We start from the raw sequence: 70,982 nt of genomic DNA on the forward strand, positions 1-70,982 counted from the left end.
AGAGTTTGAACCCACATCGCACTGAGTTGAAGAAGAATGTCCTAATCATAACAATCCGCCACTGGTTGCATGATATAATCTTTAATCATGTAATCTCCGAAAGAATACATTTGTGAGATTGATAACATCAAGCATTTAAAAACAATTGAAAATTAACAAAAGAGAAGCACGATAAAACAAAGATTCAAAGAACACATTAATTCTGTGACTAACTATGTTCTTAATAAATAGTAGCAGAACTAAATTAAAGGGTTGGCACATTCAATTAACCTAGACAATTTTTTTCATTGTTCATTGAATGAGGACATATTTTTTTTTTTTTTTGGGATAATTCTAGGTAGACTAATTTTTTAGACTAAATTTACAAACTAAATGATGTGTCATCAATAAAGTAAGAATTCAATCATCAACAACCACATCATTTGATTTACAAATTTGGTCTATACCATTACTTTTATTTTATTTTATAGCAAATGCTTCCATCGATGACGAACCGATTGATTTATCCCTTATTTTTCTTTTTAATTTTCCCTAATTTTTGAAAATAAAATTTCTTAATCTTAAGGCTAGAAAAGCTACATTATGAACGGTAATTTATATAATAATTTTACCTAGTTCTGCCATTTGACATGCTATTGAGCGAAATGTGTAAATAAGTGTCATCCTTATGCGTGTTATACAGGTTCAGAATAAGAAAAAGCGAAAAAAAAAAAATTTAGACCGTCTCTTCGGGCATGAAAGGGTAGGATAACCATGGCTTACAATCAGTTATCACCCATTGAAAAAAAAAAAACCATTTTTCGATTTATGCGTGCCATTCTTGCTCAGCGACTTAGAGACCATGCTAATCTTCTTTGTAACGTTGCAAATTTATTGGATGTCCAAAAATTTTGAGACTTGTTACTCCATGCATTTATGTAGTCCAAAACACAATCAGTTTGAATAATTTGTAGGCAGTGAGACTTGTTACTGAGAAGGCATCCAGAAAGTTTGAAATATCCACACATTCTCGATCAATGAATCTTTTACACAATATTTTGGCACACCAATTCACACTCAGACACTTTATTTTTGGAAATCCAAAGAAGCTGCTTTGCTAACTTGATTGTTGGAATATACGATGTTACATTTTTGTTTTATAGGCGAGAGAAATTAAGGAGTTGTTTGATAATTGTGGAATGAAAAATTGCTAAAAAATTCAGAAGGCGACACGTGAATTTTTTTCCTTCTCGAAGAAGACAAGAATTCCCTCATTAAATGGACACGACACACAAATATTCCCATGTCCAATTCAACATCTCTGGAGGCTTGAGTAGCTAACTACGACATTACCAAGCTCATGTATAAATACCTGATCTCTACCAAATTCTGGTTAGCTTTTAACTACACAATATGCCCTAAACACTGACTCTTTTTTGAGATATTGACTGAGACATCAAAGATCCATTGGCCAAGCCCTACCACCGCACCTCATGGGCACTTGTGGGTTAGGCTTGAGCAAATGTGTTGATTGTTTTATAAGTATAAATTCGTTAAGACTGAAGATGACGAATTTTTACTACCACAATAATCATTTCGTTTTTCAATTTTAGTTTCCATTTTATGTTAGAGACAAGGAAAATATACACCGGAGAAAAGAGGCATATAGGAGACTGGTAGAATTGCGGAATAGATGTATAGAGAAACTATAAAAAAAAAATTATTAAAACAAATAAAAAAACTATTTTACGTTGTTTTCAACTTGTTTTTCTTTCCTCGCCATAATGAAATGAATTCGAGCTTTTGACCTAGCATGATCATGACCAATTTCCAATCTATCTTCACAACTTAGAACTAATTCCGCGAACTTAAAGGTTTGCATGATAACCGTTTGGATTTTCGTTTTCTTGTTTTCAATTTTTTGTGTTTATATGAACAACATACAGGGAAATAAGGAGTGAAGAAGAAGAAGGATGGGGAAGGATGACGGGAAATATGTAGAAGAATTGTATAACGTAATTTAAAAGCAAAAAAGTAAAAAGTATTTAAGTTGTTATCACTTTTATGATTTTGTTTTCTTCAAATTTCTTTATTTCTTCCGCTCCCTCTCACCATTCTTCTCCATTTATAGTTTCTCCACATCTTATGCACAAAAAACAACTAAATAAAAATCAAATAATTTTCAAACGTGCTCTAAATTTTAATTTCTTTTTTCCTTTTTCAAGAAGGATGTAGGAAAATTGGAGACTTGGATCATGCTGTACATATACACAGATTTCAAGTACAAAGAGTGATTTGGTTCAAGGAGTAACATTTAAACTTAATGAAACCTGGTTTGGTTAATTACAATATGATATAAGATTAATTAGTTTTATTTATGCTGCATGCACCGAAAATACCCTATAATTTCTATCTGAGAGAGATCACAATGTAGCATAAAAAAATGCAAGTGGCACGACAGGTGGAACAAATTCAGAATAATTAAGTGAAAAACTATTTCCAATTATCCAAAATAATTAGAGATTAAAAGGTCCAGATAACAGATTTGGAGTAAATCATACAACGGTAATCAATAAAACATGATACACTTTGCAAGGGATGAATTGTCCCGATGAATTTCTTTTCATCCCGCTTCGTTTCAGGTTCAAACCCTCACCACTCCCCTTAGTATAGTTTAGAGTACTAATATCGTTTTGTCATAAAAAACTATAGTTTCAACAGAACAACCATTATTAACAACAACATAATAAAAAAAATTAAGTGTTTGATCACTCCACTGCTTCTGCATTCACCATATCTTCATCTGCCACCATATCTTCATCAAGATAATCATCTTCTGCAAGCCAGCGTTCAAGCTCGTCCATCTCATCATAGTCATGCATGTAAACATCATCAGCGGTATCCCCTTGCTCAACTCCCAGCTCCTCACCACGGCACGACACATGCAAGAACGGTCTACTTCGAGCTAAAGCATCTACCACATCTCTATTTACACTGCCCGTAACTCCCAACCATCTGAGTCTTGGAAAATATGGTTTCTTCAACCACCGGAATGAAAGAGGGGTAATCCCACCGCAATTAAACAGATCCAACAACCTCAAGCCGTTACCATGCCACCTCTCCTCGTCAACTTGCATAGAGGCTAATGCCATTACCGAGGTGTCGCCTATGAGTGGGCATTGCCGCATGCGCAGTTCAAGTAACGGAATCCTACTCTTTGCCAGTAATAGAACTGCATTGTCGGAGAGATTAGGAAGATTGGACAAGTCTAATTCTTGCAACTCCAACTTGGAAGAGCCATCAAATAGAGCAGAGATACATTTATCTGTAAGTTTCTTGCATCCTCTAAGAGACAGTGAAATTAGTGAACTTATGACCACTTGTCTCAAATATGATAATCCCACATCACTAATATCAGAGCCATCCAGCAACAATGTCTTTACCTTTGGAAGAGTGCTTATGGCTCGGAGGGATTCATCCCCGAGGTTTCTGCAATCTCTCAAATCCAAAACTTTCAGATCCTTGTTAGACGCCAAACTAGTCACTGCATGGTTGGTTAAAAGAGTGCACAGTCTCAAGCTAACATGTGTTAAAGAAAGGGAAGTTGCAGAAATGTCATGAAAAACCAAATCGGTTAATTGAGTCCCATGAGACACCTTAAGCTTATATAACTTGGAGCAAGAATGCAAGATCGTTTTGAAACCCGTGTCTGTAACACGACAGAAGCCACTGAGAAATATGCTTTCCATGTTTTCACACTTGTCAGCCAATAAGAGAAGCCCAAGATCATTTACTCTTCTAAAATAGGTAATGACATACTCCTGGCTCCGAACCAATGAGAGATGCTTCAACTTCCCATACTGATTAATCTGTTGAAGGCCAGAGTTTGTAAGGTCAAATGAAACTCTTGGTTCTATGAGGGGTGAATCTCTAAGATCCAAATGGGTGAGGGACAGGAGACCTTTAGAAATAGCTCCAACCATAGCGTCAGTTATATAGTCAACTGAAAGGCACAATTTGTGAATGTTTGGCAATATTGAAGGCTGAATACGGTTTGATGGCTGATGGGATACAAAATTCGTGCAAAGTAGTTCAGTCACCATCAATGATGAAATGTAGCCAATCTCGAGAGACGTGAGTTTCTCTGATGCCAAAGCCCAAACTTGAGCAAAGTTATGACGGAGATAGATTGATGATACATCAAACATCAAGATCAGTGCCTACCAAACATAATCAAACAGAGATTAGACGAAAGACATCAAGCAATTATAATGTACAGAAACAAAATATGCTTTACCGGTACATTCCAATATAGGGAACTTATATATGAAGCATCTAATGTCAAAATGCTAACAAGACTGCTATCAACCATTTAATTATTAAGCCAGATGACTGAAGAGGAACCAATCTGTCCTAACAAACTCGCCATATCAGTCTTGAAGTTAGCATCTTCCGCAGATTCAAAACCCAAAATGTTTACTCAAATCCTTCTTGTTAAACAGTTGCTTACTAAGCAAACATATATATTAAGCATCTAATGTCAAGATGCAAAAAAGACTGCTACTAAACATTTAATTACTCAGCCAGATGGCCGAGGAGGAACCTAACCCTATTAACAAACTCGGCATTTTCGACAACCCATCAATTATAAAGTTAGCGTCTTTCGTAGATTTCAAAAGGCAACATCTTTACTTAAATACTTATCATTAAACATTTGTTTGTTATGGAATCATCATTTAACTGAGTCTTACTTCTAAGTGAGTGCAACCACTGAGCAACTCCTCCAAATCAGAAATATGAATAGCCCGCCCTCTCTTTTCGGCAACTGACCCCAAGCACAGAGACCTGAAGGGAAATTTCATAATCCCCAAAAGCCAATAACAACAACACCATTTTCACTTTCCACAATTCAATAAATCACCAGCAATCAATACATATAATTAGCAGAGCTTGACCGAAATCGAAACCAAACCAACCTCAGATCCTTGCACCGGCCTCCGATTTCCGAAAGCAATTTGCCGCTAAAATCCGCGCAATTGAGCATACAGAGCTCTTCCAGCGACGGCTGAAGCAGAATCTGAATGGCGGAATCGTCGAGCCGGCCGCAGTTCACCTTCACGCTCTTCAGCCAGGGGTTCGGGGGCAACAGGGGTCTCAGCAACTCCATGGAAGGCGCTATTTCCTGAAAACCCAATTCAAAAAGTACCAAAATTTTCAGAAAAAAAAAATCCAAAAAGTACCAAATTTCAATTTTTGGGGAAACCCAGAAGTGAAAAATTGGAGGACTTACGAGGATGTGGAAGGAGGGGATGAAGGAGAGGATGTGAGAGGCGCAGGCTTTGAAGGCGGTGCAGGTGGATGCGACGGAGCAGACGGAGGCCACGTCGAGCTTTGTCATGATGGTGGCGAGCAGGGCCGAGGGTAAGTGATCAAGGCTCACGATTGAGCTGTTCCTTTCGCTCGTCTCCCCCGCCATCTTTGCTTCTTCTTAGTCTTCTTCTTCGTGAATCTTGTGGGATCTGCGTAATGGTGTTTACCGTTTGACGACACGACACTGCAACCGCCAAGTCTGCGATTTAACCACGAGATTTCAGGTGTAAAGAATTTTTTTTTTATTACCAACTGAGCAACAAGATCTAGTCCTTATAAGATTTTTGTTACAGACGATATTTTACTTTAAGGATAAATTGCATAGTAGCCCTCTATGTTTGAGTTCTATTATAATCTCATACATCTTTAAAATATTTCACTTTCATACCTCACGTACTATTTTATTTCAAAATAATACATTCGTTAGATTTTCCATCCATTGTTCTGTTAAGAGCTGACATGGCTACCACAGTTGTGCCACGTGTCAAAAAAATAATTTTTTATGAATTTAAAAATAATTATTTAAAAAAAATATATGTTTTCTAAAAAAATCCTAAAACTCATCTTCCTGACCCACTTCTCCTCACTCTTTTCACCTCCCCTCCATTTTCTCTCCCAATCCTTCCTCTTCACCTCCCCCCGACCACCTCCTCTCCTCCACTCTCTTCACCTCCCCTCCCACCCCACCCCCACCTCCCTCCCAGTTTTCTTCCACAACTGAAACCATCCGAGTCAGCCTCGGCTGGGCGGCTCTCGGACCCAAATACCCGTCCCAAGAATCTCGAGGCTCGTCCATTGACATCCAACTAGGTCTCCCGCCGCTTCTCCGCCATGAAACCCTCGTTCTCAACCTTTTTCATCTTCGGCCTGCTCAAAACCAACGCCGTCCCCCAAAATGTCCTTCAAATCCCTACCTGCACCCTTATTCTTCTCCAATTCCAGATCTATCAACTCCTTCATCGTCTTGAACTCCGCATTTGCATCCGCATCTAAATCCACAACATTGCCTTCGTCTCCACCTTCGTTCTTTTCCTCATCTCTCACTTCGACATCAAACTTTCTCGACCCTAATTTTTAACAAAACAAATTAAAAACAAAATCTGAAACCTATTGCCTAAACTCGTTTGCACCTTTCCACCACCCCTCGTCGGCGACAACTCCAAGGATGGGTGTCTCCAGCTTTGGCCTTCAGCTCAAAAATTACCTCCTCGATTGTCAGAAAAGCACAACGTCAAAAATCGCCAAGGTCGAAAATCAAGACATGCTGCTCGCCCATTCTCGAAGCCTTCTTGTCGAGCCGTAGCAAATCCAAATCCCTTCACCGCTCATCCGTTCCCCCCCCCCCACGCACCAATTGATTTAATTGGGTATTTGAATTTGAACTGGGTATTTGAGTTCGAACCTAATAACCAAAATCCAACTGGTATTTTAATGTGAACCCAAAATTCAAAATTTTTGAAATCCCAGATCTGCCTAAGAGAGAGATGGTGGGGAAGATGGGTTTTTGGATGGGTTCGAGTTCGATGCCAAGCTGTTGATTACAGAAAAGGAATTGATGGCTAAAGTTGAAATCTATTGAAGATGATGAGAAGGGGGTGGTTCGAAGGTTGCTGGAGAAGGGTGGAAGAAGACTTTGAGAAGGGGTGGAAAAGGAAATTGAATTAGGTTTTTTTATATTTTTATAATTTTTTATTTAAAGAAGATTCAAGTTTTTTAAAATTAAAAATTAAATTTTTTTTGCCACGTGGCACACATTTGGCAGCCATGTGGCACAAATGTTGCAGCCACATCAGTGCTTAACAGATTAATGGATGGAAAATGTAATGGATGTATTATTTTGAAATAAAATAGTACGTGAGGTATGAAAGTGAAATGTTTTAAAGATGTTGTATGAGGTTGTAATAGACCTCAAACCTAAAAGGCTACTATGTAGTTTACCCTTTACTTAATTTAATCTATATTATAGGCAAAGAAATTTGAGCATAGGTGCAAAAAAGGGAACACGCTATTCTAGTCAATATAAATGCTCGGTATGCAACCTGTATAAAGAGTTATTAACAATTTAACAACCAATTTCACAAGAACAATGTTATAATTTTGATACTAATAGGTTACACTAATTAGCTAATAATATGTTGAATTTTGATATATTTGGACGAAGTAAGCTAGAAGAGTTACATTTTCTTATCGCATTACGTAATGGGGAGTGTTAACAACCTTTGCACTAACTTTTTTATGTGAACCTTTTATTTTCTCAAATGTCATGTGTCATTTGCTTGCATAAGAAACAAGACCTTTAAGGCTTTTGGCTTGGATTTAATGGCACATTTATGTAAGGGTAATTAGGGAATTAAAAAGTAAACTTGAATGTTGATTACGGAATACTCTAGTGTTTATCAAACATTTGGTGGGATCCACGCAAATTTTAGAATCCAATTCCAAAATTTGTATTGAATTCCCTACAATTTGATGTATTTGGATTCCGAATTGCTTAGGTAATCAGAATAAACTTTTTCTTTCCATTATGCCCTCATTATTTTTAAAAGATACATCTAGAGCTGTCTCACTTTCCCTTCAGCGCAGCTTCCCTTCTCTTCAGTCGCAGCTCTCATCAAATTTATGGAGAGGTAAACCCTCTTTGTCTTACGCGTTTTCATCCATATGTTGATTTTTTGCTTTCATAAAATTCATCGTGGAAAAGAATTGCATGATGAAATGACTACTTTCATCGTCGAAGGTGTTTTTCCTTTGGTAGAACTTAGTCGACAACTCCATCCCTGAAATCAATAACCATTTCTAGACTTATGGTCTCTACAATTTTCGTCACCTTCATGAAATTAGGAAGAGTGAGGAAAATGATATTTTAGTAAACATACTAGTTATATTTCGATTTTGCTAAATTATTAAACAATTTTAAAGAATTAGTAGAATTTCTATTCTAATTCCAAAACATTTAGTAAACAGTTTTTATGGAAATCTAAATTTTGATTGTCCTCAATTCACTTTTTTTTTAATCAAATTTCTCCAATTTTAATTACTGTTACGTAAATGAGCCATAAAGATGAAAAACATGTCATTTGGTAAAGTGTGAAGGTTAAGTTGCTAGCATTTCTCTCAGGTAATTTAATTATATATTTTTATAATAGCTTTTTAGCCAAAGTGGTCCCTGAAATTGTGCAGCATCAATCATTTTGGTCATTGGGTGAAAAATTATATTAAATAAGGATAAAACGACAAAATTACCCTCAATTTAATAAACAATAGGCCAAAATGCTTTGACCAAAATTGAGGGTATTTTTGTCATTCTATCCTTATTTTATGGAGATTTTTTTTTACAGAAGGACCAAAACGATTGATTGTGAACAAATTCAAGGACTAGTTCTATTGATTTCAAATCTCAGGAATCAAAGTGAGAGGTCATGCAGATCTCAAGGACCATTTTGCCTAAAAAACCTTTTATAATTGATGTGCATTATGTCGGTATTACTTTGTTGTTTCTAAAAGATTACAAATGTTGCAATGTTAATATTATTGTAAATTTGCTTAATGTGAATGAGCTTTTAACTTTATAAAAGATGTGAATGCTAATATGATAATTAGTTTATTTATTTTTGGACAGGTAATATGAACTATAATTAGTGAATGTTTTTAAAATGTTTTTGTTCATACAAGAAAGAGTCTATAATTTACACAACAGATTGGAACTCGAGTGCGAGAAGCAGACACATAGAGTTGCCTTAGCCAACAAGTCTAACTCACGTTTGCAATTAGCCCATAGCCAATCAAATAAAATTACCAAGTGAAAATTTTGTACCCTACAAATCCCAAGTTCCATCTTAAAAACCAACCCCCAAACCCCCAGCTTCCCATAACTTGGAAATTCAGTTCCACACAATCTATCATCTTTTAACACTGTTTAAAAGCTATTTGTTATTGGTGGGATTATGATAATGCAAGATTAATCCAAGATGCTAATACAATTTTCTGCAAATTAAGCATCAAACCATATAAAGCTTATGCTCTAATTCTATCATCAACTGACACTAAACCCTCTGTCAACAGCATAATCCACAAAGCTATAGAGTGGCACCACTCCATCACCATACTTCTCAAACCCATCCAACTCCTGCTTAGCTTTGGTTTTAAGCTGCTCTGCCACCTCCATAGCCTTCTCCACCCCATACATTTTCACATAGCTGAACCCCTTCTTCTTCCCCTCTCCATCACCATCATCTCCGCCCTTCATCTTCTCCTCGAGAATATCGTCAACCACCCGGTACAAAACCCCGACAGCTCTCCCATACCTCCTCAGCCTATCCAACTCATCATCTTCAGCACCCCCCAGCAGTCCTCCGCAAACAGCAGAGCACTGACTCATCTCCCCAAACTTCTTCTCCTGGGCGAATTCCACCGCCTCTGGCCCGCCTTCAAGGTCCAGGAACTGCCCGGCCGCCATTCCCGTGGACCCCACGGTCTGAGCAATCTCTGTGATCACACGCAGGAGGCGCGGCTCCGGCACGAGGTTGGAAGGCGTGTTTGATACAATGTGCTGAAACCCCAATGGAAACAGAGCATCCCCGGCGAGAATAGCCATGTCATCGCCGTAAATTGTGTGGTTCGAGGGCTGGCCTCTCCGTGATGGGTCGTCATCCATGCACGGAAGATCGTCGTGTATGAGTGAAGCCGCATGTACCTATTAATTGCCAATCAAAGAAAAGCAAACAACTTTATGAATATTCCAATCACAAAATACGAAACCCAAGTAAAAAATTGAGCAAAATTAGCAGCTAATTACCCAAAACCCAATTAACCAAACAGGATTAAAAGCAAGATTCTACAATTTTTTTCGTCTTCTGAAAAACCCAATTCGGATTCTGCGCAAAAAATCCAAATGATGCAAGAATATTCATTGCGTATGAATCGGTTTAATTAAGTCTCTGTAAGGTAAAAGGGAAAGAAATTACTAACCATTTCGAGAGCGCAGGCGGTGGGGAAGGCGGCAAGGCGGTTGCCGCCGAAGAGTTCACAGGCTGCGACGCACATGACCGGTGAGGCTCGCTTGGCGCCATCAGCGAGGACGGAGTATCGCATGGATTGATAGATCTGCTCTGGGTACCGAATCGGAATGGCTTCGTGAAGCTTCTGATTCATGTCGGCGATCAGGGTAGTCCAGTAGGTTTTCAAATCGAACTTGAGGGAGCTCGATTGGGCTGAAATGGACGGCGACGATGAAGCGGAGGAGCACCGGATTGGAAAAGCTAGCTTCTTTGGAATGTAGAGGTGGGATGACGCCGATATCATCGAGAAAGAAGCCATTTTTTTTCTGGGTTCTTCTGAATCTCTCAACTGGGAGCTCTAATAGGAGATCTGCTCTAATAGTGGGGAGGGAGGTAGCGAGGGGAGACGATGAGATTTTATTTTTTCAGTTTGACCGTGCCACTGGGTGGTTGGATGTGTCATTATACAGGTATATGAGTTAAAAAATTAAAAAGTTAAAACATAAAATTCTCTATTACATATATAAAAAAAAAAGTTAAAAAGTTAAAACATAAAATTCTTTATTACTTATATAAAAACACGTAGTGTACCTGTGTTCCGGTCATAATAAAAAGTTTATTGAAATTTTGGATGTGATTAGGAGAAATTTTTAGTTGTGACAGGAACACAGATAGTACATCACATATTTTTATGTAAGTGATGATAAATTTTATTTTTTAAATTATTAACCTTTTAACACACATATCCCACAATTTATATAGCAACACGTAATGTACCACCTCGTATAAGGATCACATTGAGAAATATCTCTAATTAGGTGTTTGAGTAACGTCTGCATATGGTGGTCCAACCACCTGTCCTCATTTCAATTGGCCATCTCCCTCATTTTTATTTTATTTTAATAAAATCAATATATTTGTAAAAATTTACTCTTTACAAGAATGATAATTGGAGACTAAATTTTTAAAATAAAATTGCAAATTAAATAATGTGTCACCAATAACAAATAAGTACGTTAATTAAAACTTAAGTAATAGTCCAATAAAAAATCATCAACAATCACATCATTTATTTTACAAAATTTGGTTATCTAGCTTACCTAATAAGAATTAGCCACTACCAAAAAACAAAAAAGAATTAGGCGAGTCTGATTACATATATAGTTTTTTTTTTTACTGCAATTACATATGTAGCTGAGTTATCGAACTAATGGGCAACCACGATTGTAGAGAACTTTTCAACTAAATCTCCAATAAAATGTCACTCATTAACATCATTACGATCGTCAAATAATACATTCAGAAATGGTTACTGAATGTTAGGCTTTATCCCTTAGGCTTATACACTATTTATAGCTTTTAGTGACAAATTCCATTTGACCATGACTCTCGATTGAAATCGGTATATGAGGTTCTGAAAGAAAGTTAAATAAAGAATGCATGGTAAAGTATGACATAAAGAAAAAGGTTCTGAAAGAAAGTAACTTGACTGTGGGTTCTATCATTTTAATCAAAATGATTGGGATTCGCTTCATTGATTTTCGGCTTAAGAGGAAAGGCACTTTTGACGAACTAAAGAGGTCTCACATCCGACCAAACGATGAGCAACGTCATGAGCTTACTAACACACAAACGAAAACTCAAACTCAACAACACTTTGAATGGTAAAGTGAGAAAATTGTAGCAATGGTCCCTAACTAAAAATTTATGACCATTGGTCCCTTAACTCATCAAAACGTGCAACTATGATCCTTTTCGTTAACTCTGTCAAAATTCCATCAAAATGACTCATGTTGGAAGAACCATTGCTACAATTGGGTTAAAGTTGAAGGGCCATTTCTCTAATTGGGTTAAAGTTGTGGGACCATTGCTACAATTACGTTCATTTGGTTTTCCATATTTGCCATTTGATTCAGCCTCATGTACGTGGCACGTGACTTATTTTAATGGAAGTTCTAATGGAGTTGACAAAAAGGACCATAGTTGCATGTTTTTATGAGTTAAGAGACCAATAGTCATATATTTTTAGTTGAGGGACTACTGCTCCAATTGGGTTAAAATTGATGGACCATTGCTACAATTTTCTCTTGTAAAGTGTCACAAATGTCGTCACTTAGTACTATGGTCTAGTGGTATTTCTCTTCACTTGTAAGTGAGAAGTCTTAGGTTCGATTATCGCAAAAGGCGAATTTGAACCACATTATTGCTAGCCCATTATGAAGCTAAGTGTCACGCCCCGATCCCGACCTACGTCCAGGATCGACACGTGACGTCACCAAGTAACCATATACTCAACATATCCCGCCTTCGGGATATGTTCGAAGCATAACTCAAGAATCAAATCGCATAATAATTTTTCATATACTTTATGGCTGCATCTAACCTTCTCGTTAGACCGCCTACGTACCACCCTACATAGGGATCAAGCCATTCGTAGTTCATCTCTCACAAAATCAGACATGTATCACATTGATTTCAAGCAGAAAAGCATAGCATTCCTCAATCATTTATTAGAACTTGACCAACGTAAAATTTTTGGACTCATGGCTACATAGCAAACCCCCATGAAGAATCACGATTTCTCTTCCATCCAACAAATAAATCATTATGTCTCAACATGATATCGCAATTCACAACATATATCATATTAAAGAACTGACAAAGCACAAACAGTTCTCTAGCCACATTAATTAACCAATTTGATCAAAATACTAGCAATCATTTCCATATCTTCTAAATTCATACTTTATTAAATCATATCGAATCGTAGAAAATCCTGAAGGAGTCACCTAGACGTCCAACATCTTTTCTAACTCAATTCACAAGATTCTCGAAACCATTGACACAAATATATATAAAACTAAGGCTAGAGTGATACAGTTAGGCCAAGCCTACTTTTCCAAATAATGGGATTTCAGACCACTTTACGAAATCCAACAACCTCGGGTTCCGGACCACTCAACGAAACCAAACTGAATATGATCGCCTATCAAATGTACCAAGTACAACTAATTATCATCACCTCTAGAATGCGTATGGTCCCCCATCGCGGATATACTAAGCAGAACCATAGGCATAATCTCGTCGTGCAGGCAATGATCACCCATCACGGGTACACCAAGCATGATCACCCCTAAATACCTATGGTCCCCCATCGCGAATGTACCAAGCAGGACTGTATCATATAGCTCTAGGTAGTGATCACCTCTAAGTGTGTGTGTATGGCCATACCAAGATATAAGGATCGCCTATCGTAGATTAATCAAGCAGAGTCACACCTACCGAACTGTTAGGTAGTGATCACCCATCGCGGATTAACCAAGCATGATCACTCCTAAGTATGTATGGCCATAAGGATTGCCTATCACGGATTAACCAAGCACGATCCATAAATAATATGGTCCCCTATTGCGGATATACCAAGCATGACCATCCATATACCTCTGCTACATGGTGTAGTCAATTCAACACACAATCTACCCTTACTTCAACCCCTATGATTTACAATATAGGTACATGCTCAATCAACTTCTCATGGCCATTAGCATACATATCATGCAAGCATATAAATTCTATGGAATACTTCTAATAGGATTTTAGGATCACATGGTCATAACCTTTATCATTCGTATTATCAAGAAAATAACTAAACACTCACACACACACACACACACACACCACATATATATATATATATATATATATATATCACAATATGACTTCGCATCAGTGTTCTAAAAATCAGCCTAGGCAGCCGCCTAGGCGCTGGACGGTGACCGACCGCTCCGATTTAGGGGTGGGCACTTGAAACCGAAAATCGCAACCAAAACATGAACCAAATCGAACCAAACCGAACGGTTTGGTTTTGCGGTTTCAAAACGGTTTCGATTTGAAACCGAACCGAATAGGGGAAAAACGGTTTGGTTTCGGTTTCGGTCCTCGGAAACCGAACCGAAATCGAAACCGCATACGTTTATTAAATGTTAAATTTTAATTGGTTATTTTCATTGAGTCCATACATTTAGTATGGACTCAACTACATCATAACATGGCCACATAACATAACCTTTTACTTTCTTTCTTCTAGTCCCGTAGTCCGTGGACTAAGACTTTGTGTTCTCTTTCTCAAGTTTCTCAAGTTTATTCATCTTTCTCAAGTACATTTAGTATGGACTTTCTTTGTGTTACACTTTCTGTGTGTTTGCAACTTTACTAAAACACATCTACCACCTTTTGTTATTAAAAAAATTTCGCATACTTTGATTGGTAGGTTCTACCAAAACCAGAGTTATTACTTATTAGAATCTTTTTTATGCTTGGGTTTGCAGTACTGGCATTGGAGATTTGATGTGCTCTTAGTTGCCTCAAGTTGAATTATTTTGTTGTGGTCCTTGTGGATGTGAATTTTGTTGTCATCAATTAGGTAACCATAATAGTTTTTTTCAAACAATGAAACCAAACCGAAACCGTTTGAAACCAAACCAAACCGAACCAAATGGTTTGGTTTCATTTTGGTTTTAGCCTCAAAACCACACCGAACCAAACCGCAAAAACTTGCGGTTTTGGTTTTGGTTTCACTCAAAACCGCACCAAACCAAACCACGCCCACCCCTACTCCGATTAACTGTTAATCGGTAGCAAAATCGGAAAATGTATTGGGCAGACGCCTAGGTGGGATTAGATGGGTCTAGGCGGAGCTATATGGGTCTGGCGGGGCTGGGCGGAAGCTAGGAGGGCCTAGGCGGGCGTATGAGAAGACGCCGAGATCTGAAAATATATTTGGAAAAATAATGTTGCAGGTCGGGAGGAAGAAGATGAAGGGGATGGGGATGGGGACCACCATATTAATTTTTTACTTAAAGTTTAAAGTTTAAACTGATGGGTGGGGTGAATTTGTTATGGTCCCACCATGTCCTCTCTTTTGATTGCACGGGTCCTAGTCCCAATTAACTCTCTTTACCAATTTTTTATTCTTTTATTTCTTTTAAGACCATCTACATAAACTGGTAAAAATCTATTATTTTAATATTCTTTTTTCTTTTAAGACCATTTACATTAGTATGTATTTAAACCCTAACATCACATATATTATTCTTTTTTTCTTTTATTATCTTATCCATGAATTATATACAAGTATAATTTTTTGTAAATGTCAATATGCACTCATTTACAAGATATACAATAAATTTACCTAAATCCGCCTAGACTCTGCCTAGCCGCCTAGGCGCTAGGTGCCAGCCTGTTGCCCGGCTAGCGCTTAGCATTTTTTAGAACCTTGCTTCGCATGCACGTAAACCGACGTATATATTATCCGGATAACTCACTAACCAACATAGGCCTACTAAGCCTTACATAGTCTCTAGTAATACTAAATTTAATATTTAAAATCAATTCGTAGCATATTGACCAAAAGTAAGGAGTAATTAGATTAATACATATAAGGTTTCCCAGATCCCCCTACCTTGAATTCGATTGATTTTGTTCCTTTGAAGAACCTAATTGGAACATAAAATTACAATCAAAAGTATAAATACCAGTAACACGCCTTAATAACCAAACTAAGTGTTTAAACACAAAATTAATATTATCTAAAGAAAGTACACTGATTCTGAAATGTACCACTCAAATAATATCACTCAAATAGTAGTAAAGAAGATTAGAAAGGAATCTGGAAAAGAAGATAGGTGTGGCAAAAATAGTACTCTGCTTCTCCACAAAATCTGCAGAAAACAGCACCATTGGACCAAGTTTAGACTCCCTTTGGAACATTCAAAACTAAACCAAATCGCGTAATATTATATGGGTTTTGAAGCTTGTGATTTGTACTTTACAAGCATATAAAGTTTGTAGAAAACAGAGCTTTGAATTGGAAGTTATGCCAACAGAAAAATGGAGTCTTGAAATTGGAAACCCAGTTTTCTGCTACTGTTTGGCAGCTTGTGACCCAAGTTTAAATAAGGTTTTGATCAACCAAAACTCAACGGAACTGAGTGAAAACAATGGGGTTACGATCATGAACATATGTACTTTCAATACACTAAAATTTTTTCTTCAAGGGAGCACATAAAGACCTAGAAATTAAGAGCCAAAGAAGGCTACTCGAAACTTGAGTTTTCTTTGCCAAGAAATCAATTTTTTGCAACTTACGTAACAGCCCATCTCCAATTCATTTAACAAATCCCAAAATAATTCCAGGTAGTCCGGAAGTCATGTATCCAAAACTAACATGACTCAAAATTAACAAGAAATTGACCTTCAGAACCAAACCCTTAATCAAGAAATTTGATTAACACACCCAATCCGAATTACCCAACTTTAATTCATGTTCAGACTGGTTCATTGAATGGTAGAAAACCCTAAACAAAACCAAGAACTCCAAATATATCATGGTAGTTTCAATTCAAATATATATGTAGCAAGCGTCGACAACACCGACCAAAACCATAAAAGAAATTGAAGTAAAAGAACCTCATGCTCATTCATTGAATCTGATCAACAAACACCACACACAAACGAAGAACAACAGATATTGTAGGACATGTGGAATTAACCCATGGATTTCAAAATTATAAAAATTAATCAACAAAACCAGAAAATATCAAACACATTTTAAAGCCTTCCGTCTGTTATGCTACTCACCATTTATATGTATAATCTCTTGGTAGTCTTGCTAATCTAAAGGACATCATAATGATTGGACCAACATGAAGTCCATCGAATCTGCATCGGCATCAATCGAAGGGTGAGAGAGTGTGTGTGTGTGTGAGAGTGAGAGAGTCGGTGCAGTGTAGCTTGGGAAAAGTGTGAGCCGAGAGAGACTCTTCCCCCCACCCCTACTTCTCGATAGTTCTCCTTCTCTCTCCTTTTTCTCATTGGGCCTCCCCCCACAAAGTGGGAGTTATATTGAATTTATAATCTAAAATTTAGTAAAACGACTTCAAATGTCCGCAACTATACCGTCATAATCCGGACTCGCAAACGGCTTTTGCCTATGTGCTCGTGGTTTCGAGATCTATTCGAAAACGTTACTTGTGACCTCTACAGGTCAACGAATTTTAAAGATTCAATACGAAATTTCAAACCGATAACTATTCAATTTAATTTCTAAATTAACGGAATTAAAATTAACTAATGAAAATAGCGAAAACGTGTAATACGAATTTAAATAACGAGATACGTAATTAATAGTGAAATTCTAGGGACGAGATTTCACACTAAGCCCACCCATTCTCCTTTAGTATAGATAATATCGTTTGTTTAAAAAAAATAAAATCTCACAAATGTCCTTACTCCTTAATAACCTCTAAGGCCATCTCCAACCGAAGGAGGGCCAGAGGGCTCGTTTTAGCCCTCTGGCCCTCCAAGAAATTAATATTTTAATGAACAATGCATGACCATATTTCTTACTATCTCCAACCGAGGGCCAAAGGGTCATAGGGCCAAACATAGCTTTGTCACAAAAAATCATCTCCAACCAAGGGCCAAAGGGCCAAAGGGCCATAGGGCCAAACATAATTTATTATTTAAATTAAAAACTACAATAACATCAATTTAAAAACTATAACAACTTAAATTTAAAAACTACAACTTATATTTAAAAACTACAACTAAAATCTAAAAACTACAACAACTTAAATTTAAAAACTACAACAACTTAAATTTGAAGTTCATAATCAACATCATCTTCATCATCCGCCATTGCAGGAGTATAGTCGGAGGTAAACAACTACCGCCGGGTCATTATTTCCCTCTTTTTCCTATCAAAATAGGCCTTACTCATTGGAGTGTAATCCGAAGTGTCCCCTTGCATATTCCTATCATCCATCTCTTATTGTATTTGTTTGGCTCGTTCTTCATGCCTACGGTTCATTTCTTCCGCGGCAAAGGCATTTTGCTCCACCATTAATCGCAATGAGGTCGCCACTTCATGTTGAGCGGCGTAATCATCCTTTGCCTTACCCTTTTCCTTCAACCTTCGGGCCTTGTTTTGTCCCATAGCCCTAGGTATGGAACCTTCACCCAAAGACGAATTTTCTACCCTCGTTTCTTGAATGGTAGGAGATCCATCTTCATCCCCATCTACAATTGAGGATTGAGTTCTTTACACCGGCGTATGACCTACTATATGTTGAGGTGGATCTTCAAATAACACCCACCCTTTACAAATTTCCCAACAACCGTGAAACTGAAAGGATTTTAAGCTGTCATCCATATACAATTCCTCCGCTTGACATACCTAGAAAATATAATTACAAAAATTAAAGGAAATTAATTTATGAAATTAAATGTAATATAAATAAATATTTAAAATAAATTGTGAAAATACTTACTTCGTTGTAGTAATTGGCGATGCTTTCATGCCTACTTGCGGTTGCTATCAGTGCTTGATGCCATTTATTCAAACTTGGATGAAGATATTTATTCCATCTTAAAGAACAACTATTGTGGTTTTGGGTATTCGTGGAGTGGTGCCTTTGTAGAACTCATAGTATTTTTGGACACACGAGTCCGTCCAAATACCTTCACTTGTTTGAGAAGTCCCCATCACACTATCTTCCGAGACCCATCTATAAGCCCTGCAAAGAGCTTCATCTTCTTTTAGGGTCCAAGTCCTACCTTTCATTGTAGATGAGGCAATTTGAAAATTATTGAAAAAATTGAAGGAAAGATTATTGGAAGGGGTAAGAAAATATGAGAATTGTAATGGTGAAAAATTTGTGACAAATGGTGTACGAATGACTTAGGTATTTATAGAAAAAAAATGAAAACTTTTTAAAAAATTTTTGGCCCAAAAAAAAAAAAAAAAATCAAATCCAACGATAACTGACGTCATCTAGCCATTGTGTTTAAATTATAGCTCCGCTCGGGGCCGAAGGTTGGCCCTTTGGCCATTTTTTGTCTAGTGGGGCCCACGAGCCATTTGACCTGACCCTCGGTTGAAGACAATTTTCGAACTATTTTTGGTACCTTGATCATCTGGATCCTTCGGTTGAATATGACCTAATTTATTTGGTCAAGCAATATGAGTTAAATTAGTTACCCAACACATTATGACTACATCTTTACAACTCGAGTTCGAATCTCCTAGCATATTAGGTTGGATTAGTTAAGATTCAACATTTTGCGCTGTAAAGAAAATAAAATATTTGTGTCCAAAATCCCCTCGGTCAATGCATTTATTCACTATATTACCCCACCTGTACAACTTCAACACCCTTCACCACTTTCCTCCAACTCCCTCCTTCATCTCCGTCCCCTCCAATCCTCAATGGCGTCCGTACAATTCCGTACGCTTCTCATCGTCTCGGCGATACTGAGGGTGGTTTTAATCCTCTACGGAGAGTGGCAGGACGCCCACATGGAGGTGAGGTACACAGACATCGATTACATGGTATTCTCAGACGCAGCTTCTCTAATGGCGTCTGGCAAATCCCCATTTGAAAGATCCACTTACAGATATTCTCCTCTCCTCGCCTTTGTGCTCATCCCCAATTCGATTCTCCATCGCTCTTGGGGCAAATTCATCTTCTCAGCTGCAGGTACTTTACTTTTTGTATTTGGAAATATGCGCAAATAGAAGTGGTTACAAACTTTTTATCGAAAATATAATTGCGGATACTAAACAGACAATAACCCGTATATAAATCCTGGCTTTGATCTTGTAACCGGTTCTATTTGCAAGTATTTCTCCTTTTGTTTTATTATTTGTTTGAGTGGAGGAATTCAAGTGACATTGTTTTTGTGTTGTGCAAATTCTGTAGATTTGCTTGTGGGTTTGTTTATAAGGATCATACTGAAGCTTCGTGGGGTGCCGGAGAAATTGAGCATGATTTCAGTGATTGTTTGGCTCTTTAATCCGTTTACTTTTACGATTGGGACTCGAGGGAATTGTGAGCCAATTGTTTGTGCTTTGGTTCTTTGGGTCTTCATATGTCTTATGAACGGTGTAAGTTTCTTTCTTTGTCTAAAATTTATTTCCCTTTTGGCATTGAACTCATCAGAGAATAACTGCTACTAAATTACTCAGTAATGAAATTTTCTCGGTATTCAGTGAGAGTTATCTGTTGAATTATTAATCGAACTAGCTATATGCTTCTATCTCTTGAGTTTTCTGTAATGACGTTTAATCCTCTCATGATTTGTTCTCTTATGCGGCAACCGTGCTAGATACCAACAAACATGGCAGTACATTTGTTGTTTTCCATTTTCGATATTGGAATTATGATGTCGATATTCCCAATGTTCCTCGGATTCAGAAAGGTTCTTTGCATTTTGTGAGCATGATCTCTCTACGAAAGCCCAAGTTGGCATTGCATTCTGCTATAAGCCTATAAGTAGTGTTAGTCAAATTCTATTATTTTGAATGGTTGTTATGGCTTCTGCCCATAACTGTCTAACTCTCCGATTTTTTTCTTCATGACAGGACGTGTGTTACAAGCTGCATTTTGGTATGGGCTTGTTGTCCACTTCAGAATCTACCCCATTATCTATGCACTCCCAATCCTTGTGATTCTTGATCCGCATGTGTTTCAGCCTGGTCAGAAACCTAGACTTCAATATTGGAATCGTCGGCAAGAATCACCTCAAAGCAGTTCTGGTACAAGACTCGCTCAGCTTCTTTGCCCATGGTTTCTTTTGAAAAGTGCATTAACACGAGAAAGGATACTTTTCTCCTTTATATCTGCGGTCGTATTCTTCCTTTTCACTGGTTTATTCTATCATCTGTATGGGTGGGATTTCCTGTACGAGGCTCTGCTGTATCATCTTACCCGTACTGATCCAAGGCACAATTTTTCCATTTACTTTTATCACATCTACCTTCAGTACCACCGTAAACTTTCCATATTGGAGAAACTCGTCTCATTTTTGCCTCAGTTGATAGTCCAGGTTGTTCTTGTCTTGAGTTTCGCCAAAGACCTTCCATTCTGCTGCTTAGTTCAGACAGTGGCATTCGTGGCATTCAACAAGGTTTTTCTCTTTATTACTATTTTCTCTTCTACAAATTGCCGGCTTAGTAAATTTTTTTACTTATATGATTGACTTTCGATGTTGGATTCCTAGTGGTTATTCTCATTGAAAACCTCTGCTTCAATACTGTACCTTTTTTTTGGGTAGCGTGGAATACTGTACTTTCGACCTTGGAAAATTTTGATTTCCCGACTGAATCAAAATTACTTCTGTCCATTGTTGACAGGTAATGACTGCACAATACTTTGTTTGGTTCTTTTGCCTCTTGCCTCTGGTTCTCGCTTGGAGCAACATGAAGCTTAAATGGAAGGGCCTATCGTGCATCGCATTGTGGGTAGGCGGTCAACTTCATTGGTTGTTGTGGGGTTATATGCTTGAGTTCAAGGGACAAAATGTCTTTCTTCAACTCTGGACGGCAAGCATCATATTCTTAGCTGCAAACACGTACGTTTTAGTTTCTCTCATCCGCGATCACAGATTTTCTCCAGTTTTCGCACAGTTGGAGAAAACCGCCAAGGACTCGAAGAAACTCAAGTGATAAAACATGTAGATCTGTTTTGGAGGTTTACGTATAAGTTGACAATTTAGTTCTCAGTTTCTTCCCGCTGTTTTTGGTGATTAGATAAGCACATTTCGGCTGTTCGTTTATTGGTTTTGAAGCAATGTTTGGCTCCTTACATGCAAAAAAAATCATTACTCCTTTAATGACGATGGGACATCGCAGCAATCTTAATTTTTCTTTTCTTGAAAGCAACAGCAGGATATTTCATTGATTAAACAGATCCAGATACGTAGTAGGCCGGCAAGATATTGCCGCATTCAGTCGCAAGCAAATTTAGGATTAAGTCAGTAGGCTCCTCAAACTAGGAACAAGAGGCCGAATCCATGTGAAGAGCATGGCGAACTAGACAATGCGCAATACCATTAGTTTCTTGACGAGTATGGGCAACCGAAGCTCCAGTGATCCAGAAAAGTATAGCCTTTGAGTCTTCCACAATAAGCCCCACTGCAGACATATTCGTTGAGCTCTCGTCCAATGCTTTGACGATCTGGAGTGAATCACATTCGATTAAAACATGATTAAGACCCCTCTCCATCGCCAAAGTCACACCCACACCACCCAACCTCCTGTCTTCACTCCATGCACCATCGACATTAATCTATAAAATACCTGGCAGGGGTTTTGACCACCTAGCAAGAGGAGTGGTCTCTGCACTTGGTTGAGGAGTCTGCGAACTCCTCTAAAGATCAACTTTAGGAAAATTCATTCAATTTTGAGAACGCTTAATAATTCGTACAAATCAAATAAATTGACGGTTTATTATGAGAATAACATGTCATCATAACATTCAATTTGTTTGACACATAAAGGTGGCCAAACGGTTTTCAAATTGAATATATTTTTTTAGAAATGATTTTTAGATGATAAATCAAATGAAGAGTTTTGAATATGATGTTTGTACATTCAAAGGATATCACGTCGCCATTAAATAAAAGAAAAAAAAAATTAAGTACTATATTTCAGTTTGATGTGAAAGTGTAACAATGGATTTAGTGTCCTACTAATATCGCCCTTATCATATTTTATCCATAGATTGACTCTGTTCGTATGAGATGAACCAAATCCTTATTGAATTTTATTTTTCCATCAGAAGGCCTCATTGAATTTTATTTTGGGCAATTTTATTTGAACCCATACAACCTCTCTCTACACCCAAATTATTTTTAATTAAAGAATCAATATCTCTTTAAACCCAAATTTACTATCTAAACTACCCTTACAAACTCAATTCACTATAGAAAAATTCATCTTTACACCCATTTAGAAAAGAAAATCCCAAAAGTGTGAATGAAGAATTAAGAGTTTATCATGGCAACCAATTGTTATAGATGAATTGATCAACATCATCAATTTGTTTTTTAAACTTTTGCGATGTCGGTTTGGAGTGCAAGGTTGTTAGGAAATGATCTTCGCCAAGCTCTTAATATAGTCCAATTAGCTAGCTTGAATGTGATTCGTGGAACTAAGTGGTGAATTTGTATTTCAAGGTTAAACAATTTAGTAGTTGCTAGGCAAGCAATTGAACTAGTACTTTTGGAATTTGAATTATGTAAAATTATGTGGACACCTTAGTGAAAGTAAATTTCAATAGAACTTCTCATCACGTATTCTTGAAGGATCATGGCAATAATTTTCATTTGAGTGATATATGTTGTTTTTACAGGCATACATAGTTGAATTGGAAGCAGAACTAAACAAATAACAAGAAGAGAACTCACACTTTAGACATGCACTCGTAATGACATGGAAAACATTTCGATGTGTTGAAAGCTTTCTGACTCTTTTGTTTCTTGTGATGATATTGTTTGTAATTATTGCTCTTGCTAATCGAGTTAACATGAAGCTAGTGAGGAAACAAAAAGCAACCAGATTTAATTATTAGCTGATCGTAGGGCTTTGTGGCAGCTCTTCGGAATTTAGTTAAAATGAATGTAGGATAAATGTTGTGTGATGGTGGAACTTGATTATTGAGTATGGGTTTATTGATAGATTTTAGTTTTATTCTTAATTTCATCTTGTACTTGATGGTAATTATGCAATATGATAAAATAGGCAATTCACATTTAGAATTTAAGTTGGGTGTAGAGAAAGGTTAGATGGGTTCAAATAAAATTTCCCTTCTATTTTCCATTAGAAAGGGCTCGTACATGTTTTGCACTACCCCTGAGAAATTACCCCTTACATATAAACTCATGTGCACAAGTTGCTCTCAGTGGTAAAGAGGAGTATTGCCCTTGAATCACGGCATGCGTTCGAACCCCCTTGGCTGCCTAATCTAACATCTAATCTTACAAATCTATCATTTGACGAAAAAAAAGAAAGAAGAAAACCTCATATGCACCAAATATTGTCTAATATATGCATTTAACGAGGAGCATTATAGAAGTGACACACCTAAATTAAAATTCTCTCCCAAATTAGAGAAAATTAATTAGAATTTTATTTTATTAATGATGAAGAAAAATTGTTTGAACTAAATATTGTAGGGGCTACTTCGAAGAGTCGACCCTTCCAAAAATTCTCAAAGGCACAAGGCTGAATCCTGTTAAGCATTATACAAAAAAGAGAACAAAGAGATTGTAAAAGAAGAGGAAGGAAACAGAGAAGGCTTAGAGAGAGAAAGAGAATGAATTTGCACTTGTATTTTCTGGATTGATTCCCTGGTTACAAGGATACAATTGCTATATATGTGAATACTCAGCTAACTGCCTTATTTGAATCTAACACTTAGCAACAATCCTAACTAAATATTATAACAGCAACAATCCTAACTACCTTATCTATTTGGCTACATACTCTAACATCCCCCCCACAAGCTCATGGTGGTCCAAGCATGAGATTGTTTCATTTGGAGAGTATTTGGCAATCTAAACTCTTTCTGGATAATATTCCTTGAAATTGGAGAGTGGAATATCTAGTCACTGCTGCACATATACTCTGCAAATAAGAAAACCTCCTAGCATATGGAGCTTGTATTTTACCATTATATCGTGTATACCATAGTACCCAAATCAGCATAAACTTGGTGCCCCCACCTTTATCAAAAATTCTCATATGGTAGCCTAACTGAATATCAAATATACTTCCACCTTTGCATAACCAAAGTACATAAAATCCTCGGAACTCATGTACAACAGTTTGAGTATGAACACCAATTTTCGCCTTGTTGTCAGAGTTAAGAACTGAAAATATCACTTGGATACACAATTGTAAACCCATTGAAATCGACTGAGAGTTTGCACTTTCCTTGTCCATACATTCCAAAACTTGTTTTTCAGCATCATCTAAACACATTTCATCTTCTGAAACAATGAAGTGAGAGAGAAAACCAGACTGGCGATCATAAGCTGTATGAATTTCAACATTATAATTGCTCTGTAAATGAGTTTCATGATTTTTGTGTTGTTTATGGGGTGCAGTGGGCTTTATGACAGTGATGGTAGCCAACCCATTAGCTAAGTCAAATGAATTGAGGTCTTCCAGGACATGATCAAGCTCTGGCTCATCTTCACCTTCATCATCTACATAGTGTTCATTCTCAGAGGAGTCTGATTTATGCTGCTTAGATAAGTTGTTTCCCACATTTGGATATCCAACATATCCCACAACTACATTACTAGAAGCTGAGAGACAATCAACACCAAAATGATCTTTTTGTGAACAAATTTGATGTGTAGTAATTTCAGGTGGCAGAGAACTAGGATATGGAGATGGAGGTGAGCTAAGAATTCCATTATAACTATCAACATTATTATCATAGCTTGACCTAAAATTGGATTGAGCATGATAACCACCACTGAAGCCAACATGAAATTGAGAGCTAAAGAGAGGAAAGAAAGAACCTTTTGTCTCACATTCAACAAAAGCACAATCCACAATGGCTTCCTCAGCAAGCAATTGTGCATGAAAGTCCTTGAGTGAAATGATACTTTCACACCCTATGAGTACACATTTAAATGTGTTGCATTTTGGAGGAAGTCCATTCAACGCAATGATCACAAAGTCTTCATCAGCAAGTGTGACACCAAGAATAGAAAGTCAGTCCCCTGTTTCTTTAATTTTTTGGAGATACTGGGAAATTGAATATGATCCCTTCTTAATGTTGTAAAGATTAGTCTGTAATTTAATTATACTGGTTTTTGTACTTGGTAAAAAAAAACTAGTTTTGAAGCATCTCTTGAGAACTCTTGCTACAAATTACATAGGAAATAGTGGATGAAGAAAGTGTGGTAATAATTAACAACATCAAGGAATGATTATGCATTTTCTAGACTTTGTACTTATCGGTTTCAATTCTTGAAGATGAAGTACCAGATGTTACCTCTGAATCTCCTAAAGAAGTAGAAGGAAACTGAGCAAGACACAGATTAAATCCGTCAATGAACCCCATAATTCCATGGACTTCAAGCATCAACTGCATCTGAAAACGCCATTGTAGATAGTTGGTCACATCCAGTTTCACGGTAACATATGTGGAAACAAATGGAATCAATCCAGTGATCAGTGATTGCAAGATTTGAAGTTGATTCACAGTTACCATTTCAAAAAATTGCAAAGAAATCTGTCTGAGGAAAAGGCTTAAACACTTGGCGTGCACAAATTTTCAAAGCGAAGAATGAAGAATTGGGTAATCTTGATACACCCATAAGACAAAAGAAGAAATAATTTCGTGTAGCGGAAGCAAAAATAAAGGATCGAAGAAGCTGATCAAGCTTTAATGGCGACTGATACCATGTTAAGCATTATACAGAAAAGAGAACATAGAGATTGTAGAAGAAGAAGAAGGAAACATAGAAGGCTTAGAGAGAGAAAGAGAATGAATTTGCACTTGTATTTTCTTGATTGATTCCCTGGTTACAAGGATACAATTGCTATATATGTGGATGAAAATTTTCTCCTTCTCCTTTTGTTGACCCTAAAAACTACCAAGTCTACGTGGCGCGTAGGCCGAGTAATCTATAAGCTAACTACATCTTTTGGTTGAATGCGGAGCGTGCCAACTTGTCGGCCAAGCTCGGCCGAGGAGAAAAATTTATTGATGTTGCGTTGGGTGCGCGACTGACTTCTGCGTCTCGCGATTGCGATTGAGGAAGGAACACGTCTTGGCCTCTTGGGTTCTCGAACTTGAAGACAAGGCTACTATTCTTATGAAGTTCACAAATCATCACTGTCGGATTCGGTCACAGTGATGGTATTCGTCAGAGTAAACTCACTCTGAATCGACACCAAAGTGTAAGGGCACAAATACTCAAAGCGGATATATGTCTTAACAATAAACGTGGTTCGGTCGTCGGAATGCCAAACTCTAAATCCCACTTGAGAGTATCCAATCATAAACTAACTCGGCATGCAATGTGCCGAGCCTAATAAACTGTAACACCTCACTTTGCCGAGAAGGCTAATGAGATGACCTCGATCAATAAGGATTCGGAAATCCTTCTCGACCGAGACTTGGATAGATAACCAGTCACCCTCGACACAGTGCTATCTATGTTGACTGAAGATGCTGCGAGACTGGCTGGTTCTATGGTGACAGTGCTATCTATGCCGACTGAAGATATCACCGATTGCCTTCATAGTGCTGTTTATCCAAACTGAAGGTGTGCTGGCGAAAAAAGAAAAGGAAAAAATCTCAAGGTTGTTGAGAGAATTTGCGCAGGGCAGTTGTGTGTTGAATTGGAGGGGGCTATTCCGTTGCACAACGCCTCTGTATTTATAGGGATGTGTTGCATTGATCCCTGAGCATATTTTGCGTGGATCAGATTCATAATGTAACTATCTAACCAATTTAAAAACCTCCATCATTATCTTCTTTTCTCCTTATTTTGTCCATCATTATCTAAATATATGATAATCTCCATGTGCTGGAACCAAGGTGCAATTACGCACTTTTCAAAAAATTCAAACTTGATCCCATCTTTTCCATTTTTTCAAAGCCCACAAGTTCCAACTTGATGCAATTTGCTTGATCAAATTCTTGGCACCCTGCCAAGAATATTCGGTTATCCATGCACGCAAAACAACCCTCTGTCGTCTAGGTGAATTCCAAACTCATTTGTTTACTAATTATCATCATCATTTAAATGGATAATAATCAATTTGTAGCACGCCACTTGAATCTATCAGTCACCTAAACTGATCACACCCACACATCCACATGCCAAACATTCAGATTAACTTGAATTATTATCACCATCATTTAAATGGATAATAATCAATTTGTAGCACGCCACTTGAATCTATCAGTCACCTAAACTGATCACACCCACACATCCACATGCCAAACATTCAGATTAACTTGAATTATGCTACTGTGTTTCCAGCTGGAATCTTTCATAATAAATTATTATTAAAAGATAATTATGATAAAAATCATAACATTATCCCTTAATAATAACCAAAATGAATTATCTCAACTTTTCATCTGACGGTGTGAAGTTATGCTTTCTCAACGACCTTGATTGCATGGATCGACGGTGTAAATTTTGGTTGATTCTCCACTGCTTGCGTGTAAGAAACCCGGTGTGTCTTAGGGGTAACTTTGTCCTTTTTACCCAAAAATCCACGTGTCACCTCTTGATTATTTTTGGCTCCACAAGTGCCCCCACACCTGTTGGGCTGCTCGTAGGAAAGGGCAGTAGGTGTAGAGATCTTCTTGCTCTAGGAAACTTAGGACTGCTTTTTATTTTGATGTAGATTCTCTCTTTAATATGAAATTAGATCCTTCTAGGAAAGGGAAATAAATTTCTTTCAACGCCTTTTTAAGTCTACCTTAAGTGGGTTATTAAATCAACTTTGGAGAGTGATTCATTCTACCCTACAAGAGAGAGAGCTTAGAGGATATTTGTTCCCCCTCCTCTAGCAATCTTCTACATCTTGCTCGTGCAAAGGATCGTCTTTCTTTGCTTTCTTCGTCTTTTCTGGGCCACATCGATGCAAGAAAAACTTAATTCTTCTTGTCTTCTTCTTGGGTGGTGCTGCCACGGGGTAGTCGTCGAGGTGATGCGGCACGTCGACTGGCAGGGGCCAGAAGTCGGTTTGGCATGGGCCAAGGAAGTGGTTGACATTGGTCATTGCTTGCGTTGCTCAGCTTGATTAAAGCTAAAGGTTGGCTCGGCATGGGTCGAGGAAGTGGCCTAGCATGGGCAACGGTTTGGGCTGCCATGTCTGGACTGAGGAAACTGCTTGAGTTTGATTTCTTTGCTGCCGTAGATGGAGCAATCAAGGATAGGGCTGTCAAGATCGGAACTGCCGAAGATGAAGTGTTGGATAAGCGAACTATTAAGTGCAAAAAATGGTTGCTGCCTAGTTGATCTTCAAGCAGTCGATCTTTTAAACTATGTGACATTCTCACATTAAAGAGCTTACCCAGGTGGGTGTCGGGAAATTAGTTTACCCTTTCGCACTGGAGAGCAATTAGTTTACCCTCTCACACTGGAGAGCAATTAGTTTAACCTATCGTACTGGAGAGCAGACCCTTTTGGGTGTCGGGGAATTGGTTTACCTTTCGCACTGGAGAGCAATTAGTTTAACCTCTCACATTGGAGAGTATACCCTTTTGGGTGTTGGGGAATTGGTTTACACTCTCGCACTGGAGAGCAATTTGTTTAACCTATTGCACTGGAGAGCAGACCCTTTTGGGTGTCGGGGAATTGGTTTACCCTCTCGCACTGGAGATCAATTAGTTTACCCTCTCACACTGTAAAGCAATTAGTTTAACCTTTCGCACTGGAAAGCAGACCATTTTGGGTGTCGGGGAATTAGTTTACCCTATCGCACTTGAGAGCAATTAGTTTACCTTCTCACACTGGAGAGCAATTAGTTTAACTTCTCGCACTGGAGAACAGACCCTTTTGGGTGTTGGGGAATTGGTTTACCATCTCGTACTGGAGAGCAATTAGTTTATCTTCTTGCACTGGAGAGCAAACCCAGAAAGGGTTTTGAGCAATTGTTGTGGATAGTAGTTGAGCTAGGCTTATGAATAACTTCTTGAATCTTCATTGAGAATAAAGAAATAAATCAACTGTGCTGGAAGGTAGAAACTGCATAACAAACTGGATATTCTTCGGCTTGTGAAGCCTTGTTCGTCAAGCTGCTTGAGTCTTCGAACTTATTTGGAAAAAAAATCTAAACGTGGTTTAGGGGGTGATGGGAACTTCCTCTGCTTGTGTAGGCCGTTTTGTTGACCTGTCAAGATACTCATCGCATCGGCCCTCATTTTGTCAGCTTCTCAAGGTACTGCTTCCACTTTAGGCATCCGTTGATAATGTGGCCTGGTCCTGATAGAATACACAATATTTTGTATGATCCAGCCTGGTAAGATCGCCTTTCATGGGTGGCGGCAGTTCGAACCAAGGTTCATTCTTGAGCTTGCGGAGAATTTGACCGATTGGAACTGTGAACTTGGTAAATGTTTCAAGCGCTGAGTCTTCTCTAGTCGGGGAACGTTCTATGTGCTTCTTTTCCGACTCATTTTTATTAGATTGCTTGGCCTCGTCCCATAATGCATGCTTTTCTGCCAAAACATACGAAGCTGTTAGGATTAATTCTTCTCCCATGATCAATTTTTCGAATAAAGGATGTTCGGTGGGAAGCCCATTTCTGAATGCTGCCATTGCTATGTCTTCGTTGCAGCCAACAATCTTGGCCTTCTCCACCTTGAACCTCTTGACATAGTTGCGAATTGTCTCCCAAAGGTCTTTTACGATGCTGAAGAGATGGTCGGATGTCATTTTGATTGAGTGGTTAAATGAATACTTCTTAGTGAAAACAAAGGAAAGTTCGTTAAAACTTCGGATCGACTGCGGTGGTAGAGTGTGAAACCAGTCTTGCACATTGCCTTGTAGAGTTGTGGCAAAAATTTTACACATAAACGCATCGTTGTTCCTGTAAAGGATCATGGTACTGCGATAATATTTGAGATGTTGATCCGGATCTTCGTCTCCCTTGTACGGAATGAAGTGAGGCATAGTGAACCCGCGAGGTGGATCTATCCACTCGATCTCATTCGTGAATGGTGACATGCTTATGTTGGTCATGTCTCGTTGAAGCGTATCGTTAGCAGCTTTGTTTCGTTGGAAATTACGCAGTCATTCAGTTAGGAGCCTATCAACTTCTTCTTGAATTTGCCTCTGCTGGGGCAATGGAATTTTCGATTGCCCCCGGTCGTAACCTATAGGTTTGGGCCATTCTTCCCTCTGCTCGACTTGTCTATGTCGCGGCTGCGGTGCATATGGCATTTTCCTGGCAAGCGAACGGGTTGCTCGCAGTCTGCCGGTTGAACTTGAGTCGGATTGAGCGATTTCTTCTTTCCGTTTGCCATGCTGCCTCCTCCAATGTGAGGTGGAGAATACTCCTTGTGAGCTTGGTTGTGAATGATCATTTTGCTTGGAAAGTTGTCCATGTTGATAATCAAAATGTGACCTCAACCGTGAACGTATGCTCGTCCATGAGCTTGATCGGGATTGCACGTTCCTCCACGCGCTAAGACGAGAGTATTCATTATCCCAAGGACCTAGGCAGGAGCGTAAACTACCAGAACGCCCGGACTGTGGCTAGTTGATAGGCTGCTTGCCGGGATGCTGGTGGAGAAGTTCATCTGCCCTTGTCCTACTTAGGGATACCTCGTCTAGGGCACGTTGGATCTCGGTGCGTTTCAAGAGTTGATTCACCAAGGTTGTCTGTTGTGCAAGGGCGCTGGTCAACTCTATGACTTGTCGAGACAAATGTTGTTCGCCATTTGGATTGGAAGAGCTTGGAATGAATGTGCTTCCTCGAGCAATGGAAGTGCAGTAGGCTCTGGGCACGAGATTTGAATTGAGAAATGTCAAATCCGCGGTGAAGTGTGGTGAAAATGCCCATGGCTCAATGGTTAGTTTGGATGGTTGAAATAGTCTTGGGCCGATTTGGGCTGCTTTGAGTGTTACAGAAGCAGGCTGGGCCGCGGGAGCTGACTGGGCCACGAGAGTGGGCTGCTCAGCGGGTGATGCTCGCGAATGCGAGGCTTGGGCTCAAATTGGCAGCGCATTGGGCTTGCGTTAGGCATGAAGTGACATGGCTCGGGCCGTGGCTTTGGTGGCATGGGCCTTGGATAGCACCGCTTGGGCCGTAGTGGTGGAGCTATGGACCTCGCCGCAGGTGATTGCCGTGGTGGCCACCACAGTGGTTGCCATGGTGGAGCCTTGTGGTTGTGGTGCCGCTCCCCCTAAGATCACATTTAGTCTCGTGGATCGCCGCGGTCCCATTTCTTGAATATTGGAATTTTCACTTGTGGAATTTTCTAAATTTCTAGCCATTGTATTTCTCTTTTACGTTTTATCAAAGAATCTTGGCAAATAAAAAATTCTAATAATAAGAACGTACGAAAAATACAAGTGGACTAGAAAATATAGAAAATAGAAAAAAAACCTTTTTGCGTGAGAGTCTTCTATGAATGTGAATCTCAACTCTCAATGAAGTGGATGCAAATTTTCTCCTTCTCCTTCTTTGACAAAATTGCATCAATAAAACAATTAACACATTTGGTCAAGGCCAAGAGCCTTACGTGCCCACGATGAATGGGGGGGGGGGGCTTTGGCCGAAGAACCTCCGATGCCAAAGTTAGAAATTAGAGAGAAAAAGTGTTTAGAGAATTTTTGGGAGTTTTGCAAGAGTATGAACTTGGGTTTTTAGAGAGAATAGGGGCATATATATAGCACAAGGAGGTGGCCGGCCCTTGAGCTTTTTTGTGTGAAAAATTAGTGATTTAATTTGGTGATTTAATGGATTAATTGAGGATTAATCCATTAATTTGCCTAATTAATTTATATGGGAGGTTATAGAATAATTTCTTTGTAGAGGATGTAGAGTAAAGATGGATGAGATAAATTTGAACTTGTTACCTATTTTTTGGTTGATTCTCCATTGCTTGCGTGTAGGAAACTCGGTGTATCTTAGGGGTAACTTTGTCCTTTTTACCCAAAATCCACGTGTCGCCTCTTGATTATTTTTGGCTCCACAATATATATGAATACTCAGCTAACTGCCTTATCTGAATCTAACTGAATATTATAATAGCAACAATCCTAACTGCCATAATTATTTGGCTACATACTCTAACAAACCCAAGCCTAAGAGGGGATTTGGAAATAGTTTTCAACCAGCAATAGACGTGCCTCGGTTAGAACCTTATTAGCTGCATCATTGCTCCAAGCGCAAAAATGACAACACGTTGTGGTTGGCTCCAGGCGTTTGCAACTCTGCATTCTTCACTTGATCGATGTGGGACAAAGTTTTTCTCTTAAATATGTCTCAAGACTCTTAACAATCTAACACATCACACAATTATATATTATTGTCAAAACAATCCAAATATTACAAGCCAGACGACAAAGCAACAACACTAGAAAATTACTTTTGAAAACAAAAAAGCACTTGTTGAGAATACCAATCGACATCCTTAAGTTTAATTGTTGTGTAAATTTATGGAAAAGCTTGAATCATTGATTGGACCGCATGAATAGGTGTGATTGTGTATCGGCTAAATCCAGCCTCTCCAAGAACATATCCCCATTCCTTCAAGGTCCTTTCTTTGCCTGTGTTTGTATGGGCCAGCATCACCATGCCTAGCATCAATCTCACATCTGCTAGCTTGTTTTCTTCTTTTCCATCTTCGATCACAGCTTCTATGATTATAACTTTCCCTCTATCGTTCAGAATAGCTTCTCTGCACTTTTTAGGATACGAATACAGTCGTCGTCTCCCTAGTTGTGAAGAACCCACTCAATTCAAAAAAAGAGAATTAGATCATACTTTTCACATAACGCATCTTGTCTATCAAGCAAGAATAGAGGAACCCCATTTTTTCTCGATGGTAATAAGCAAATCACATGATGTGATGGTTGATATGTTTGTTAACTGACATCTTAATTATATTAAGTCATAAGTTGTGCTCCCTAGCTCTATTGAGGTTTCATTGGGGGATTAATATTAAACAAGACGACTGCTAGCTAGCAATTTTCAAGGCAATAATCTTCCTAAGTGGTTTAATTTTATTGGTTTCCTTAAACTATAAATATACTAACCATGATAAGTTCAACATCAGCCCACAAAAAAAAGTCACCTCCGACATTCTCAATCCGATCACACTCCTGAGCAACATACACAACATAAGGAAGATCAAAGTTGATGCCTCGAATCCACGGACAAGTCTCGACCAACAAGCACAACGTAGTCCCATTACCACCACCCACACCTACTATTGTCTCGAGCCCTTTGAACACCTCTAAACAGCTTTCAATCACTGTAGGCACATCTACCCTTGCATCACAAGCCATTGCATCATTGATGAGCTTGCTGTGATCAGGATTGGCGGCGGCAAAGCTCCATAAATCTTCTCCACGCACTACCTCAAATGACGGATTGCTATTTCCTCAAAGCCGGGCACTTAGGCCGTGCCATGATGCCAGCATTACTGGGCTACTCTCGAGCAAAATGAACGCAGCCACGCTATTTTCTCCGGATTTTAATAGCCGTTTGGACAAAGGTTTTTGTGCATAACCTTTGGGGCCTAATTCCGTTGGTTTTTCTTTGAATATTTTGAGGTGGACTAGTACCCTCATGACGCGGTATAGGCGAGAAGGATCACAACTTAGAGCAGACGAGAGCTCTAAGAGTGTCATGGGGCTGCCATGGCTTTCAATTGCATCCGCTATCCCGAGTTCAATGGCGCATTTTACAACGCGATTTTAACAAATCCGAACACATATTTCCACACATCCACTTTCGCACGCTCTTCTTCTTCTTCCCACGTTAACTCTCTTTTTGTATCTTCCGTTTTTTCTCTGCGTGTGCGTCTTGTTGTCGAAAGCTCAACAAAATGTGCAAGATCGTGAGTGGAAACAAACAATGACAAGGAAGAGATAAACAAACAATGAAACCAAGTAACACACAGAAATAATGGGTTAGTTGGTCTCTTTTCACTCTATTTCATTGGCTCCGTAAGAAGCTCTTTATATTACAAACTATATAGCCAATATCTAAAACCATTAACTACATGTTCCCACCTCACTTGACAACATTTATTGCGAGTACTAGCTATTTGGGTTAATATTTGAACATTGGACTACAAGTATGTGGAAGCCCAATGATGCCGATTAAAAGAAAACTTGCCCGAAACCCATCATCGAGCCCATAGACAAGTTGGCACCTTCCCATTAATGCATAGGTCATGTGCCTATGATTTAAAATGTCAAGTGATGGGGACTAACTCACAATCGGCCAAAAACCACTTTTCAGTGGCAACACAAGTAAAAAGCTGATGACTCACTACCCTCCAAGTGTTTTCGGGCAAGAGCAAAGTCACTATAGTCGGGCTAAACTGCCTATAAAAGGAGGAAGAGGCCCAAGAGACAAGGATACTCAACCAATCAAACAAACAAACATACAAATTCTGGTCTCAAGCCAGATTTGCATCTAAAAGCTGTAATCAGCCCAAATCTCAATCATTTTAGGATCATTCCCTACAAAAGCCATCTTTTGTCTAGTTTAGAAGCTCTGCTATCACCCCTAGTGGCTTAGTATCGATTCCCTTATGTAAACTTGTTTACCATCCATCCCTTTTTTAGCATATAAACCCTGTAAAATCCTTTGATAACAAGAAGTTTGAGTAACTTGGGGCACAAGTAATTGACTAAACACAATCTTGTTCTACATTTGCTATACTGAGATAGTAGTGCACGCCTAGCACTTGGTTAGTTTTGATTGCGAGCCTCAATGCCTATACCTAAGGCCCCACAAAGGCACATTTCAAAACTAACTCTATCCTCTTCTTGCAGCACATTAGCAAGCAAGAGTCTGACTACACATCTAGACCCGGCAGTTTCTGACACGACACGAAAATGACACGAAAATACCGAGTTTCGGGTCAACATGATAACTTATCGAGTGACCCGTTAAGAACCCGTTAATAACGGGTTCTTAACGGGTATACACGCGGGTAACACGTGGGTAACCTGTTTCGACCCGTTAAGAAAAAAATTATTTTGATAATTTTAAAGTTTAATTACTAAAAGATTTATTATAAAATACAATAGCCATATTAATATATACAATATATTCTATATTAAATATATAGTTTTGTATTATTATTCTTTATAAGTTAAAAAAAAAGTTTTAGTCATTATTTATTTTTATTATGAGAGCTCCTTATTATCATTATCAGGATAAATATTACTTAACATATTGTTGTCCAAAATTAAAATAAACTAATATAGTATTTGTATAGGCAAGAACTAAGAAGACACACATACAAGTATGAAAAATGTGAAAGAATATATAAACACTCGTGATTCATCATTATTCCTCCACGAGTAGATAATGGTTACACTTACATTATCGTTTAGATTTTTAAAATCCTCCAAACCTTCATGAATAATGTTTTTTATTTGAGGGAAAAATTAATAAAATTAATAATTATTATTATATAAGTGTAAAAAATGTAAAAAAAAAAATATACAATCACTTATAGTGACAAACTTTACAACTTTCATGAAGGGGTTAGCTTCGAAATCCAGCACTATAATTCATAAACCTTAAATTTATATTTAACCGTCGATTGCCATTTACGCTTTATTCTTCTTACTGAATTTCATTTTTAAAATTTTCTTTTTTGAAAACATGATCATTTGGCGGATGTAAGAAGATAAACGGTTTAGATCTTTGATATCATGTTTCGATATTTATGTTTAATTGAAATATGAGTCGATGTCATATAGTTTGTAGAAACTTTATAAACATCAAGCAATATTTTCACTAACCGTAAAACTCTGAATATAATATCAATGATCCAAACCGTTCATCTTCCTGCATCCTCTAATATATCAAGTTTTCAAAAAAGAAAATCTGAAAAAAAATAAAATTTGATGAGAACAATGAAGCGTAAATGTAAACAACAATCAACGGTTAAATTTTGATCTATGATTTATATGATTATAGTGGCGAATTTCAAAGTGAAGCTCTTCATGAAAGTTGTAAAACTTGTCATTACGAGCGTTTCTACATTTTTCTATATTTTTTTTACACTTCCACATTAATTAAAAAATTATTAAAGACTTTAGGTAAGTGAAAATATACTTAAAAGAAAAATGTGTTTTTATGTTTTGGACGTGACAATATGGTATGTATATATTTATTTAGTATTATGTTTTTCATTTTATTATTTATAGGTTTAAAATATATTTTCCTTAACGGGTAATGGGTCGGATCATATTACCTGTTAATATTATCAAGTCAATTTGGAGTCGGGTCATTTTACCCGTTTATTTTAACGTGTGTTACACGACACGACCCGTTAAGATATCGGGTATGACACGAAAACGACACGAACACGAAAATCACGACACGAATGCCAGGTTACCAATTCCTTGGGGAGTTGTGTTGAGAGCCGATGAGCTCTCTCCGGAGAAATCTTCGCCTGAACACCAGCCATGTCCATGTTGACAGCTAGCTCTTATCAGTGTCATTACCAGAAATTCTGGTTTGCCCTGCTAAATTTTGAGGGGACAAAATTTTGTAAATTAACTTCTTCGTACCCGACAACTTCACAGGTTCGTAGGGTTAGTAAAGTCAACATTTTAGGTTTACTAGAAAATCTTTTGAGATGGAACAATGTCGCAGGGTAAAAATAATTCCGTAGGGAAAAAATTTGGCGGCAAAGGAAAAATTTGGGGCGCAATTAATGAGGTTTTATGGGGTTGATAGCTGTTCATCATGTAAATACAGTTTAACTGACGGATTAATTCAGCGCGTAAGATTATGTGGTCGTCTACAAAAGCCTAGTTTATGACGTGTAAAAGAACAGGGAAACATGTACTTACGAGACGAGTAATTGAAATAGTGCGACGACGGATTCCGTTGGGTAAGATGTGGTTCACCATTTTGCTCAGACTGCTGCCTTGTTCCCCCATTTACCCCTCACCCTTTTTCATTGTTGTGCTTTCTGCAGGCCCCATGCTGTCCCCCGTTGCATCTCTCTCCATCTCTTCCTCTTCGAAATATTTGAAGGTTAGTTTATTTTGAGTTTGTCATTATTTTTTCCTTTGAATGTGTTATTTACGATTAATTTTTAGTGGTAAGCATTAACTTATTTAGTTGTGATATTTGTATATGTTGAATTGTGTAGGATGTGAAATTTGTAGTTGTTTTTGAAATATATGTGGAGTAGGGAAATTTAATTTGTGTAGCATTATTAGTGTAGGACTTCATGGTGTGAAAATTGGTAAAATTTCATTCTGTTTATATGAATTTAATTATGTTGAATTAAATTCGTATAATAAAATCGAAAAAAACCTTAGATCCATTTGAGATTTTGTTGGAAACACGTGTAGATGTAGTATGCGGCTCCACAATCTAACTTAATCTTGAATTGACCAGTTCGAACAATTTGGGAGTGCACTAGTATATGTGGGTTTGCAATGAATTTGGCTAAGTTTCGGTTGTGAAAAATTCGGTTGTATCCTCCTATTATTCTTCGAGTGCCTAGTAGATATTTATCTGTAATATCAAATTAAATATATTTTTCTAGAGATAATTTTCAGATGATAAATAGAATAAAGAGTTTTGAATATGATATTTGTACGTTCAAAAGATATCCGTTTTGCCGTTGTTACATAGAGAGGCAATTATCACCATATTAACAAAAACAACATTAACTCATATACGCCAAATATTGTCTCGTATATGCATGAAACGAGAAGAGCACTACAGAAGTGTTGTGCACAAAATAAATTTCTCTCTCGTAAATTTGAGGAAATTAATTAGAATCTAATATTGTTAATGATTAAAATAAATTGTTTGAACTAAATATTGTAGAGACTCCTCCAAAGAGAGTTGACCTTTTCAAAAATTCTCAAAGGCACAAGACTAAACCCAAGCCTAAAATGGAGTTTGGAAATAGTTTTCAACCAGCTATAGACGCGCTTTGGTTAGAACCTCATTAGCTGCGTAATTGCCCCAAGCGCAAAGATGACAACACATTGTGGTTGGCTCCAGGCGTTTGCAACTCTACATTCTTCACTTGACCAATGTGGGACAAAGTTTTTCTCTTAAATATGTCTCAAGACTCTTAACAATCTAACACATCACACAATTATATATTATTGTCAAAACAATCCAAATATTACAAGCCAGATGACAAAGCAACAACACTAGAAAATTACCTTTGAAAACAAAAAAGCACTTATTGAGAATACCAATCGACATCCTTAAGTTTAATTGCTGCATAAATTTATGGAAAAGCTTGAATCACTGATTGGACTGCATGAATAGGTGTGATTGTGTATCGGCTAAATCCAGCCTCTCCAAGAACATATCCCCATTCCTTAAAGGTCCTCTCTTTGCCTGTGTTTGTATGGGCCAGCATCACCATGTCTAGCATCAATCTCACATCTGCTAGCTTGTTGTCTTCTTTTCCATCTTCTTCGATCACAGCTTCTATGATTATAACTTTCCCTTTATCGTTCGGAATAGCTTCTCTGCACTTCTTCAGGATACGAATGCAGTCGTCGTCTCCCCAATCGTGAAGAACCCACTACAATTCACGAAAAGAGAATTAGATCTTACCTTTTATCATAACATGTGTTGTAAATCAAGCAAGAATAAAGGGACTCCATTTTTTTTTTCTTCATAATAATAGCAGACTACATGATGTGATAGCTGATATATTTATTAATCCTCATCTTAATATAATAAGTCATAAGTTGTGATCCCTAGCTCTATTGAGGTTTCATTCGGGATTTATATTAAAGAAGATGACTACTAGCAGGTAAAAGCAATAATCTTCCAAATTAAGTGGTTTGTTTTTAAGTTTTAAAGCCAAAATGGTTCGTCCCCGAGATCAGTATAACTTATTAATTTGGTCATTCAAATTTGAAATCAATAGAAATGGTCCATGATTTTGTCTACCATCAATCGTTTTGGTCATTCCGTATAAAATCTCTGTTAAATAAGAACAAAATGACATTTGACAAAAGTTGAGGGTATTTTGTCATTTTAGTCCTTATTTAACGAAGATTTTTCACGTAAGAACCAAAATGATTGATAGTGGACAATCTCATATACCACTTCTATCAATTTTTAATCTAAGGGACCAAAGTAACTAGTTATATCAATCTCAAAGACCATTTTGGATTTAAAAAAAAACCCTAGTTTTATTGATTTCCTTATACAATAAATATACTGACCATGATAATTGCAGCATCAGCCTTCGGAACACAATAAAAAAAGTCACCTCCGACATTCTCAATCCGATCACACTCATGAGCAACAGACACAACATGAGGACGATCAAAGTTGATGCCTCGAATCCACGGACAAGTCTCGACCAACAAGCGCAACGTAGTCCCATCACCACCACCCACATCTACTATTGTCTCAAGCCCTTTGAACACTTCTAAACAGCTTTCAATCACTGCAGGCACAGCCACCCTTGCATCACAAGCCATTGCATCATTGATGAGCTTACTGTGATCAGGATTGGCGGCAGCAAAGCTCCATAAATCTTCTCCATGCACTGCCTCAAATGACGGATTGCTATTTCCTCGAAGTCGGGCACTTAGGCCGTGCCACGGTGCCAGCATTACTGGGCTACTCTCGAGCAAAATTAACGCAGCCATGCTATTTTCTCCGGATTTTAATAGCCGTTTGGACAATGGTGTTTGTGCATAACCTTTGGGGCCTAATTCCGTTGTTTTTTCTTTGAATATTTTGAGGTGGACTAGTACCCTCATGACGCGGTAAAGGTGAGAAGGATCACAACTTAGAGCAGACGAGAGCTCTAAGAGTGTCATGGGGCTGCCATGGATTTCAATTGCATCGGCTATCCCGAGTTCAATGGCACATTTTACCACCGCGATTTCAACAAACCCGAACACATATTTCCACATATCCACTTTCGCACGCTCTTCTTCTTCTTCCGACGTTAACTCTCTTTTTGTATCTTCCGTTTCTCTCTGCGTGTCCATCTTGTTGTGCGAATGCTCAACAAAATGTGCAAGATCGTGAGTGGAAACAAACAATGACAAGCAAGAGATAAGCAAACAATGAAACCAAGTAACAAGTACTCAAAGATTTATGCTAGTTGTAAGTTTTGTAAACTGCAGGTTTAATATGAATAATTAGTAATCCAGTATGATTAAAGAGGTGCATATGGATATAGTGTTTAAACACTCAACATTTAGGATGCACAAGTGAAAGATGGAAAAAATATGAGATTCAACCGCAAAAGAGTGGATGTAATTAGCTAGTGTGTTTTTCTTGGGATTTCTAGCATCTACAAATATATGTTGAAAGCTTGGGATTTCTCACACACACATGTGTGTGTATATATAGACATAATGGCCTTTATGGAGAGGGAAAACTTTTTTTTTCTTTCAAAAAATGGAGATTAGTTATGGGACCTATTCCACGTTGAACTTTAACAATCCAAGCTGTCTATTTTTTTTATCTCCCGATTCATAGATCATCCATGCAAAAATTCAATTCAGTTTGAAACCATTTACCTATTTAATTGTTATAATGAAATTTCAATGTTTCTTAGAACATTGTGTTTGTCAATTTCTTTGAACTTAACCAAATGACTCAATTTTTTCCAATTTGCCTAATATTTTGCAAGAATGATCGTGCACCTTGAAAAATAGATGGTTCGGATTATTGAAGTTCGATGTCGTGTGAGCCCTAAACAATCCCCATTTAAAACAAAAGGATGTGGAGTCCTTCCCTTAAAGGCTTTGTGTGTGTATATATATAGGGATAGGATCAAGGGACAAAGATTTTGACGAAAATTTTTACACTCTTTTGTAGCCTTTAGATCTTATAAGATCCAACAATCTTGATTCATAGTGATTTCGAGGATTTAAAAATTAAATGACATGGATGATAATGTAGATTATAACTAATATGGAAAACGCTAATTTAATTTAAAAGGAATATCAAATAATAATAAAATTGAAATATAAATAATCAAACTTTGAAATATCTAATGTAAAAAATAAAAATAAAAAAATAAAATGAAAATTCCATTTCCATCTTTGTCGAAGAGGTCTGCAACTTCTAGATGAAAAGTCTTTCTTTCCTTCAAACAAAGAACCCTAATTACATAAAAAACATGATACCATGCAGAAAGAATTTTACTTTGAGAATAATTTAGGGTTTTGTTTTGAGTTTAAGCACCCTAATCCTAGGCTAGCAACTCAATCATTTTGCCACCTCCATAGCAAAACCCTATCGAGCCAAGCATTGAAAATTTCTGCAGCCACAAACTCATCAACCATTCATTGTGCATCATATTAAAAAAGAAAGTGAAATCCAGGAGTCAAGATTGAAGATTTAGAATTTAGGGTTTTGTTCTAAGAAGATTCAAGACATTGATAGCTTGATTTGTTGTAGTATGCATCAAAATTTCGTATCAATCGAATTAGAGTATCTCAAGTAATGAAGTGCAAGAACATCGATTTGTCTCCTCACCTTTCTTGGGTATTCTTCACTGTGGGTTTCATATTCTTTTTTTTTATCAGTTCAAATGAAATTTTTACTTTTCAATTTTATTGTATTAGATATTTCTGTTTAATTTAAATTAATGTTTTTCTTATTGGTTATTATCCACATAATTATCCAAGTCATTAATGTTTAAAAATCTCCACATCACTCTTAATCTAGACCATTGAATGGTATAAAATCTAAAAGCTATAAAGGAGTGTAAAAATGTTTGTCAAAATGTTTGTCCCTTGATCATATCCCATATATATTACATCCAAAGGTTCAGGCTGAATTGAATTTTTGCAAATATTTTTACACTCCTTTTTAACCATTAGATTTTATAACATCCAAAGGTCTTGATTAAATGTGATTAGAATGTTTTTAAACATTAAATGACATGAATTATAACTAATTAAAAAATAAGAATGTTAAATGAATATCAAATAATTAAAATAATAAAACAATTAAAAATATCATCTAACTTAAGGTACTGGCCAAGAATGAGGTGAAAAAAAATTTTCAGCACCTTCAATAAATATTGTTCTCATTCGTTTGATACATAATTTCAAAAAAAATATTAAGTTATCGCTCGATCTCTTGAATTATTTGTTAGGTAAACAAAATGAAATTCTAGACCCTAAATCTTCACTCTTGGTATATTTGGGTGATAAATTAGGTTGTACAAAAATCCCAATTCATTACGTGGAGAAACATGTATTAAATATTGTAGATTATGTATACACATTATACGCATATAATACACGCATACGCACACATTACACATTATATGTTTGTGAACTGTGGGGTAGCTTTGGTTCATTGCATGGAGAAAATGTGTCAAATATACACATTAGATGTATATAATACACGCATACGCATACGCACACATTACACATTAATTATATGTTTGCGAATTGGGGTAGCTTTGGTTCATTGCATGGAGAAAATGTGTCAAATATTGTAGATTATCTGCCATATTCAATGGGATCTCTGCAAGATTCAACAACCCTAGATGTACAATGTCAGACATCCATTTGCTGTTTGGTTGCAAGGATTTTGTCTTAATATCAAACGGGCTGGGCAAATGTGCAAACCCGATTAGCCGGGGTTGATAGAAAAATCCGAATTCGGAAAGCGAGCCAAAATTAAAAATAAAATAATTAAAGAGAAGCTGAAAGTGAAGATAAATTCCTTTTATAGAAATAAATCATAATTCTTTACAGAGTTAAAATAAATAAATAATTAAACTTCTAGTATCACATTTGATCCGATCTTATCTCGTCTATCATTTTGATTGTCTAGTTCGTAAATATGCATAACAATAGAGGGCTGAATTTTTAACAGCTCAGTAAAAACATAACCTTATCATAATAAATTGACAATACTAAATTAAGTGTCATGACATCATACAATCAGGTATCAAATCATCAGCGATAACAATGCATGAATACAATGCAAAACACCTTAACTATACTCGTTAATCTGTAAACCAAACACCCATAGCTCAGACGTCCCATTATGTACTTATACAAACTAACCTCACAACTCAATCATCCCAATTTCTCTTTTGTTAGTCGTCTTGCCTAAACTCTTTGTTGCTATTCCCGAATTACCCTGAAAAAACTGTCATTATGGACTCGCTTGAGATCTGGCACGTGTTGAAATTTTAAGTGGTATTTCAAAACACAAATTCTCATCTCACACTACCTTTGTTGTTTATATTTGTTTTAATTCATAATTACATTTGACTCTTTAATTTAATTTCCTTTTGGTATTAATTCATTTATAATCTTTGTTGACCGTACCTTTAGAAATAACTTTCTAGGTTGAATTCTTATACTACACATTCAATGCATTTGACATCAGATCTTTTATATGTTTGTTTTGATTCCAATCTTACTTAATTGGACCGTTTGGACTAGGCCTGGTTGAATTCTTATAGGACATTACACGACACGAAATTAATAGATGTTTGGGTCGACGTGATAACGAATAGGGTCATTATCGGGTAATCCGATAAGTACCTATTAAGATAACGGGTTGATTCGGGTATACACATGGATAACACGATACACAATAAGCAAAATATTAATTTTATAATTTTATAACCCTAAAAAATACTATAATTATATATATATATATATATTAAATTAACTATAATAATTGTAATAATTATACCCCCAAAATATTAACTATAATAATTATATATATATATATATAATTTTAAATTAAATTTTATACCCCTAAAAACTATAATAATTATACGTACAAAATAAATAGATTTAAATCTACTAAATAAATATATATATATATATATATACCATTGAACTTGATGGGATACGAATTATATGAAACTAATTTCAACGATTCAACCGTCAAATCACGATTTAACGGTTATTTTAACTTCGATTTTGATGATTTTTTACAGCTACACTCCTTGACCATATATGAATATAATGAATGAATTCGATCTTCAATTTAAAATATTTACACTAGTGGATACCACAAAATCTTATATTATACTTAATGGAAGTATGAATAAACTCTTAAGTGTTAGTGATCTATTGTTTTGATGGGATACGCATTCTACGAAACTAGTTTCAACGATCCAACCGTCAAACATGTTTGTATATACTTCGAGATCGCATATGCCAAAAATTGAAAAAAACAAACATTTAGAGATTAAGTAACCAAACAAAACTTTTCGACGGTTATAAAACGAAAAATCACGATTTAACGGTTATTTTAATTCCGATTTTCATGATTTTTTTACAGCTGCACTTTTTGACACTATATGAATACAATGAATGAATTCAATCTTCAATTTAAAATATTTACACTATTGGATACCACAAAATCTTATGTTATACTTAATGAAAGTATGAATAAATTTGTAAGTGTTAGTGAATCTATTGTTTTGATGGGATACGCATTCTACGAAACTAGTTTCAACGATCCAACTGTCAAACATGTTGGTATATACTTCGAGATCACATACACCAAAAATTGCAAAAAACAAACATATAGAGATCAAGTAACAGGACAAAACCATTTGACAGTTATAAAAAGAAAAATCACGATTTAACGGTTATTTTAACTCCGATTTTGATGATTTTTTACAACTACACTCCTTGACCCTATATGAATATAATGAATGAATTCGATCTTCAATTTAAAATATTTACACCAGTGGATACCACAAAATCTTATGTTATACTTAATGAAAGTATGAATAAACTCTTTAGTGTTAGTGAATCTATTGTTTTGATGGGATACGCATTCTACAAAGCTAGTTTCAACGATCCAACCGTCAAACATGTTTGTATATTCTTCGAGATCGCATACACCAAAAATTGTAAAAAACAAACATTCAGAGATCAAGTAACAGAACAAAACTTGTCGACGGTTATAAAAAGAAAAATCACGATTTAACGGTTATTTTAACTCCGATTTTGATGTTTCTTTACAGTTACACTTCTTGACCCTATATGAATACAATGAATGAATTCGATCTTCAATTTAAAATATTTACACTAGTGGATACCACAAAATCTTATGTTATACTTAATGAAATTATGAATAAACTCTTAAATGTTAGTAAATCTATTGTTTTGATGGGATACGCATTCTACGAAACTAGTTTCAACGATCCAACCGTCAAATATGTTTGTATATATTTCGAGATCACATACGCAAAAAATATCAAAAAACAAACATTCAGAAATCAAGTAACGGACAAAACGTTTCGACAGTTATAAAAAGAAAAATCACGATTTAACGGTTATTTTAACTCCGATTTTGATGATTTTTTATAGCTACACTCCTTGACCCTATATGAATACAATGAATGAATTTGATCTTTAATTTAAAATATTTACACTAGTGGATACCACAAAATCTTATGTTATACTTAATGAAAGTATGAAAAACTCTCAAGTGTTAGTGAATTTATTGTTTTGATGGGATACGCATTCTACAAAACTAGTTTCAGCGATCCAACTGTCAAACATGTTTGTATATACTTCGAGATCGCATACGCCAAAAATTGCAAAAAAAAAAAAGGGTAAAAGACTGTTTACTACCCTTATGTTTCATGGTTTTCAACATTTAGTACATCAAGTTTTTTTCGTCTCAGAGTCATACCTAAAGTGTAAATTTTGGAACAATCTCATACATCCGTTAGTCAAACTGTTAAATTTGCCGTTAATTGTGACGTGGCGTCCATGTGGACAATGACTGGGCGCCACGTGTCAGCCACGTTTTTTTTTTTCTTTCTTCTTTTCTTCTTCTTCTTCCACCCGACTGCAACATTTTTTTTTCCTTCCTCCTTCTCCTTCCTTCCCCTTCTTCTCCTTCTTCCTTCTCTTCCTCCGAATCTGGGGAAGTTTTTTTTTTCTTCCTCCTTCTTCCTCCTTCTTCCTTCCTCTTCTTCTTCTTCTTCTTCTTCTTCCTCCGAATCTGCCCAGATTCGGTTTTTTTTTTTTTTTTTTTTTTTTTGAGGAAGAGGAAGAAGAAGGAGGAAGAAGAAGAAGGAAGGAAGAAAAGAAAAGAAAAAAAGTTGCAGTCGAAGGAAGAAGAAGAAGAAAGAAGAAGAAAGAAGAAAAAAAAAAAAGCCGAATCTGGGTAGATTCGGAGGAAGAAGAAGAAGAGGAAGGAAGAAGGAGGAAGGAGGAAGGAGAAGGAAGAAGGAGGAAGAAGGAGGAAGAAGAAGAAAAAAAAAAAAAAAAACTTCCCTAGATTCGGAGGAAGAAGAAGAAAAAGAAGAAGAAGAAGAAGAAGAAAAAGAAGGAGAAGGGGAAGGAAGAAGGGGAAGGAAGAAGGAAGAAGGAAGAAGGAGGAAGAAGAAGAAAGAAGGAAAAAAAAAAACGAATCTGGGCAGATTCGGAGGAAGAAGAAGAAGGAATAAGGAGGAAGGAGAAGGAAGCAGGAAAATAAAAAATTCCCCAGATTCGGAGGAAGAAAAAGGAGAAGGAGAAGGAAGAAGAAGGAAGAAGGAGAAGAAGGGGAAGGAAGAAGGAGAAGAAGGGGAAGGAAGAAGGAGAAGGAGGAAGGAAAAAAAAAGTTTGCAGTCGGGTGGAAGAAGAAGAAGAAGAAGAAAGAAGAAGAAGAAAGAGAAAAAAAAAATCCCCAGATTCGGAGGAAGAAAAAGGAGAAGGAGAAGGAGAAGGAAGAAGAAGGAAGAAGGAGAAGAAGGGGAATGAAGAAGGAGGAAGGAAGAAGGAGAAGGAGGAAGAAAAAAAAAAGTTTGCAGTGGGGTGGAAGAAGAAGAAGAAGAAGAAGAAGAAGAAAGAAGAAAGAAGAAGAAGAAAGAGAAAAAAAAAAAATCCCCAGATTCGGAGGAAGAAAAAGGAGAAGGAGAAGGAAGAAGAAGGAAGAAGGAGAAGAAGGGGAAGGAAGAAGGAGGAAGGAAGAAGGAGAAGGAGGAAGAAAAAAAAAGTTTGCAGTCGGGTGGAAGAAGAAGAAGAAGAAGAAGAAGAAGAAGAAGAAAGAAAGAAAGAAAAAAAAAACGTGGCTGACACGTGGCGCCACGTCATTGTCCACATGGACGCCACGTCACAATTAACAGTAAATTTAACAGTTTGACTAACGGATGTATGAGACTGTCCCAAAATTTACACTTTAGGTATGACTCTGAGACGAAAAAAACTTGATGTACTAAATGTTGAAAACCATGAAACATGAGGGTAGTAAACAGTCTTTTACCCAAAAAAAAAACATATAAAGATCAAGTAACGGGACAAAACTTTCGACCGTTATAAAAAGAAAAATCACGATTTAACGGTTATTTTAACTTCGATTTTGATGATTTTTTACAGCTACACTCCTTGACCTTATATGAATACAATGAATGAATTCGATCTTCAATTTAAAATATTTACATTTATGTTATACTTAATGAAATTATGAATAAACTTTTAAATGTTAGTGAATCTATTGTTTTGATGGGATACGCATTTTACGAAAGAGAGCAATCAGTCAGCACTTGGAATCAAGCTTCTAGTCAGGAACTGACTGCCTGGAACCCCTTGCCTGATTACTTACTTGGCATTGCTCTCGAGTACTCATCTTCAACATCTTATGCTTCCAGAGAAGATACCACATCTGCCTGAGGAACAGATAGGGCAAGTAAGAAGGATACAAGGAAGCATGTGGAGACAAGCGTAACATAACATGTGCCGATACATCCACTACTTTGTCAATACCAAAAGTATCCCATATCATCAGGGTCGAACGTACTCTAGATTTGATGGACTTGTTTTGACCCTCAAATTCTTGAGTCAGCCTTATACTCTGGAGGAAACCAGAAAACCCTCCAGCCCAGTTCAAAAATAAGCATGTGGAAAGTTACTTCTTCAAAAGCAAAAGTATCTCATATCATCTCTTCTCCATTTGCTTCTGCTTATCCTTGGTGTTATTTACGACACAAAGAGAAGGAGAACAATCAACCGGAAGCCGAAGTCGAACCTTTGATCCAGGTTGCTTGCTTGGAAGTCTGATTGCTTACCTTGTCTGTTACCTCATTCAGCAAATCTCCTAGCTCGGCGACTTGGGGGACTCCTACTATAGGGTTTGTATCGCACTTGACCAAGCTCGAAACTACAAGTAAGCTTCAAGTGAAATTGATACATTACCTTGTGCATCTTCATCGGTTAAAGATACCATTCCTGGATGGAGGAAAAGTACTTCCAGAGAAGATGCCACATCTACATATGAGACAGATAAGGCAAGTGAAAATGATACCACACTTCGGTACTTAGAAGTTTCGTGATTACTCAATGGCTTGGATCTTGCAAGTCCCCAACCGAGGAGTTTCCCTCACTCGAGAACTTAGGGGAGCACTGTTTGTACCATACTTGACCAATCCCGAAACTATTGAGCATCGGTCAACGTTATACCGTCAAGGACTCAGAAGAGTTTCCTTCTAACCAGGAGGCCAATCACAGTGCGACACGTGTCGACATCAGAAGCCAATCATAACGCAACATGTGTTAACATCAGAAGCCAATCACAACACAACACGTGTCAATGTCAGAATAAAACTAGAAACTCTCTTATATAAATAGAGATCATTCTCTCATAATATTTCCTAATGTCATTTGTACTAAATCATTCACTAGTACTCACTAAAGGATAGTTTGAACCCATGTACTTGTGTAAACCCTTCACAATTAATGAGAACTCCTCTACTCCGTGGACGTAGCCAATCTGGGTGAACCACGTACATCTTGTGTTTGCTTCCTTGTCTCTATCCATTTGCATACTTATCTACACTAGTGACCGGAGCAATCTAGTGAAGGTCACAAACTTAACACTTTATGTTATACCAAAGTCCTCACTGATTTTGTGCATCAACACAATGAATGAATTCAATCTTCAATTTAAAATATTTACACTAATGGATACCACAAAATCTTATGTTATACTTAATGAAAGTGCGAATAAACTCTTAAGTGTTAATGAATCTATTGTTTTGATGGGATACACATTCTACGAAACTTGTTTCAACGATCCAACCGTCAAACATGTTTGTATATACTTCGAGATCGCATATGCCAAAAATTGTAAAAAACAAACATTCAGAGATCAAGTAACGAGACAAAACTTTTCGACGGTTATAAAACTAAAAATCAAGATTTAACGGTTATTTTAACTCTGATTTTGATGATTTTTTATAGCTACACTCCTTGACCCTATATGAATACAATGAATGAATTCGATCTTCAATTTAAAAAATTACACTAGTGGATACCACAAAATTTATGTTATACTTAATGAAAGTATGAATAAACTATAATAATTATATATATTAATTTAACAATTTTATACCCCTAAAAACTAAAATAATTATATATAATTATATATATATATATATATATTAAATTATGTGTTTTAATGTTTTGAAGTAATATTTATGTGGCAAAGTGTAGTATGTGCAAATTTAAGAAAAAATATATTTTTCTTAACGGGTCATAACGGATCATAACGGGTCAGGTCACTTTACTCGTTGGGTAAAGTGACCCGACCTGTTAAGGACCTGTTAAGATAACAGGTGTGACACGACACGACCCGTTAAGATAACAAGTGTTACACGAAAATAACACGAACACGACAGACACGACCCGTTTGCCAGGTCTAGTTTGGACATGGCATTAGAATTGGTTTTTACTTACTGTTATTTTCAAGTTAGATGAGAACAAAATCCTTCAGTTACATGAATTTGGTTTTAACGTATTGGTTAACTGTGATTTGAATAAATAACGTTGCAATCATTTGATTTAATTTGTTTTCATTGCCATGATTGTACACAGGTTTTTGGGGCTCAGACTTTACTATATATGGGCAGCCGTGAGTCTTTTTTGGGATCATATATACAAGATCATCATCTCTATTACCTAATCGAATCCCTCTGTTTTCTAAGTGTGGCTATATCATTCAATTGTTTTGTACCAATGGAAAAATTGAGTTATTTATTTGATTCAAGTGTGGCAAGTGTACGCTTACAATGATCATAGGTTGTTATATCTTGAAGAATAGGGTGCCATAACTTGTATTACACCGAGACATTGTCTCCGCGAGACGAAATCTACTCTTAGGGACAGTAAACTAACATGCCTCAACCTAAAATCTTGTTTTAATAACTATCTATGAAGAAAGATTTCTACATTACAAAAGATAAGTATTTTGTTGTTATTAGATTAGTTTGATCTATTTTATTATTTTGATGCGAAACAATATTTACTAATATATTTATCTTATATGATTTATTGTAGGAGAAGTAGCATTCAAATCACCTATATTTCCAACAATCTTAAGTAGGGCTGGGTTTGGTTCTTATCGGTTCAGTTTTTTGCCAAAACCGAAACCAAACCGAAATTTCGGTTCAGTTCGGTTCGGCCCATATTTTTTTTGGTTCGGTTTTTTTTTCGGTTCGGGTTTTGTTTCGGTTTTTTTTTTTTTTTTTCCTCCAAAAAATGCAAAACAACCACAACATAAGATAGAAATAGAAAATATGACATGTTTCCATCTCTCCAGGACGGTTTTTCAATACTCATGAGGGAAGTTACTACTTACTAATTAATCTAAAAACATAAAGTCTCATAAAACTAAAAGTCTTCAAAAAATGAAAATAAACATTTAAAGTCCAACTAGAAATAGAATCAATCATCAATCAAGTTTAAGTCTTCAAAAAGTCCAAATTAAACATCAAAGTTTAAGTCTTCAAAAAGTCCAAATTTAAACATCACACAAGTCAAATAAACCTTCAAGGTTTCATCACTTCATGTTTTGCACAAATAAAATCTTCCAAGTCTTCAAGCTCAAGCTCAACGCATAGGCGGCTTAGGAGGCAACATAGCACCTTTTTTTGAGCTTTCCCTTGCCATTTCTACATACAAATAAAAAAAAAAAAAAGAACATGATGTAAAGCAAGCGTGCAAAGAAGGAAACAAAGAATAAAGCTGGATATGAGCAAACTGTAAAATGCTATAACTTACAGGACTATATCCATATGCCGAGGAGCATAATGTCCACCACCTAATCCAAGAAGAATTTTATTCTTATCCTTCTCCCTAGATCGCCAATAATATAGAAAATGAAGTTAGAGAAGCATCAAACTTTGGTTAAAATTGCAAACAAAGACATGAGCTTTTCAAGAAAATCAATATACCCGTTCCAGTTTCCAACAGCAGCTCCTCCTCCAAGCCCAAGTCCTTCCCAAACCAACTGCAAGAACAGAAATTGCCACCAATTTACTCTCATGAGTTGTTTATTCTATTATTTTTTTAAGATCAGGGAAAACTAGAAACATTACGAAGAGGAAAGTATTTATTCAACAATAGGACGTATCAATGACTCTTGCTCAAATGATTGAAATGGTTAACTGTGTACTTAACTAGAGCAATAACTTGTGCTGCATCCTGCCTTTTCCAGTACTCATCTGTACTGCCTATATCAACCAGAAGGAACAAATAAAAAAAAACAAAGAAACCCTCAAGTGCATGGTAAAAAATACGAAAAACCATGTCATATGCCGAAACTTCAGACCGAGCAGTTACAACAATAGAAATAGCAGAAGCAGTAAACTTTACCCTTTGAACGAAATAAATCAATTCTACGAACTGATCATCAAAAGGTATAAAAAAAATGTTCATAAGATTACTAAAAACGCATTGGAGGAAAGTAAAAATTCATGCCGCGCAATGGAAATATGTATAATTTTCCCTTCCAACAAAAAGAACAAATAGCATCATGCAATGTAATTCCAGAATGAAAAGCATAAGAGCAACGGGGTTCATCAAAAACTCACCAATCTCTACTAACATAGTGGGCGTATTCGTTACCGGTCCATGATGCGTACCCTCCAATGTAATCCACATTCAAACATACACAACGGTATAAATTATGAACACACAGACTCAGACTCACACACACACATTTACACAAACATATGACGAGCATTAAAAACGGAGATCAAGAGAGTGAGAAGGAAACCTCGAACTCAGGAACCATGTTGTGGGCTTGGGCAAGCTTCCTCAGGTGCCTGAGCCAGGGTCCAATGCGGGGGCTCGGCGGCGCAGCCCAACCCGGCTTCCCGCCTTGCGGCCCAGCCTCGCCTTCACTCAGATGAGGGATTCCGATCGGGTGTGTCGTCAGTGCCGGCCGGTTGGAGACGGCGGTGTGTTTGCTCAGGAATATCACTGGGAAGGAAGAAGACGAAGCGGAAGAGCGGCGGAGCTGGGAGGAGATGGTCTAGAGTGAGAGTACAGAGGAGAGGGAGGCGTCGATAAGGGAAAGGGAAGGGAATCGATATGTTTAGGGTTTCAGTCTTTCAGACTGAAGTGAAGAGAGAGTGAACTGAAGCTGAACGACGTCGTTTTGCCTATTAATCGGTTCGGTCCGGTTTTCGAACCCCAGAAACTGAACCGAACTGAACCACATTCGGTTCGGTCCGGTTTTACACTTTCGGTTCGGTTTTTTTCGGTCTCGGTTCGGGTTTCGGTTCGGTTTTTTTCGGTTTTCGGTTTTTTGAACCCACCCCTAATCTTAAGAGTAGATTTGGAAGCTACTTCTATGTCGCTTGATCTCCGCACAACTATTATCTATGTCGGCAAGGAGGGGTGATGGTGATCTTGCTTGTCATTTCTCCAAAGTGTTTTTGGAGGTGTCTTTTTTTTTTTTTTTTTTTTTTTTAACAAATCCAAAGTATTTATCTTTCTTACCATAACCACTAACATACATAACCAGTTGTCTGTTCCGAGTACAAGGTAAGGTAGGATGTTGTTTTATAAAGTTACGTTGTAGAGCATATTGTCTTAATGATTTGATTATGATCAAGGACCAAAATATCGATAATATCGGCGAAATATCGTTGATATTATCGTTTTTGTGAGACACCGATATTTTCACACGTATCCACTGAAAAATTGTCCAAATATCGCGATATTACCGATAATATCACGATATTTGAGGCTGGTGCGAATCGGAGAAGAACGCCGGAGCTTCTACAGCTCCGGCCGACTGTAAAAGAGCACCCTAGACTCCGATCTAGGTATCAAAATGAAATAGAAGACAAAAGGAATATTTTTATAATTTCCGTTTGCCGTGAAACGGTCGGAGGTGTTCGGAAAGTTCCTCGACACTCACGGCCTCGCCGGAGAGTTCTTGGGTTCCAGTGTCCTAGCTGCATGCACCGAGAGAAAGGGAGAGAAAGATGCGGTTTAGATGTTGATGATGATGCCGTTGACGGAGTACTACGATGGGGGTAGAGGGTGTATAGGTCACGGGAGATGGAGACGGCGCCGACGAGGCGGAAGACGCGGACGAGGAGGAAGGCGAGGGAGGAGCAGAAGGCCATGTGGGAGAAGGATCGAGAGACTGAGGTCTCTGTGCTTGTGTATGGGAAAAGGGGGAATAGAGAAGGATCGAGAGATCTGTGTGTGTGTGTGTGGGAGAAGGGAGAAGGGAGAAGAGAGAAGGATCCAGAGAGAGAGAGAGACTGAAGGGAGAAGAGAGAAGGATTGAGAGAGAGACTGAGGTCTCTGTGTGCGTGTGTGGTCTATGTGCATGTGGTGGCGTGTGATGTGAGAGTCTTTGACTCTCTCTGTTTGTGTGTGGTGGGTGGCGTGCATGTGAGAAAAAAGAGTATCCAAATAATTCAAAACCCTAACAACTTTTACAACTTGTACAATTTTTGACAAGACAAAAATAATGGTGGTTTCATAAAGATTCAAAACTGTGTGCCACGCGTGATATTCTTTCACATTCTCAAAGGTGGAGTATCAAATCATCACACATTTTTTGACCCTTCGAAAATTGAAAAACCTCTATTACACCTTTTCGTTTCTTCTTCTTCCCTTAGCCCTTTCAGAGCCATTCCAGATCCATTCTAGAGCCATTTCAAAGCTTCAAATTGAATAAATGGATCTGCAGCTCGCGCCACTCCAAATTAAATGTTAATACCTTCTTTCTCTCTCATTTATTCACAGACAACAAGCTGCAGAGGATCGTCGAGGTTTTGCTGCTACGTACGACATCGAAAGTTCGAGATTTGTTACATTTGTGTAATTATTATTTTATTGTTGCTCCATGCAGATTCTATTTGGCCTTTACACAAAGGGTTCCATATTTAAGGTAAGTTTACAAACTTATATTTATATTATTGTAATTTATACAACAACAAAAAATTTGTGTGGACCTGTGCATGTGATCTAAGAACCAAATAATACTTGCATGTTAATTTTTTGAAGTAATTAAGTAATGTTGTATAATTATTCCCTAGAATAATTTTAATATGTTTAATGTTATTTATTATTTTATTACCAAATCGGATTATTATTCATTATTATTAGGTTTTATTATTCCATATTATTTTTATAATTACTTAAATTCTTATAATCATTTTCTTTACTTCCTATTTAATTCTTCTGTAGAATAATTTTACTTCCTATTTTCTTTACTTCATATTTAATATGTTTCCGTCACTACTATATTTTTTGGCCAAAAAATAATTGCCTAATTTTCATGAAAAATAAATATAGGTACGTTTAAGATGTCCAGTGGAGTTACTAAATGTGATCTAGCTTGGGAACATGGATACCCAATAGAGGGAAACAAACATGGCACAATTTGCAAATATTGTGGTCGGGTAATGAAGAGTGGCGGAGTGACACGACTTAAGTACCATCTTAGTGGATTAGATCCAGGAAATAATGTCCAACGATGCGATAATGTCCCCCTAGAAGTGAAGGCATTCATCACCACATTATTAAAAAATAAAAAACAACATAAGGAAAAGATAACACATGGAATGGAAAATATTCGAGCTGGGCTACGAGGAGAAGTCATTGGCCAAGCGGTTGACAGTGATGATGATGACGATGAGGACGAATGTGATGATGACATGGGACCTGAAGAACGACGCAGTTTCAAACAAGCATTATGTGCCTTCAAACAATCAGCATGGGAAAGAGAACACCTTCATAAAATTCCTAATAGAGCACAAGGTTCCGGGACAAGTGGTGGTGCATAAATGAGACGGGGAGCAAGTGTTAGAGAATCACAACCAACACCACCAATAGCCCCAAGTTTATATAAGTCATCCAAAGCATGTCAAAAGAGTGTTTGGAGTTATTTCACTGAAGGTAATGTGAAGGAGGGAATGGGGCGTCTAATTAGCAAGTTCTTTATCTATGAAAATGTCCCTGCTGAGAAGGTATCATCACATCATTTCAAAAATATGGTACTGGGATGTCAATAGGCCGGTGTTGGAGTACAACCTCCCACTCCTTATGAGGTAAGAAACAAATATTTGGAAATGGAGTATAAAGACATTGGCGAGTATGTTAACAAGTTGAGGTCAAAGTGGGAAAATAATGGTTGCACAATCATGTGTGATGGATGGACTGGCCCGACCAGATTATCTATCATAAACTTCATGGTATACTTCAAGTGAAAGACAATTTTTTTGAAGTCTGTTGATGCTTCAGACCATATAAAGAACTATAAGTATATTTACAAATTATTGAGGGATGTAATCATGGAGGTGGGAGAGTATAATGTTGTCCAAATCGTGACCGACAATGGTTCTGCATTTGTCAAAGCTGGAAAAAAGTTAATGAAGCATCATAATGTGTTTTGGACATCATGTGCAGCACATTGTATTGATCTCATATTTGAGGCAATGAGGAAGAGAGAGAATATTGCTACTATCGTAAAAAGAGCTAGAACAATCACAAATTATATTTACAATCACGGTTGGTTGTTGGCAAAGATGCGTGAATTTTGCAAAGGAGAAATTATTCGTCCAGCTACCACTCGATTCGCCACCAACTATATTGCATTCGACAACCTATTTAAGAAGAAACCAGGGTTGAAGCAATTATTCACTAGTGACGTTGGGCCAACCACAATTTAAGCCGCTCAAATGTAGGTCGTATGGTGGAAAGTATAGTGCTTGATCATGCTTTTTAGACTCAATCAGAACATGTGTGCCAAGTGTTTGAATCTCTTTACAAAGTTTTATGGATCATTGACACAGAAGTGTATCCTACTATGGGGGCAATATATGAGTTGATGCGTGTAGTGAAGGATGACTTGGAAAGAAAACATGGTGCAAGGTGGGTCATAAAGATAATTGATGACCGATGGTATAAAACATTATACCACGATTTGCATGCAGCAGGTATAAATTATGTCATAATTTGCAATTCATTTCTTTAGTTGCATAAGTATTATTTCTCTTATTAGAGTATGTGTTTCTTTGAACATCATATTATTTGAATCCTCGATACCAATACAGACCCGGTGTTGGAGATGATGGTAGCCTTATACGTGTTGTACATAATGTATACTCTAAATTAGACCCTGCATCACTAACAGTTGGCCAATTTGGAAATGAGGTACAAAATTACTTAAATTATAATAATTACATTGTTGGATTAAACTAACACGATTTATTGAATTCAGCTAACATGGTTTAAAGATGGAAGAAGAACTTTTGGAGAACCAACATCAGTTTTTGCTCTAACAAAAATGTCTCCTAGTGAGTGTAAACATATTTCACTATCAATTTATAATAGAATTTGTTGGAGTTATTAGGCTTATCAACATTGTTTTTCATTATAGCTGAATGGTGGATCATGTATGGGACTGATGCACCAATTGTGAGAAAGTTAGCAATCAAAGTATTATCACAAACAGCTTCCTTATCTGCTTGTGAAAGAAATTGGAGTACATTTGCACTCATACACATAAAGCAAAGAAATAGGTTGGCTCATAGTAGGTTGGAAAAATTAGTTTATTGCTACTACAACATGAAGCTTCAAATTCAAGATAAGGAAGCAGAAATAGATCATGTCGACCGTGGTGACCTACTAGATGTGTTTGATATTGTTGCTGAAGATGATGATACAGAGGGTAACCAACTTTATCAATGGATTAGACATTTTCATTTAGATGATGATGAGGACAACCCAACTCCCAGAGTTACTGAAGAAGCACGTAATGAAAGGATAAATGTAGAAAGAGTATTAGAAGAGGAGGTGGGATCTAGCAGCGCTGACTCTTTGGAAGAACTTTTGCGCCAAAGACCACGAAACACTGGAATTCCACCTTCTTCCAATCCTACACAACCACAAGATCATGCTGATACTAATGATAGCTCTACTACAAGATCAGGAGACTCACCTACCACGAGAGGTGGAGCTGGAGGTAGTGGTGAAGGATATAGTGGAGGTGGAGGTAGTGGTGGATATAGAAATTATGTTGGACCGCCTCCCGGATTTATGAGCCCCTTCACTGGTGAGGCAAACTTCACACATGCAACACAGGATGAGGACCATGGCAGTAGGCGGGCAGGACCAGGAATTGGTGCATAGGGAAGGACTATACTCGTAGAGAAAGAGGCAAGGGGATTTTGTCAAGTCAAGAAGATGACTCGTTATCTATAACTTCGAACTCTGTTGGAGTGGGAAGTAGTAACTATGGTTATACTCATAACCAACCATTTCGCTACCATTCATATCCCATTCCTGTTAGGATGGAATCGAGCGACTCATGGAAAGAATCCGAGACTCAATCTTCAAATGATTTTGCTTATGGACAACGTCAACCAATCTCGGATCCATATGGGTGGCATGTTAACAATTACATGCAAAACTATTTTGGGGATTTATCATTTGATAACTACTCTTCACAATACACTTACTCTACACATAGAGATGATGAAGATAGTGAAAAATTTGAACCTCATAGGAACTCTATGTGATACTAAGTCACTCATGTATCTTACCATGCAATGTATAAAGTGTAAAATATTGTACTAATTCATTATATATAAATGATTATGGTGTGTTTAAACTTCTTTCATTAATTACTACATATTTTCTACACTCACAATGTTTGCCAGCTCGCTATACAATCAACTTAAATCAGTTAAATCCATCATGCAATGCATTTCCTTCCAATTTTTTGTGATAAACTAATAGATAATTGACTAAATAAACATCCTGCAAAGTTTCAATAAAAATTTCCAAGTTTTTCTTATAATTTTTGTGGTTTTTTATTCAATTTTTATCGATATTGATAATATCCCGATATTTTCATCGATATTTCCGTGTTTTTGGACTACCGATATTTCCGATATCATCGATATTTTATACCTTGATTATGATCACATATTGGTTGCAAGATATTTATTTTGATTTATACATTCTTTTGAAATAATAGTTGTCATTATTATTATAGTTGGCGTTCTGCCGCTGCATATTTGGTTATTTCAATGCGTCAATTGTCATGTTAATATCATTTCTAATGATTTCTTTTAATTCTTAATTTCAGTTTTATTTAACCAAAACTGATGCATTGAAAGGATTTATAATGTTAGCGTATGATTGCGCAATAATTTTCCGTGAATTCCCACTATTTGGCCAACTTTTTTTGTGATTAGCCCTATATACATATATATATTATATTTAATGGGATTTTTTTTTTTTTAGAAAAATAGTGCGATATTCATTAAAGATGAAAGAATATGTACAAATAAGTAGGATATGGTGCTAACAATGGGCCTCGATAAAAACCTTGCCGGGGATTTCAAACCGTTCAAAGGGAAAAAGAGTGCCACGCACCAAAATTAATGTTGAATACCATCCTCGAAAAGAATATCAAAGATTACATCCGGTGGTTCTTCAAACCAATAAATTTGACTATCTAATGTTAAACCCAATCTGACCAATTTGTGAGCTACCTTATTTGTTTCCCGTCGACCAAACGTGACCTTCGTTGTGAGAAAGACTTCAAAATATGTCTAGCATCATTTAGAATATGCCCAAATTCCCCACTTAATGCCGCTGCATCAGTTGCCTGGAGGGCATTAATTATCACCACAGCATGGCCTTGTACCTCCATGGCCGAGCATGACACCTCCTACACAAAATGGACAGCAGCTCGCGCTGCCATTGTTTCTGCCATTTCTGCATATTTCACACCCCGCATACGTGCAGCCATCGCTGCTACAAACACACCTTGGTCATCACGGATCACAGCACCAATCCCCCTCGAATTCTTCGATTCGTGCCACTTTCTATACTCTTGGAGCCATGCTTGAGTTCTACAATGTATATCCACTTGGTTCATCGCTTTCCGAGTCCACAAGAAGGAATTTCTTTCCTTCCGTATGCTCCAAAGCAACATCAAAGTTAACTCAAAGTTTTGTCTGGATAAAGCACTTGTCATTTGTGCCAGCCAATTTTGAAGGCCACCTTGTGCAAAACTACCCGTTCTCAAGCTCAACGGGCTAGAAAACCAAACTGAAGCTGGACGTGTCAATCGAGCAATGGATGTTCAACAATTTCCCTCGCGCTTGCACAAAAAACACGTGTGTCAGTTGTAATGACCTTTCTCTTCTGCAAATTAGCTCTAGTTGGTAATGCGGTCATACATCCCCACCATACACAGATTTTAACTTTCGTGAGGACACATGCTCTCCATAAGGCTTTCTATAGCAAATGGATCCCTGCACCCATCATGGATCCTGAAGGTTCCGGTCTTCTTCGCAATCCTTATCAAAGTATCTGGTGATCGAAAATAACTAAGGGGAATACTCAAGATCAAACCCGCTTCTTCCACAGAAAAAATGCAAGTAATTAAATCCACTTTCCACTTCGAACCCCCTTCCTCAGCAACCAATCCACCTTGGTGCCGTGATCAATGCCATGCGGAATTGGGCTAATAACCTTTGAAAAATGCTCATGGATCCTGAAGGTTCCGGTCTTCTTCGCAATCCTTATCAAAGTATCCGGTGATCGAAAATAACTAATGAGAATACTCAAGATCAAACCCGCTTCTTCCACAGAAAAAAATGCAAGTAATTAAATCCACTTTCCATTTCAAACCCCCTTCCTCCATTAGCAACCAATCCACCTGGGTGCCGTGATCAATGCCATGCGGAATTGGGCTAATAACCTTGGAAAAATGCTCACGGCCCCACACCTCCCCCCCCCCCCCCCCCCCCAAAACAAATATTTTTTTTAACCTTTTCTCCATCCCCAATCCTCCATCTCGATCCTTGTCGAATAATAGTTCGGGCTTCGCAAGACTACGCCAATAATAGAACGCATTGGTTTTCACTGTTGCTTGCATGAAATCCGAATTCGGGAAATAACGAGCTTTGAAAACACGACCAGCAAGGGACGTGGGTTGTTGAAAAAAACGCCGCCCCTGCTTCGCAAGTAATGCAAGATTAAAAGCATAAAGGTTTTTGAAGCTCAATCCTCCCTCACATTTTGGTTTACACATTCGACGCCGCTGTACCCAATGGATTCTACGCTTGCCACTCTCACGCCCCCACCAAAACTTTGCAACCATTTGTGTCAATTCATTACAAAGTGTCTTCGAAAGAAAGAATGTTTACAGCGTATATAAAGGTAGTTTTGATTCTTAAAAGATACCTACTATTCTTTGAGCTTGTAGAAAACAATTTTTTTTGTTTTTGAAATGTTACTAACGAATATTTGTTTACATTTATAATATTATATTTGTGGGGGTTTTTCCATGGACCTTATTATTCGCTTGCTACCTATTTTGATTTGTGTCATATTTACAAGTGAACTAAGAACTAGGTCGACAAATCTAAACGATACTTTTGTGTCACTTCATTGATTGGCATCCCCAAAGTTTTCCACTTCATCACCAAGAGCGTTCAAAGTAAGCTCTTACTTAGATGACCCAGATGTGCTGGATTAAGGTCCATTTTCATTATGAAATTTACAGATAAGTGACACATTATTTTAATTAGTTATTGATTTTTTTCCCTATATAAATTAAAATTATTAGTAATCTATTATATGAGAATGATTCCATAGTCAAAGTCAATTTATTAGTAATCCATTATAATATCGGTCTAGTACCTCACGAGCTTACCATGCTTATGATGAAAGGCAGTGATGTGCTAAAGACAGCCTTGTGATATGAGCATGCACTATAAGGTTTGCAAGTCCTACATTTGCTGGAGATTTCCCTCAATTTGTGGGGGTTCATGGTGAGCTAGTTTTTGCATAACTTGTTGATGCTTCTTGTGTGGTACACTTCTTAATAATCAGATAGCTTAAATTGAAATACATATGCGTTATAGAGTTAAGACACACATACATGCTTGAGTTTTTTTGATCTCCTTAATTAGTTGTGAAAGACGTATTATTCATTGCAAATTCTAATGGACTCCTATTTGTCACTTGTATATTTGACTTGTCTGCAATATCTATAGAGTAGTATTGTGTTTGTCTTCTATGGTGAAGCTGCAACAATACGAGTGATCCTAGGAATGGGGGTGATGTACTTGTGATGACCAACACTTCCAAGGAAAGCTCATTTAATGGAGTAGGTCACTGTATTTGTCCCTCACTGTGTAAAGGTATGCCCCTGTAGTAGAAAAAAGCTCATCTATCATGGTCGATATTTACCACGGATATTATGCCTGTTAGTAATCTGGATGTGATAGAAAGTCACAGATTCTACCACGGGTTATGCTCGTTGTCAATTGTAATATAAGCACAGATTGTGCCCGTTGTAGATTAAGATCAAATACCACGTGCACTATAACCGTTGTGGATTACAATTGGCCACGGCTAATGCCCGTTATAAAAAAATTTCCAAAAAAAAAGAAGTTTAATAAATGTATTATATAATATTTATACACAAAATTACACATTTACTATAATATAGCAATTAAATAAAAAATCATAGATTCAAACATAAAACTATAGGAACCAAACCAATGCTATAAGCTAAATCATTAATTAGCTTAGAAATCAATATCAAGTTCTTACCCTGTCTGCAAGTTCTTTGTGCAAATAAAAAGGGTAAACCGCAAAGCTACGAAAACCACAGGTTTAGAAAGCATCATTGAAAATTTGTATTAAAAAACTCAAACATACAAAAACTACCGATGGAGAAAAGTGCTAGAACATATCAAATTTTGAGACTTGAAATATTAATTTCATTAGATTACTACTTCACAATTCGACGATAAGGATGATTAAGGACAAAGAAGTGGAAATTAGAATCACAATTTGGGAATGGAATATGTTTATTCCCCATGAGGGGAACACAAGTATTATCATTATTATCATTATTATCATTATTATCATTATTATTATTATTATTATTATTATTATTATTAAACTACCTAAAATTTAATCAGTCCTTACTAGGGTTGGGCAAATATTCATTGGTTATGGGTAACCACGGTTACCCACCCATTTAAATTAAACGGTTACGGTTATGGGTAACCGTTTAGATAAATAAACGGTTATGGGTATAATCGTTTACCCACGAAATTTAAATGGGCGGTTATAAACGGGTAACCGTTTACCCATTTATTTTATATATGTAAAACTAACACAAACCATGTTCTCGATCCAATAATACTTAGCACCCAATAAATTAGCAAGGAATTCATCGGTCCTTCTTTCAATAACACTACTATAGGAATGATGATTTTCATTATCAAGGAATTGGCCAAATTAATTTAAATTCCTTGCAGGTAATCGTGAAATTGACAGAAATGTTTTGACAGAAATGTCTTCTAAACAATTTTTGTAACCCAATAATACTTAGCAAATATTATATTTACCTTCATTGGTAACAGTTAAAAATATCGTCCGTAAACTATTATTTCAATTATTGGAATTGTATAAGAACTTAAAAAATTAAAATATGGAAATGTATGATGAATGTACCTATAACGGTGTTTAATTGTCAAAAAAAAAATTTATGACAATTTTTTTTTAATTTTCAAGTTGTTAAAAAACATGTAGACTGATGAAAAAAGGGTAATGGTAAAAAAAAAAAGATAAACGGGTTAAAAAGGATAAATGGTTAAACGGGTATTAAACAGTTACGGTTAAATGGGTATGCGGTTATGGGTATGGTTAACCGTTTATAAACGGTTATGGGTATGGGTATAACCGTTTAGGCAATTACCCAACGGGTAAACGATTATGCGGGTATGAGCATAAATGGTTATGGGTAAATTAACCGCGGTTACCCGCCCGCATAACCATTGCCCATCCCTAGTCCTTACACATTTATGCACTACCTAAACTAGCATGCATTGGAGTGTACAAACTAAACTAAATAAAAATTCGGTGTTTTAAGCTCCATCATAAACAATTATATCCACCAATAATATAAGGACTTTAGAGGAAACTCAGACTACAAAATGAGATTCCGTAAGCTCTTTCTTACTCATACTTAGTTTGGATATTTGATAAAACGAAAAGCACCGCAAATTGTTAGGAAGCTGGTGTTATAATCGACTCAATATAGAGGATACGAAAGAACATAAGAACACAAATTTCCATCAACATATTCCTGATTGAAAAGTTTTTCGTCAATGAGTGAGAAATAACGACACAAACTGGGCACAACCTAAGAGCACAACTGTATAAAGAGATTAAAATCTGCACAGACAGAACTACCAACACAGCTCTAATGCAAAACTCATACTGAAAAACCGTTACGATTCATAACCAACAATCCCACAACAATTCCAAACAAAAAATGCAACCGGGTTTCACATAAAAAGGCAGCATAATAGACAAATACAACAAAAGAAAAAAAAAAACCTAACTTTTCAACATAGCAACACATGTTTACTTCTACTCAATCATAAAAAAAAAAAGAGGAACCCATTACAACAATTCACAAACACAAGTCAAAATTAGACAAAAAAGAAGAATCACATACCGAGAAAGGATTTGCCTTTCAAGATCCATCTTCAGTGGATACGCACTTCCGTAAATGTACCCCTAGATTTTCCTATTTATCAGCTCCTGTGTTACCTTCGCCTAAAACCCAACAAGTAAACAAACCTAATTCAACAAAATTTAATCACATATCTTCAATTCTAAACAAACAGCAACACAAATCAAGAGAAAGAAATAGAGCAATAGAGAGGGAAAATATCGATTCCAAAGCAGATTCGAGAGGTCGATTCCCATTTAGACAACGGTGATTGTGCCAAAGCCTCGCCTTTGAAATCCACTGAGACATACAACGGCGAGATCTCGTGCTTTCTAGTTGGAGACGAAGTCGAAGATTCTGTAGATTGGGAATACCCGAGATGCCAAGAAAATGATAAGATCCAAATCTCTAGGCCCTTAATCAACCTGCAAGTAACATAGAGGATAGAGATGGAGAGGGAAGGAAGAGAGAGAGCATAGCTCTTGAATTGTTTTTGTTTATATTTCTTTTGTGTAAATTCTGATCTGATACATTTGAGGGAGTTGCGCTCCTTTTATATAGCCTCCACACTTTTAAATGCCAGTTGGCATATTAACAATTCCTCATAGTAATAAAGCATAAAACCTCAGTTATAACTTGGGTCATAACAATACTCCCCCCTTGAAAATTAGCCTTGTCCACAAGGCTAAAAAATTTGGATGTGGGAACTTGTTTGAAAGCAGCAACACATTCCCTTGTGATGGTCATGTTCTCAATTCTAGATATGCCCATTGCAATCCCAATATCAGTAAGTTTCAAAACAAGTGCATCATTCAGTGGTTTCAAAGCACTAGTTGACATCTCATGAAGGGCTTGCACGATATAGTTCCTTGAGCTATCATCCAGTGGTACAACAGTGCCATCAAGCAACTGAACCTTAGTGCTTTTCTCAAGCAAATTCTCTACATCACCCTTCACTAGCAATGACTCCTCCCCTGAAACAGAGTTGACAATTACACCCGTGGATTTCTTATCGCGATCAAACTCAAGGGTTGCAATTCGGTGTTCATATTCACTCCACTTCTGGCAACAACCAAGAAAATCCCTTCCATTTGATGATTCCGGACTCTTGGACTTTTCAGAAAGGACCATCTTCTCAACTAAAAACTTTGGAGCTGCCTTAGCAGGCATTCCATGAGCAACATACTTCTATTCTGCATGTTCAATGCTATCATTATTGTAGACAGCAGCTACCTTTGCGATCATTTGAAGATTAGCATCCATTTGACCAGTTGGCCAGTTAAGAATTTCACCATCAAGTAGATTGTATGTAATTCCATCCACCCTAAACTTCAGTAGTATAATAGGCCTAGGACTCCAAGCTACAAATTTTGCCACTGCCATCTGGTTTGTAGTCATGGTCTGTGTTTTATCATAAGCTCCAATCAACACATTTGCTACTTGAATATCATAGGTTGAGCACTGCCATTCCCTTTCCAAGTAGGAAGCAAAGTGATGTCTGTGAACAATCAGCACAACATGACCACTACCCTTTTTTGGCATGATTTTCTTATCAAATTTGAAGGTCCAATCTATTCCTATAAGTTCAGCCTTGTTCACTTCAACCTTTGAAGGCTGAATCTCCTCCAATCTCAAAACAAGCTTCGTTAAAGTGCAAGCCATAATTGACTAAAGCAAAAATTCACAAGAATGCAGACATTGTAAATGTTTCACCTCATGTGATATGTGGCCTTTAAACGATTGAACTGACTCTGAGCCTTTTTCCCCACCTTTTATGCAGTGCACCATGCTAACAAGTTCAATGCCGAAAAGGGCTTTAACAGAGTCAGGACTTTCACTAGAACCTGACCATCGTAGAGAATGAGAAAGGGTGTATAAAAGCTGTGACCAACATTTTTTTGCATCCTGTTACATGAAGGTACTATTATACTGCTGACCAAAATGAAGGTATTTGTTGAGCAATACCATCCAAAATTGCACAGGTGCCATAGCCTTGATACCTTTATCCAATTCACTAATTAAAGCACAAGTTGTAATAGTCAGCCTATGAGAAGTCTGATCCCCCCATCATTTCTTTCAGAATGAGAATACTTGATCAAAGCTGATTTCAACTCTGGAACAGAATGCAGAAAAGGTAAGGTGGAGTTCATATAATAGGTGTTTCCCAAGTAAAATAAACCAACATCATAAATCAAGTTAATAGGTACTTTAACAAGGTTTTCTTCAATGGGTACTTTGCTGCTAGGATCCCCACGCAAATCACCCTGGGCATCTAACTCAATATCATCCAAACCAACAAAGTGTGTAGTTTGATTTATGCCAACCACGCTTTTAGCTAACCAAAACATCACAATGTCTACACGGGAAGATTTTTCATCTAAGCCTTTGCTTTCAATAATCTTGATCTCAACGTGGGATACATTAGCTTTTTCTTCACAAGAAATTTCTTTAACCATTTGTTTAATCCATATGGAAATAGTAGCAAAACCATGTTTCAGGATCAACTACTTCAGATAGGAAAACCAACATCTGTTAGAAACATGCCGGCAAAGTTGCACAGATGCAACCCACTAGTCAGGGATGACATGAACCCTTGGACATGATTCACACCTATATTCAATTACTGCTCCACTAAGAGTATTCATAATACTGTTATTGATGTAGGACCTTAACAAGTTGAGAGCTAAATAACCATATATTAAGAGCTTCAAATATACCAAGGCATCCATATTGCTCCACAATGACTGAGATGCAACATAGACGTAGAGGGATGGCTCATATATAGTTAACTGGTTTGCACAACCACTATTGAGATTAGAGGTGATATGACAAGGAATAAGCCTTTACAGGTGATGTATGAGATAGTAAATGAAATTGAAAAGTGTTCCCATATTTTCGTCACCCCGTCTCTTAGACATTTCATCAAACAGGGTAGATGCACACAAATCCTTCTTCACAAACTTACCCACAAGATACCAATTAACCCATCCAAATTTATCTTTCAGGTATGCACCATAGTTATCAGTCATAAGAGAAGGGAACTTAGCCTCCGAAGTTGTTGAAATGATACTCAAATTAAGAACTACCTCAGGTCCATTTTTCATACTATCGGAGAACAAGTGCTTATGGAGTAGCTGCGGAGCAGAGATCATCATCTTCGATTCCGGAAGCAAAACTACAGATGCAGCAGACTTGTTCGATTGTGGCTTGACGGTCGAATTTTCCAGTGTTCGCAACATCTGTGAAGATGAGAGCAATGGCGGAATGGAATGGTCGTGGATTATCGATGGAATTCGAAGTGGGTTGCCGTCTTCGTTGTGAGCAAGGAAGAAAAAATCGATAATATCGGCGATATATCACCGATATTATCGGTTTTTCAGGGGACCGATATTTTAATAGGTATCCAAAGGGTTTTCGTGATAATATCGCGATATTTTTTGAACTGGGCTACTCGGAGAAGAACGCCGGAGCTTCTACAGCTCCGGCCGACTGTAAAACAGGACCCTAGACTCCAATCTAGGTATGAAAATGAAATAGAAGACGAGATGAAGAGAAGAGAAGAGATGGGGGGGAGAACCGGAGAAGGATCGAGAGACTGAGGGAGAAGAAAAAGGATGGAGAGACTGAGGGAGAAGGATGGACGGAGAGACTGAGGGAGAAGGATTGAGATCGAGGCTGAGGGATAAGGATGGACGGACGGAGAGACTGAGGGAGAAGGATCGAGATCGAGGCTAAGGGAGAATGATGGAAGGATTGAGAGACTGAGGGAGAGAAGGATCGAGATCGAGGCTGAGGGAGAATGATGGACGGACGACGGAGAGACTGAGGGAGAGAAGGAGAGACTGCGTGTGTGGTGTGTGCGTGTGTGGTGTGTGCGGTCTATGTGTGTTGCAAAGAAGAGATGGGGGGGGGGGCAGAAGAAGAAACAAGGAGACTTTGGGAGAAGGATCGAGAGAGCCCTGCACGAATCCCTCTACATTTCTAAAAGATAATTAAATATGAGGAAATTGTGAGATCTGACATGTGGCTAGAAATGCCGTGTGAAAGTTTCCATATTGCACATGTATATATTATTGTTAGTTTTTCTCTTACTTTTCAAATTGTTTGTTCCACATTTGTTAATTTCATTATATATAAATGATTTTGATGTGTTTAAATTCTTTTCATTAATTACTACATATTTTCTACATTCACAATGTTTGCCAGCTCGCTATATTATCAACTTAAATCAATTAAATTCATCATGCAATGCATTTCCTTCCAATTTTTTGTGATAAACTAATAGATAATTGACTAAATAAACATCCTGCAAAGTTTCAATAAAAATTTCCAAGTTTTTCTTACAATTTCCATGGTTTCCATGTAATTTTTATCGATATCGATATTATCCCAATATTTCCATCGATATTTCCGTGTTTTCGGACTACCGATATTTCCGATATTACCGATATTTTCTTCCTTGGTTGTGAGGGTTTTGGTGACCGACCTCGATCGATGCAGGTTCCTTGGAACACATCGAGGCTGGATCAGAATCTCCCTCGACGCCGAGAGCCAAGTCATGGTGTAACTAAGCAAGGTTACTGCGGATTTCGACGAGTACAGGATTCACAGCCTTGTGAATGGCAATGAGTGCAGAATCCATAGCTTCGCGGATCTTATCACGGATCGCAGCACATATCGAAGCTTCAAATGAGTCGATTGCAGCAGAGAGGTGTGCATCCATGGCAGGAAGATGGGTCGGGTGGGCGTGCACATGAGGGAAACCAGGATTCGAGAAGGATGATACCATTGATAAGATCCAAATCTTTAGGCCCTTAATCAACCTGCAAGTAACATAGAGGATAGAGATGGAGAGGGAAGGAAGAGAGAGAGCAGAGCTCTTGAATTGTTTTTGTTTATATTTCTTTTGTGTAAATTCTAATTTGATACATTTGAAGGAGATGCGCTCCTTTTATACAACCTCTACACTTTTAAATGCCAGCTGGCATATTAACAATTCCTCACAGTAATTAAGCATAAAACCTCAGTAATAACTTGGGTCATAACAGAAAAAAAAAAAAATAGGGTTCAAATAGTGTATGCAAACAAATGAGTTGATGTTCGACTACTAGGGTTTGCTTAGGGAGATGGTTGCGATTCCAAAGAAGATTTTTTTTTTGGGTGGGGGGGGGGGGCAGTGGGGATTTTGGAGAGAGAAATGAGTAGTTTGGGGTTTCGGAGAAATCGTTGATGGAACCGAATGGGTGAGACTTGGTAGTTGGTGGCGTTAGATCTGGAAATGGTAGAGATTGGGGTTTTTTTTTTCAATTAGAGAAGATTGGGATAAAGATTACTACACTATATGTGGGAGCATGTACAATACATATGACAATAAACCAGGTGTGATTTGTTAAAATTTTAAGGCTTTCCAGAACTTGTGGGTGTTTCCTTCACTGTACTTATTAAATTAAATGGAACTTTCATGAAAAGGGCTTGGACTAAGTTTATTTTAATAAAAAACCATGCTATAACTTTATTTAATTAAAAAGACTTAAATTTTAATGAAAACCCCTTAAATTTTAATAAAAAGGACAAAATAACTTAAATTTTAATGAAAAGGACATAATTTTAATATTTAAAAAATTTAAAAAAAAAATTGACGCGTGGACTGATGTGAAAATTACTTGACACACAAATTAACCCTCTTTTTGACAATTGTAGTAAAGTATGTAAGTAGGGTATCGTTCTAGGCCGGGGATTAGGAGGGATTGCTAATCTACTCTAAATTAATTTAAAAATACTAAACAAGACTCAAGGATACAAAACTAGGCTAAAAACTCTAATAACTCGAAACACACTTAGAATGACTCAAAATAATGAAAACAATCAAATTAGACACTAGGAACTGAAATGGACGGAAATTGAATTAAAAGACTAACAACAATGAAAACTAATTAAATAATATAATTTAATAATGGGGGTTTTGGTTTTGACGAGAAATAAATTAAACTTAAATAAATTACAGAATTGACAAAAACATGAAATTAAAGTGAAAGGATAAATGACGGACTAGCTAGAGGGTTCTTCTCCACACATGACACATATGCAACCTAAATTGATTTTCAGTTGTTCTTTCAATAAATTATGAATCTCAATACTTCAGATTAACCATGAACATCATTTTTTTAATCTTCAAGTTTTCCTTAAGTTATTGAATTGGACAGGAAAACGCATACAACAATTCAAAACATTCTTCAAAAGTCCCCTACGTGAAAAGCACAATAGAGATACAATCAAAGATCATTAAACTTTGTGAAAACTATAAGCATTGACGAGGCATTCGTAACTATGAAAAGCATGATACTCTTGCCAAG

At 37.1% G+C, this 70,982-nt stretch overlaps 7 protein-coding genes, 1 long non-coding RNA gene and 5 pseudogenes across 9 annotated transcripts; 2 read left to right on the forward strand and 11 right to left on the reverse strand.

The window, feature by feature from the left end:
- Positions 1 to 782: 782 nt before the first annotated feature.
- LOC126624859 (U6 spliceosomal RNA) lies at positions 783 to 897 on the reverse strand (annotated as a pseudogene).
- Positions 898 to 2,460: 1,563 nt separating this feature from the next.
- On the reverse strand, positions 2,461 to 5,594 carry LOC126624300 (F-box/LRR-repeat protein 10-like). Of its 2 annotated transcripts, XM_050293338.1 has the most exons (4): positions 5,270 to 5,594; positions 4,956 to 5,161; positions 4,731 to 4,824; positions 2,461 to 4,199 (listed from the first exon to the last, which is right to left on the reverse strand). In XM_050293338.1, the coding sequence occupies exons 1-4, from the start codon at positions 5,453 to 5,455 to the stop codon at positions 2,748 to 2,750; spliced, it is 1,938 nt and encodes a 645-aa protein (XP_050149295.1). In that variant the 5' UTR covers positions 5,456 to 5,594; the 3' UTR covers positions 2,461 to 2,747. The 2 variants fall into 2 exon arrangements, with proteins under 2 accessions (XP_050149295.1, XP_050149296.1); XM_050293339.1 differs by lacking the exons at positions 4,731 to 4,824; positions 5,270 to 5,594 and having other exon boundaries at positions 4,956 to 5,100.
- Positions 5,595 to 9,251: 3,657 nt separating this feature from the next.
- Positions 9,252 to 10,792, reverse strand: LOC126623599 (heterodimeric geranylgeranyl pyrophosphate synthase small subunit, chloroplastic). Its single transcript, XM_050292536.1, has 2 exons — positions 10,318 to 10,792; positions 9,252 to 10,042 (listed from the first exon to the last, which is right to left on the reverse strand). Exons 1-2 carry the CDS (start codon positions 10,663 to 10,665, stop codon positions 9,383 to 9,385), a joined length of 1,008 nt encoding a protein of 335 aa, XP_050148493.1. The 5' UTR covers positions 10,666 to 10,792; the 3' UTR covers positions 9,252 to 9,382.
- Positions 10,793 to 18,015: 7,223 nt separating this feature from the next.
- Positions 18,016 to 18,495, reverse strand: LOC126621917 (uncharacterized; annotated as a pseudogene).
- Positions 18,496 to 19,524: 1,029 nt separating this feature from the next.
- On the forward strand, positions 19,525 to 22,019 carry LOC126624636 (GPI mannosyltransferase 1-like). Its single transcript, XM_050293714.1, has 4 exons — positions 19,525 to 19,885; positions 20,108 to 20,290; positions 20,770 to 21,314; positions 21,541 to 22,019. The coding sequence occupies exons 1-4, from the start codon at positions 19,615 to 19,617 to the stop codon at positions 21,850 to 21,852; spliced, it is 1,311 nt and encodes a 436-aa protein (XP_050149671.1). The 5' UTR covers positions 19,525 to 19,614; the 3' UTR covers positions 21,853 to 22,019.
- An 8,106-nt stretch (positions 22,020 to 30,125) lies between these two features.
- Positions 30,126 to 30,914, reverse strand: LOC126622680 (uncharacterized). Its single transcript, XM_050291429.1, has one exon. It carries the CDS (start codon positions 30,912 to 30,914, stop codon positions 30,126 to 30,128), a length of 789 nt encoding a protein of 262 aa, XP_050147386.1.
- A 2,033-nt stretch (positions 30,915 to 32,947) lies between these two features.
- On the reverse strand, positions 32,948 to 33,076 carry LOC126624854 (U4 spliceosomal RNA; annotated as a pseudogene).
- Positions 33,077 to 33,336: 260 nt separating this feature from the next.
- Positions 33,337 to 37,348, reverse strand: LOC126622681 (acetylserotonin O-methyltransferase-like; annotated as a pseudogene).
- Positions 37,349 to 38,736: 1,388 nt separating this feature from the next.
- On the reverse strand, positions 38,737 to 38,879 carry LOC126624853 (U4 spliceosomal RNA; annotated as a pseudogene).
- A 114-nt stretch (positions 38,880 to 38,993) lies between these two features.
- On the reverse strand, positions 38,994 to 41,209 carry LOC126623711 (acetylserotonin O-methyltransferase-like). Its single transcript, XM_050292691.1, has 2 exons — positions 40,095 to 41,209; positions 38,994 to 39,442 (listed from the first exon to the last, which is right to left on the reverse strand). The coding sequence occupies exons 1-2, from the start codon at positions 40,872 to 40,874 to the stop codon at positions 39,140 to 39,142; spliced, it is 1,083 nt and encodes a 360-aa protein (XP_050148648.1). The 5' UTR covers positions 40,875 to 41,209; the 3' UTR covers positions 38,994 to 39,139.
- A 2,197-nt stretch (positions 41,210 to 43,406) lies between these two features.
- LOC126622682 (vicilin-like seed storage protein At2g18540) lies at positions 43,407 to 48,095 on the forward strand. Its single transcript, XM_050291430.1, has 3 exons — positions 43,407 to 43,494; positions 46,981 to 47,355; positions 47,534 to 48,095. The coding sequence occupies exons 1-3, from the start codon at positions 43,407 to 43,409 to the stop codon at positions 47,968 to 47,970; spliced, it is 900 nt and encodes a 299-aa protein (XP_050147387.1). The 3' UTR covers positions 47,971 to 48,095.
- A 3,405-nt stretch (positions 48,096 to 51,500) lies between these two features.
- Positions 51,501 to 54,241, reverse strand: LOC126622683 (D-aminoacyl-tRNA deacylase-like). Its single transcript, XM_050291431.1, has 7 exons — positions 54,125 to 54,241; positions 52,879 to 53,121; positions 52,694 to 52,757; positions 52,281 to 52,333; positions 52,055 to 52,110; positions 51,882 to 51,956; positions 51,501 to 51,772 (listed from the first exon to the last, which is right to left on the reverse strand). The coding sequence occupies exons 1-7, from the start codon at positions 54,239 to 54,241 to the stop codon at positions 51,727 to 51,729; spliced, it is 654 nt and encodes a 217-aa protein (XP_050147388.1). The 3' UTR covers positions 51,501 to 51,726.
- A 9,504-nt stretch (positions 54,242 to 63,745) lies between these two features.
- LOC126622044 (uncharacterized) lies at positions 63,746 to 65,147 on the reverse strand. The gene is made up of 2 exons (XR_007623276.1): positions 65,004 to 65,147; positions 63,746 to 64,733 (listed from the first exon to the last, which is right to left on the reverse strand). It is a non-coding gene; the product is annotated as an uncharacterized LOC126622044 (long non-coding RNA).
- Between the last annotated feature and the right edge of the window lie 5,835 nt (positions 65,148 to 70,982).

The sequence above is a fragment of the Malus sylvestris genome, chromosome 5, assembly GCF_916048215.2.
Source record: "Malus sylvestris chromosome 5, drMalSylv7.2, whole genome shotgun sequence".
Taxonomy (NCBI): Eukaryota; Viridiplantae; Streptophyta; class Magnoliopsida; order Rosales; family Rosaceae; genus Malus; species Malus sylvestris.

Coding starts and splice junctions, on each gene's coding strand:
- LOC126624300 (XM_050293338.1), bottom strand. CDS start 5,455: ATGGCGGGGGAGACGAGCGAAAGGAACAGCTCAATCGTGAGCCTTGAT. Junction 5,162..5,269: donor TCCCCTCCTTCCACATCCTC/GTAAGTCCTCCA, acceptor TTGGGTTTTCAG/GAAATAGCGCCTTCCATGGA. Junction 4,200..4,730: donor GTGGTTGCACTCACTTAGAA/GTAAGACTCAGT, acceptor TATGTTTGGTAG/GCACTGATCTTGATGTTTGA.
- LOC126623599 (XM_050292536.1), bottom strand. CDS start 10,665: ATGGCTTCTTTCTCGATGATATCGGCGTCATCCCACCTCTACATTCCA. Junction 10,043..10,317: donor CCGCCTGCGCTCTCGAAATG/GTTAGTAATTTC, acceptor GGCAATTAATAG/GTACATGCGGCTTCACTCAT.
- LOC126624636 (XM_050293714.1), top strand. CDS start 19,615: ATGGCGTCCGTACAATTCCGTACGCTTCTCATCGTCTCGGCGATACTG. Junction 19,886..20,107: donor ATTCATCTTCTCAGCTGCAG/GTACTTTACTTT, acceptor CAAATTCTGTAG/ATTTGCTTGTGGGTTTGTTT. Junction 21,315..21,540: donor CATTCGTGGCATTCAACAAG/GTTTTTCTCTTT, acceptor CATTGTTGACAG/GTAATGACTGCACAATACTT.
- LOC126622680 (XM_050291429.1), bottom strand. CDS start 30,914: ATGACCAACATAAGCATGTCACCATTCACGAATGAGATCGAGTGGATA.
- LOC126623711 (XM_050292691.1), bottom strand. CDS start 40,874: ATGGACACGCAGAGAGAAACGGAAGATACAAAAAGAGAGTTAACGTCG. Junction 39,443..40,094: donor CTGATGCTGCAATTATCATG/GTCAGTATATTT, acceptor CGTGAATTGTAG/TGGGTTCTTCACGATTGGGG.
- LOC126622682 (XM_050291430.1), top strand. CDS start 43,407: ATGTCAGACATCCATTTGCTGTTTGGTTGCAAGGATTTTGTCTTAATA. Junction 43,495..46,980: donor TGCAAACCCGATTAGCCGGG/GTTGATAGAAAA, acceptor AGAAAGAAGAAG/AAAGAAGAAAAAAAAAAAAG. Junction 47,356..47,533: donor TTCGGAGGAAGAAAAAGGAG/AAGGAGAAGGAA, acceptor CGGAGGAAGAAA/AAGGAGAAGGAGAAGGAGAA.
- LOC126622683 (XM_050291431.1), bottom strand. CDS start 54,241: ATGGCCTTCTGCTCCTCCCTCGCCTTCCTCCTCGTCCGCGTCTTCCGC. Junction 52,334..52,693: donor CACTATGTTAGTAGAGATTG/GTGAGTTTTTGA, acceptor TGGTTGATATAG/GCAGTACAGATGAGTACTGG. Junction 51,773..51,881: donor CGGCATATGGATATAGTCCT/GTAAGTTATAGC, acceptor ATTTGTATGTAG/AAATGGCAAGGGAAAGCTCA.